The following is a 60,948-nucleotide window of genomic DNA, read 5'->3' as shown; positions in this document are numbered from 1 at the left end:
ATTCTCGCTTCTGATCGGTCAGAAAGTCTTGATTCATTTAGAGATTTTATTTTAATTTATGGAAGGAGTCTCCAGTGCCAGTATCAGCGCTTTGTAACACTCACAGGTGAAGCTCTAATTAGAGGAAGTTTTCCGACATCTTCAGGACAAAGGATTTTATGCTTCTTTAACATGACAAGCTGCTGCTTTTTTCTTTTTTTTTTGGTCATCGTCTTATTAACTTGAGCGCGATGTTGAGCATGAAGTGGTGCAATGGTTAACAATGTCGCCTCACAGCAAGCAGACTCTGGGTTTGAATCTCACGGCCGAACCATCAGCGCCTTTCTGTGTGGAGTTTGCATGTCCTCTGGGTTTCCTCGAGGTGCTCCGGTTTCCTCCCACAGTCCAAAGACATGTGGATGACGTCAACAGGCCACTCTAAATTGCCTATAGATGTGAATACAAGTGTGGGATTGGACCCACAATGGATAAGAAAATGGATGGATGAATTTAGAGCGACTGAAAAAGAGAGGCTGGTGAGGGGAAACAGCCGTTTGTAGCTGCTACAGGTTAATGTATATGTGACTCATCTCATCTCATTATCTCTAGCCGCTTTATCCTGTTCTACAGGGTCGCAGGCAAGCTGGATCCTATCCCAGCTGACTACGGGCGAAAGGCGGGGTACACCCTGGACAAGTCGCCAGGTCATCACAGGGCTGACACATAGACACAGACAACCATTCACATTCACACCTACGCTCAATTTAGAGTCACCAGTTAACCTAACCTGCATGTCTTTGGACTGTGGGGGAAACCGGAGCACCCGGAGGAAACCCACGCGGACACGGGGAGAACATGCAAACTCCGCACAGAAAGGCCCTCGCCGGCCCCGGGGCTCGAACCCGGACCTTCTTGCTGTGAGGCGACAATGCTAACCACTACACCACCGCGCCGCCAGGAAAAAAATTTGTTTTTTAAATTAATTATTATTAATTAATGCTTTTTTTCATGAATTATTGTAAGTAAGTAAGCGGGGCGAGGTATTGTAATCAGTGCGGTTTGTTAGCTTGTTTGTTTGTGTGTCTGTCTGTTAACAATCTAGCGTCTAGACGGTTGCACCGATTGACTTCAAATTTTCAGGATAGTTGAGCAATGGTCTGTAGATTACCTGATTAAATTTTGGGGGTAATCAGTCAAGGTCACTGGAAAGGTCAGCCTGTCTGTCAAAATAACATATTTTCCATTTTAACTCAAAAACGGTTGCTGATAGACAGATATTTACTATTATGAGCACACAGGAACTCCCATATGGGCTTTCATTTGACACTATGATCTTTGACCTTGAAAGGTCAAACTCAAGGTCACAGATTTTCAGAGGGCTGTAACTTGAAAACAGTTGATGGTAGACAGATATTTACCATTATCAAGTTATAGGAAGTGCCATATGGGCTTTCATATGACCTTGAAAGGTCAAACTGAAGGTCATGGGTTTTCAAAGGGCTATAACTTTAAAACGGCTCATGATAGCCGGATGTTTACCATTATCAACATATAAGAAGTTCCATATGGGCTTTCAGTTGCCGCCATGACCTTTGACCTTGAATGATTTCGAAATGTCAAACTCAAGGTCACATGGATTTTCATAGGACTATAACCTGACAGCTGATGACTGAGAAATATTACCATTATTAACATCCATACGTTATCTGTAGCCGCTTTATCCTGTTCTACAGGGTCGCGGGCAAGCTGGAGCCTATCCCAGCTGAATACGGGCGAAAGGCGGGGTACACCCTGGACAAGTCGCCAGGTCATCACAGGGCTGACACATAGACACAGACAACCATTCACACCTACGGTCAATTTAGAGTCACCAGTTAACCTAACCTGCATGTCTTTGGACTGTGGGGGAAACCGGAGCACCTGGAGGAAACCCACAGGGAGAACATGCAAACTCCACACAGAAAGGCCCTCGCTGGCTGCTCGAACCCAGACCTTCTTGCTGTATAAAATAAGTGTTGTCGGGTGAGGTTTGTTTTGCCTGGCAGCACTTGTTTTAGTTTATTATTATTATTATTATTATTATTATTATTATTAATGAATGTTTTTTTCATGAATTATTATTGTGCAATTATTACAAATGATAGAATTTGACCCCTTTTTGGAGCATGAGCAGTGCCTAATGGCGACTACCGTAAAAGCAGGAATAGACGCGCACGCCAATCTGTGTGGTTTGGCATCAGGTGGCAGGTCAGCTGATCAGTGGAAACCGGAAGCTGAAGGGAAGTTCGGCTCCGATTGTTTCTTCTTCAGTGTTGATCCTGTTTACGTTATTTAACGGTTTTTATTAAGTATTTTCTGATTAAATGTGTATATTAGGGTTATTTAGGTGTTTACAGCACTGAGACGGAGACATGTTCACTGCTGATGATGAAGACGGAGACTTTATGTCTCCCACAGGAGGGTGAGTGAGTGAGAGAGAGAGAGAGAGAGAGTGTCTTTCATGCACACAAAAAAAGAAAGCTAACTAATATTAGCTCATACAGATGGATGCAAACTGTGTTTATGTATTTACAGGATGTTCTATGGCTTGTGTGAGCGAGTGCTGAATGAAAACTAGCTTAGCAAGCTGTGCACCAAAGCTAAGTGGGATAAAATTAAATAAAAGTTAATTCCTGGTGTGTATTTCCGGTTATTCAGTGTGCCACATCAGGAGCTCGCGTGCAAATTCGTTTCTTTTCGGATTTATCGATCCAACCCTAAACCCCGCCCCCTTTTCATATTAATGAGGTTTAGTAATGGCGCACATGACCGGTCACGTGACCTCAGGAGCCCTCTTCCTAAATCTGTTGTGAATGCCTTTAGGTTCTTCTGACCTGCTGTTCACAGGCTGTGTCCTAATTCACATCCTTCATCCCTAGATCAGTAGTCTACCTACAGTACGTACGCTCAGGAAAAATATTGCAGTGAACCAGAGTCAAATTTGATGATGATGATGATTGTACAATTTCTGAGGACCGTCCCAAACCAACCTAAAAGACAGGACAGAAAATATCCGCACCGTTTACACCAGCTCTGGATTCTGATTGACCAGAAGATGTTGATTAGATTTGTCAGTCGTGCGGCTGCAAATGAGAATCAGAATCAGAACCATGTTCCACACGAGTACGCGGCCTCACCCTATACGCTGTCGTTTTGAAAAAAATCTCCGTAAACACGGCGTCGTTTCCAGAAATACCTGCGTCCACACGGATTCACTGGAAACGACCCAAAACGCTGTAGTACATACGCCAGGCCTGTATGTGGCGCTGCGCCGCCGCCACACCAATACACTAAAACCGGAAGAGAAGCCATGGAGCATGCGTATAAAGGTCATGCGCTGTTTACGGTACAAACAAGCTCATAACACGAGAAGAGAACGATCATGGCCAGCGCAACTCTGAGAGTTGTTTCTGCAGTACGAGCACAAGCCTGTAGTCCGCCATTGTTGTTGTTATGATGCGTCTAGCGGCGGTGGCTGAGGTTAAAGGTTAGAGAGGCGGGGCTTATACGTCATAATTTCTGAAAAAAACCCGCGTTCGACGTCCAGACGGCTCCGGGCTATCCGGCGTTTCAGGATTTTCCCACTCTGGGACCCGTTTTCAAAAAATACCGGTTTCACACCTCGAAAAAGCCAGATCCGTCTGGACGCGAGGCTGAAATGATAAAGTATTTATGCGGATTTGACAAAAACGTACTCGTGTGGACGGGCCCCAAGTATGTTCAGACACACAAGGAATTTGGTTTCGGCAGTTGGTGACTCTCTCTAGTGAGGAAGAAGAGGGGAAAAAAAGTGTGAATGTATAATGTGTGTTATTTACCAGCTGGGAGGTCCGTACGGTGAAATACCGTGACCGAGGTCTTGAAAGTACTGACCGAGGTTACGGTATTTCACCATACGGACCAACCTTAAGCTGGTAAATAATATATTTATTTTTTTCTTTACCAAATTCTAACAGAAAACGAGAGCGCCCGAAAGGGAAAACCGAGCCGAGCCACCATTTTGAATCCTCATTCACGGCTGTAATGCAAATTGCTTCCTCCTCGGTATACAAGTGCACTTCCATGGCAGGAAAAAAAACTACATTTTGCTGCCTATGTAGTCCCCTATTTATACAAAATTGAGTCATTCAGGATTCAGCCATGTTTTTGCTCGGCGTTAGCAAGTTAGAGGTTTTTAGCTTTCTCCTGAAATGTTTTCTTTTATTTCTTCTTCCTCAGGGGAGTAAAACTCACTTTCGCTGTGAACACTGTCGTTATCGCTATCCATGCTGTAAAATTAATGCTATTCTCCTGAGAAATGCTGGCAAAAAAATTATTAGATTTTTGATAATCTTATAAATAAGTCTTAGAAAAAAAAAAAGATAAATGTTGACAAAAAATGCTACTATGTTTGTTGTTGTTGTGAATGAGAGAGTCGCCAGAGGTCCATAACTGGGGTCCGTACCGTAGGATACGGACCCGTTCGCCAGCCAATCAGAGCGCAGGATTTGATGGAAACCGCACTGTGAAAAAAAAAATTAAGTTATTCCATGAAATCAAGTCGTACATGAGCTGATAGCCGACGAGGCGTGTAGCACCGAGTTGTCTGTAATCCAGGTATGACAAGATTGTGTGTTTTATTTTATCCACATTCACTGGATTTTGAGAAACGGAGCAATTTTGTTATTTTTTGCAAATTTGATAAATTTCAGACAAAATAATTTCCGCTTAGAATGTAAACAAACCGGCGAAATGGCAGTAAGTTTCGAGTGGAGTTTTTATTTCGTCCTCGGTTGATTCAGCAACACGCTCCACCGTTTTCTTTTTCTCTACTCACGGTATATGAGCTGTGTGACTCTAGAGATGTAATGGAAGCTTATAGTCATAACTATATGACAAACAATACAATGCGATGATTGATTCTTAGCTGATGGACTGCCTTTTTGGTGTTAGAGGGACGTTGTGTATTTAATTTTCATTTCAGCCTTCGGTGATATCAGTATCAGAAAAATGAAGATCAGGATAATTAATAAATGTATTAATTCATCAGTTCAGTACAGTAAGAAATGAGCTGTCGTCGAGCTTCTCAAGTGTAAAGTTATTACTGAAAGGAACACTGTTGTCCTTTTTAATTTAATCCGAGATTGCACAAATAATAAAGCAGCCCGAGAAATCAAATTGAGCCTGACGGCGCCACAGTGTTTAAACACGGGTAATATGATTGAGAGCTCAGCTGGGTTCTGTGTGTGTGTGTGTGTGTGTGTGTGTGTGTGTGTGTGTGTGTTAATGCCACTCACATGCTCACGGTTACGGATGCCAAGTTTAATCCAGGGATAAAAGTAAGACGATGTCCAAGTGGGCGAGGCGGAACCTGCGCTGGAGCTTTGAGTTCGTGTTGATCCTCGGATCCTCTGGATGAAGGGCAGAGAGAGAGCTGGGTTTTTTTTTCCATCGAGCAGAAGTGAACTGTGGGAGAATCAGGTGGTTAGAGGTTCTGAGGGATGCTGATTACAAGAGTAGGGAGATACAAGTGTGTGTATGTGTTTTAAAAAAACCAGTATATAATGCTGTTATGAAATGTGTATATAATGTGCATGTCTATAGTGTACATGACCATGTGAAGGCTATTAACTATTTATAATTGATTAAAATTATTTAAATAAAGAACTCAATTAACTGACTCTATCTAATTAAATAACTAAACTAAATTATACAAAACAAATTTCGTATAATTTATACTAATTATAAGTAAATTCTATTAGATTAGATAGAACTTTATTGATCCCTTTGGGAGGGTTCCCTCAGGGAAATTAAAATTTATTAAAATAAATAGAATATTTAAATATTCATTTATAAAGTTTAAATATTTGTTTAAATAAAAAATATTTATTAACTTTAAAAAGTTTTATAAATGTGTTTGTTTGCTTTTTAAATAGTTAATTAATTTAATTATATTTGACTGTGCTTATTTGTTTAATGTGTCAAATAAATAAGCACATTGTCAAATATATAATTCAATTAATGATTTAAAAAGCGAATAAATAAATAAATCTCATTTATAACTTTTTAAATATTTTTATTTAGTTAGTATTTAATTTAATAAAGAAATGTTTAAACTTTTTTTTTTTAAATTAAACTAACATTCTTATCAGTTTCATTAAAGCTGATTTATAATTAAATTATAAACTGATAACATGCATAATTAGCTGTCTGGTTTTTTGGCTTGTTCATTGATTGCACTGAATAATAATAATTTATTATTATTATTATTATTATTATTATTGAATTGTAAGAAACAAATACAGGTTTGTAATATAGATTGTGGAACATTTTTCAAAACGTTTTATTTTAATAATTATAATAAATGATCACAAGGATTATTTAAAGTATTGTATTATTTTAAAAAACTAATAAAACCTGATTAATGAAGCAGAGCAACAGGTTTTAATGGTGGCTACATTTAAGGGGCCAAGCACGTGGTATTTTTTTTTTTCCTTCCCTTGTAATGTTTTTTTTTTATTTTTAAAAAGAGAGAGAAGGAAAAAAAAACACTGGCATGATTGTTTTAATAATTAAATGTTAACTCTGTGTGTGTATGTGTGTGTGATCCCAGGGCGAAATTAGCTTCTCTGTTCAGCTTGGACCAGCCGCCCAGCCAGACCAATGAGTCGTTCCAGTACACAGCCCCCAAACAACCTCGTAAGAGCTCAGGTAGGCTCTCGGGTGGAGGCTTTTTGTAAAGCACTGTGTAGGTATAGATTTAGGGCTGCGATTAGACTGGGACTTCATTTCAGTGTAGCGCGGCTGCAACATGTTGCTGAAAGTAACATAGAGTTAGAGTTGTATTCATATCTGACATGAAGTTAGTTTAATTCTCATCTCATCTCATCTCGCCTGCTGGGTGTAGAGGTCAAACGAAATGAGAGCAATGCAGTGAAAGTCTTGCTTTTCAGTATGGAGCTCTTGCAGTCACGTGACCGAATCCCGGCTGGAATGTAAACAGCCGCCATCTTGTCGGTCAACAACACCGCTGAATACTGCTGCACTCGTATACAAAATGGATCAATTTCAACCGACGGACTACACGGCTCATTTTTCTAATGAACAGATAACTAGATATATGTCTAAAATAAACAACCTACAGATTAGTGACCCTTATCGATTACCGGACGTAGTTTTCACGACCGTGTCAGTGGATATTGAACTGCCAGAGGTGGAATACCCAGATGTGTATAATTACCTCATTAACTTTCCCTCGCTGTTCAGTGGTGAAGCACTGCGTGCTTATAAATCTCTGGACAGTTATCTTTACAGAAATTCAGAATTTGTCAGCGACTCAGATGTGGCATCTTGTAAACAAGAAAATAACAATCCTCATTGGACGGGTAAGTCACTTAAGTATTGAGTACTAGTACTGATACTAGATATATCAGTAGTATCTAGTATAGCACTGACCAGCCGATTATGGTTGAATATTTTATATTATCAGTTAGATCAAGTATCAGTAGTCTATCACTATTACCAGGGGTTAAATTGGGATTGGTTATGTGGGGGGGCTCTGCCTCGTACCCGCCCCTGCCCCCGCCGCCCTGCCCCAATATACTTTTTGGAAAATAACCCTCTAATTTGATAACCATATCATATTGCACAGAGATATACACCTTATCTGTGTGTTGTAGGCCTATGTGTGTCTTGTAGTGCCCCCCTACACATTATGGCAGTTTGAATGTAGATTGGTTGGCCAATGTAACAGATTGTACAGGTTGTTGTACATTGGTTTGAAGGAAATGATTAGTGGGGGGTCTGGGGGTCCTCCCCCAGAAGTTTTTTATTATCATACATGTTATTTGCTGAATTCTGGTGCATTTTAATAAGTTGTTAGCTGACTTTACAGAGGTAGGTTGAGCAATATCATGTTAAATCTTGTCACATGCCTACAGGTGAAAAATGTGAAGGAGAAATGTTCAGTGAGAAAATTTGAAGGCTTGCACAATCTTAAACCAAAACAGTTGATTTATTTTGGAGGATAAATGTTAAATATGCCAAAACACTGTCAGTCAAATTGTCAATCAAATATATTCATGCAGTGAATGCAACCAAATACAAACAACACTATAACATTGGAAGCATTTATTATTATTGTTATTATTATGTATTCAATTATTTATTTGGCATGTGGTGCTTTTTGTATTGTCTAGAACATACATAAGATGAGCATATTATAGCAGCAAAATAGAAGCACAATCATTTGAATGCAGCAAAACTTTTGCTGCATTCAAATGATTGTGCTTCTATTTTGCTGCTATAATATGCTCATCTTATGTATGTTCTAGACAATACAAAAAGCACCACATGCCAAATAAATAATTGAATACATAATAATAACAATAATAATTACAGTAATAATACACTAATAATATTAACAATAAATAATAAATTAACATTAAATTAAATATTAACAATAAATAATAAAACACTAATAATATTAACAATACAGTGAACATAATCATTATCATATTTTTTATTATTAAAAACAAAATATCAAATAATACTGAAGAGGGGAAAAAATAATACTGATCTAAATATGTTGTGTTTTTATTTTTAGACAGTATGTGTTCACATACTGTCTAAAAATAAATTTTTTTCCCCTCTTCAGTATTATTTGATATTTTGTTTTTAATAATAAAAAATATGATAATGACTAGAGCACAAGACGAGTGTTTTGTTTATGTTTGCCAAAGGTAGCTAACTTGAGGCAACGTTAGGCTCAACTTCTGGTCAATCTCAGTAGCTAACTTTAACTGACATCTCCCCCTTCCCCCTGGCTAATTTCTGTCGATAACTGGGGACTATGGAAATTGAACTTGCCAAATGCACAGACAGTTCGTTCAAGCACCTCTGATGGATTAGGATCGTATGCAGGTAAAAGGGGAGACGGTGTACGGAGAAAATTATAAACAAGTCACAACGCTGAAACACAAGCCCAAAAACCCACAAACCACGACTTCTGATTTTTTTTTTTAAAGCGAGCTCACAAAAAAAGAAACCCCAAAGTCGCTTATAAAAAGCGGAATTGGCAACCCACGCAGTGTTCCAGAAACCAGAATCTCTGATCGCAAGTTCTGTTCTAAATAGCTTTGACAGGTCGTCTTGTTATCAGGAAAACTATGATCTATCTCATAAAAGTCATGGGTTTATTGATTAATAAAACGATATTTAATTATTCAGAACTGAAAATCGTGAAAAGGGTTTGTTGCTTTTGATGTGTGCGTGATCATATGCCATCCGCTCCGAGCTTATGTGCCGGGGCTCAGCCCCGGACAGCCCCGGCCCAATTTAACCCCTGACTATTACTGTATATATGGTATACTGTACCTGATAGCAGCAATCCATTTTGCACGCCTGTCAGGGTCCCGTGGCAGCCTATGAAACTTTCTTCCCAATTTCTGACCTCTCCTGTTGTGGCATTTATATGCCATACAACTCTCCGGCATTGTGGCACGGTAATATTTGCAGATTTGGGCGAAAAACAACGAAAGTCAGTGTCGGTAAATTGCGATGGCGGAAATATGGCGTTTGACCGACAAGATGGCGTCTGTTTACAATCTGGATCGGCTGTGACGTCACATGCAAGTGGACTATAGCAGGTTTTCTTCATGTTTATTCTGTTTCATGTTTTTATTACCTTTTTTTTTTTTTTTTAAGCAGGCATAGGTCCTATATTAAAGTGAATAAAAATGAGTGAAAAGAGGAACAAATGCAGCAGAGAGAAATATCACTTGTAGTGTTGGTTTATTTAGTTTATAAAACTAATAGACTGAGAAGCGGGTGTAATTTCCCACCCAGTGTGTTTGTGTTGTGCTCCTGCTTACAAAAAAAAGTCCACCGAGGAACCATGTTACGGTCAGACCACGCACAGACCCCGCGGGGGAAGTCTCTGAACAAACACGCAGTGGTTAGTTTTGTGGGAATTCTGGCTCTTTTCAGTGAGGTCTGTCAGATCATTTGGCTCGCCAAGAAGAGTCGACTCATTTGACTCCCAAACGGTTTGCTGTTGTTTTTTCTAAACTGGCTGAATTTTTTTTTTTATGGCTGTGATTGAGTGATCTTTGTTTGTTTCAAAAATCATTTAACAAAACGGAGTAACATTTATTATTCTGACGGACCCGGCGAGTCAAACGTACGACAAAAAGGGAGGAAAAATTACTTGTAGAGACGAGTCAACTCGTATCGATTGTTCACCTTAAAGCGCCAGTTTGAAGAGTCGACTCGTTTAAGAATGACACGTCGCTGATACTGATGCTGAAAGCAGAAGCTTGATATTCCTTTAGATCTGTTGTGAATGTTTTACAGGTCCACCTGCTCAAAAAGCCGCGCCTCCACCCGGATCACCTGCGGTGCTCTTCGCCACGGCCGTTCACGCCTACAGATAGTGAGTGTTGTGTTTCTTCATCATCATCATCATCAGTGGAGCGTTAATTGTACCAGTTAATGAAACATCCGTAGCTTGGATGTTTTCATGTTGAACTTTAATTTTTTTTTTAAATAAATCATGCTTCTTTATGACGCAGTTAGATTTGCCTGCTTAAACGACTCTGTATTGCACACGATCCAATTTTATGCTGTTAATATCTGCTTGTTTTTTTATCTTTGATCGATATCTACAACCCCGATTCCAAAAAAGTTGGGACAAAGTACGAATTGTAAATAAAAACGGAATGCAATAATGTGGAAGTTTCAAAATTCCATATTTTATTCAGAATAGAACACAGATGGCATATCAAATGTTTAAACTGAGAAAATGTATCATTTAAAGAGAAAAATTAGGTGATTTTTAAATTTCATGACAACAACACATCTCAAAAAAGTTGGGACAAGGCCATGTTTCCCACTGTGAGACATCCCCTTTTCTCTTTACAACAGTCTGTAAACGTCTGGGGACTGAGGAGACAAGTTGCTCAAGTTTAGGGATAGGAATGTTAACCCATTCTTGTCTAATGTAGGATTCTAGTTGCTCGACTGTCTTAGGTCTTTTTTGTCGTATCTTCCGTTTTATGATGCGCCAAATGTTTTCTATGGGTGAAAGATCTGGACTGCAGGCTGGCCAGTTCAGTACCCGGACCCTTCTTCTACGCAGCCATGATGCTGTAATTGATGCAGTATGTGGTTTGGCATTGTCATGTTGGAAAATGCAAGGTCTTCCCTGAAAGAGATGTCGTCTGGACGGGAGCATATGTTGCTCTAGAACCTGGATATACCTTTCAGCATTGATGGTGTCTTTCCAGATGTGTAAGCTGCCCATGCCACACGCACTAATGCAACCCCATACCATCAGAGATGCAGGCTTCTGAACTGAGCGTTGATAACAACTCGGGTCGTCCTTCTCCTCTTTAGTCCGAATGACACGGCGTCCCTGATTTCCATAAAGAACTTCAAATTTTGATTCGTCTGAGCACAGAACAGTTTTCCACTTTGCCACAGTCCATTTTAAATGAGCCTTGGCCCAGAGAAGACGTCTGCGCTTCTGGATCGTGTTTAGATACGGCTTCTTCTTTGAACTATAGAGTTTTAGCTGGCGACGGCGGATGGCACGGTGAATTGTGTTCACAGATAATGTTCTCTGGAAATATTCCTGAGCCCATTTTGTGATTTCCAATACAGAAGCATGCCTGTATGTGATGCAGTGCCGTCTAAGGGCCCGAAGATCACGGGCACCCAGTATGGTTTTCCAGCCTTGACCCTTACGCACAGAGATTCTTCCAGATTCTCTGAATCTTTTGATGATATTATGCACTGTAGATGATGATATGTTCAAACTCTTTGCAATTTTACACTGTCGAACTCCTTTCTGATATTGCTCCACTATTTGTCGGTGCAGAATTAGGGGGATTGGTGATCCTCTTCCCATCTTTACTTCTGAGAGCCGCTGCCACTCCAAGATGCTCTTTTTATACCCAGTCATGTTAATGACCTATTGCCAATTGACCTAATGAGTTGCAATTTGGTCCTCCAGCTGTTCCTTTTTTGTACCTTTAACTTTTCCAGCCTCTTATTGCCCCTGTCCCAACTTTTTTGAGATGTGTTGCTGTCATGAAATTTCAAATGAGCCAATATTTGGCATGAAATTTCAAAATGTCTCACTTTCGACATTTGATATGTTGTCTATGTTCTATTGTGAATACAATATCAGTTTTTGAGATTTGTAAATTATTGCATTCTGTTTTTATTTACAATTTGTACTTTGTCCAAACTTTTTTGGAATCGGGGTTGTATAGTATGTTGTATAGCACGTATGTGTTACAGGTCAAAAAAAATTCAACCTAGATGATTTTTTGGGGGGTTAAAAATTTTAACCTAGTTCATAATTTCCAACCTGGGTAAAACTTTGGATTATCTAAGATTCTTGAAAGGGAAGATTCTTCCCATCACTTCTTTTGTCTCTCTTTCTTCTATCCACTCCTTCTCTGTCTACACCTACCGAGTATTTCCTCTTGTCTGTCTATCTACCTAATTAGCATTTTTTTAAAAATATTTTTTGTTCATATTTAACTGGGATTCAATCTCAGAACCTTCTGATTCTTAACCCAGCACCTTAACCACTAGACCAGCAATGATTGTGATGGAAGGAGTGATGTACAGTATGTATATTTTGAATTTATTAATAAGTCCAGTCTGTTATGTCATCAAGTGGTTTAAAATACAAAGTCTTCCCAAATCCGAACTAGGGATGGCGAAAACTAAAAAAAATCTTGACCGAGCACCGAGCCTCATTAGCCGGTTAAAGTCGGTTAACCTATGAGTTAAAATTCTAGAATTGGAATTATTAGAATCTATTCTAAATCTAAACGCGAGCATCCGCACATTCAATCGCAGTCGCTGCCCTCCACTCACATTACCTTTTCTACGGCACGAAACATTTAGTCAAACGCGGCACTGATGTCGAGGGGTTTGTATCGGAGCGGAGGACAAATGGCTCCAGCTTAGAGACAGTTTCAGTTGGCCATGATGGCGTTGAAAATAAAGTCAAGTGCTAGAAGAAGTACATAACATTCAGTGATGGGAATAACGGCGTTAAAATAAAGGCTGTTATAACGCCGGGTAATCTAATTAATTAGCTACAATCGTTATAATGCCGTTACCAATATAAACATGCCATTACTGCATGGTATTGAAGTTGCTCTGAAGCCGTCACCGACTTGGCTCACAGACATAAAAGCTGCGTTTGTCACTCCCCCTCAGACACCGCTGTCATTTCATTCTCTCCTCTTCCCTCCAAAAGTCGGCATCTGCGCCTTTAGTTTGTGTGGAGAGATATGATCTGCAGTAACATGCATTGTTGGCTACAGACTGAAACATACTTTCAGAATGCACTGGCCAAGGCAGGACTAAACTCCATGTGCCTTCTAATAATAATTAAAAAAAAGAATAGTAATTTGTAAGCTAAAAAGCCTGTGTTTACACTTTTCTTTCACCGAGTGGCAGCTGTCTTCAACTGGGGCGGGAGGGCGGGACATGACTGAATGGGTGTTTCTGATTTGTCAGCTGTCGTCCTTACACCGCATGGCATGCCCCAAGCGTTTACAACACAGAATTCCAGGTTCTCCGCTCCAAAATCGGCAGCTTCAAAACGATTGATTTTTTTTTTTTAACCAACAACCAAAAAAAATTTAACCGGTTGACGTTGATTCGGTCAACCATTGGTCAAACGGTCATCGGTTAACATCCCTAATCCGAACCCTAAACCCAACCTGAGATATAGTAAGTCTCCTGAATACGAGTAGCAAATTATGAACTGGGTTAAAAATTCTAACCGAGGTTGGCCTACAATTCCGACATATACGATAGAGAGCCGGTTTAATAATCCTTCTGCTTTGGCAGATTTATCGCATTGTTTTTCCTGAGTTTGTGCAGACTGTTGGTGGAAATCCTGATGTTTGTCATTGCAGTGTTAATGGACAGTATATGAAGCAAGGCAAGCTGGGAGCTGCAGTGTTAGGAAACCACGCCAACAAGGAGGTGGGTGTAGACTTTATTTTACACTCAAGTCTTGATAATTTATGAGATGAAAATTATTATTGCGTAATTAACAGATTAACGAGCTTTGCACTAGAGGTCTGCGTGGGTTGGATTTTTCAGTCCCGCTCCCTCCCGCACCCGCATTGTGCAGTCCCACTCCCGCCCGCAAAGAATTATGATTTTTAGTCCCGCCCGCGCCTGCCATATTTTGTCCCGCTCCCGCCCGCAAATCCCGCATGATGCAGACGTTCGCGTTATTTCTCAGGAAAGTTCTTGTCTTGACACAGCATGATGGTGCCCTGCCCCCTACTTTGAGTGGATTTGAGCATAAATATCTACAGCTCACGTTCACGTTTGTTATTATTTACCTTGTATCTGAATTCAGCATGTAGTGTCTCTAATAATAATAATTAGTGCTGTCAAGCGATTAAAATATTTAATAGCGAATTGCACATTTTTGTCACATGAGAAACCATTGTAATTCTCTGATCAGCATAAAAAAGTGAATGGGCTTGCTTTGTACCAATTTTTTTTTTTTTTTTACTGCAAAGCAGAGCTAGCAAGAGAACCATGAGTGAACAACTCTAATCAGAGAGACAGGTTACACAGTGACGGTAGGCTTGACTCAATGCTATTCCAGAAATCCTTCCTGTAATATGCAAATTTGGCCGCCTCTGATTGGACAGCCAAATTTGCATATTACAGGAAGGATTTCTGGGATGGCATTGAGTCAAGCCTACCGTCACTGTGTAACCTGTCTCTCTGATTAGAGTTGTAGACTAACGCAAGCAGTAAATCACTTCACTCATGGTTTTCTTGCTAGCTGGGTGTGAACGGCGAGTCATTAGAGTGATCAAAGGATTTCCCGATAGGGTGATCAATGGCAAATTTAAGATGCCATTTCTCACTCAATCTGGCAATCTGACTCTCTCTGCAAATTTAGGCATCTTAAAATGTTTTTATTAATGCCAAATAAAATATCCAGCACAAATTATATATGATAGACATAAATTAATAATTTTATAAATTTTATTTCAAACACGTTTTTAGTTAGCGGGACTGCAGCTTATCACCGCTCCCGCCCGCGCCGCATATGTGCACTCCTGCGCCCGCATATGTGCACTTCCGGTCCCGCCCGCGCCCGCAATGAGCTTTCAAAATTTGTCCCGCACCGTACTGATTTGCGGCGGGTCCCGCGAGTCCCGCGGGAGTACAGGGCTCTACTTTGCACGTGCCTGGACTGTATTTTAGTCCAAGATTATATGAGAGTAGTTGTTGTAATTAGCATTATTATTATTATTATTATTATTATTATTATTTCACTCGCGTTCATCAGGGATGAATGAGACTGCCGTTAATATCCGTCCCTGTTCTGTTTCTGTTCCAGTATAAGCTGCTCCTGTACGCCAGCCAGCAGAAACCCGTGACGGCGGCCAGGATTCACTCAGCCTTCTCCTTCACTGTAGGTTTTCTGTTCGACCTGTGCAATCGTTTTAAATCCCGCCCTCGTGTTTCTGTCTTCCTATCTAGCCTTGCTGCTGTCTCTGTTTCCTGTCTCAGGTCCAGCCCAGTAACTACTGCACCTTTTATGATGATCAGAGGCAGAACTGGTCTCTCATGTTCGAGTCGGAGAAAGCAGCCACAGATTTCTGCAAAGAGGTAGGCCTACACTTTGACAAGGTGTCAGCTTTGAGAGAGAGAGAGAGAGAGAGAAAAATATATATATTTTCAATACTGGGGGAAAAAAAAAGACGCCAGGAAAAGAACCTTACTTTTTTTTTTTTAAAGTCGCATGATGTCCTCTGTTGGTCAGTTAGTTTAGTTTTTGTTCTATTTGCACAGAAAGAGGGCACCATCATAGCAGTTTGAATATAGTAGTTAGTATTATGGGATGGCAGACTAACTGATGCCTTAGAAACGTTTGGCGTTTTTGACGATTTGCTTCTTTAGTTTTCCGCGAATGCAGCTAACAAGGAATAAAAAGTCTCTCACCCAAAATAAGAGACTATAAGAAACTTTATTCATCCCTCAGTGGGGAAGTTTACATGTTTCAGCAGCTCACAGGTAGAAAAATCGGTACCCTATGTGTCCATGTGGCTACTGCTTATAAATAAAACTGTTTTCTGATCCCATGGTGCTCGCCTCATCTCTCGCAAGCGTCACCAAGCTGTGAGCAGCATCAGGGCTTGGAGTGTTTTGGTTACCGATTTTGTTTGCTGTGTTTTGTTCAAAATACAGCGCTGTGAACTCGATCTATTCTCAAAATAGTAAGAAAGAAAGCACTTGTTCATGAATTGTCTTAAAAGCATTACTTAGGCCCAATCCCAATTCTAATTTCTACCCCTACCCCTCCCCCTTCCCCTTGGCCCTTCCCCTTGAAACTGAGCTACAAGGGATAGGGCTTGAAATTCAACCCTTACGTATTGGGATAGCCCTTCAACGATCGCATACGTCATAGCGTACCTCCGTCAGCGTTTACGTTAGCAAAACGCGACCAAATGCGTCATTGGCTGCAACCAGCCGCTACAGTCAGAGCCAGAGATCTCTGCTGGCAGGGTGTGATTTGTTAACTAACACCACTGAATGGGATATCTTTGGCGCTTCGTGCACCACATCCGACAGAATGAGGTGTCAGAACACTCATGTAAACAATAAAAGCGAGAATAACAGAACAAAACGTACGCAGTCAAACAACCGAAAACAATACTCACTCCCAAAGCTTTTTAGCAGCAGCTTGGATTTCAGAAATCGCTGCTCATTCTCAGCTCGAAAGCGAATCAAGCGGCGTGTTTCCTCTGGATAACAACTTAAAACACGTAAATAATGGAGAAAATACATTTATGACAATCTTTCGCCGCGGGAACCGCCATCTTTCTGAAATCCACATGAAATCTCGCTGAAATCCGCATGGCATTGTGGGAAATCACTCAAACCCCTTCGTTCGGAGTCAGCTCCAGGAAAATCTCCGTTTGGAGGGGTACAGAAGCCCTACCCCTTCCCCTACCCCTCCGTGTTAACTGGGATTGGGATACCCCTACCCCTTCACGTGAACGCGCAAAATGGAGGGGAAGGGCCAAGGGGTTGGTCCAAGGGGTGAAATGGGATTCGGCCTTAGTATAGAGCACATTTTGTTTCACAAGTGTAGTGTAAAGACTCTAAAATAAAATTAAAGCGAATAGCAGACATTTGAATACTTTGTTTTCACAAAGGAGCTGATTTATTCCCACGTGGGACTTTTGTAATTGCAAACCGAGCGGATCGCTCAGAAGATTCCAACGTTGTCTTCGCTGCCTTCTCGGGTTTTTGTGAATGGCTGGAATTCTTGGCGTAAACATCTGCCAAAAAACTTACAAGACCTTTCCGAAGGACCAAACGAAAGCTGTGATAATCAAAAGGTCGATTTTCTTAAAATAAACACCACTCACTTGATATCGAATCAGTAGCCTCGCCAAACCACGAGGTGAATTTTGTTTATCTTTTTATCTGCCGATTATCTTCCGATACTACGAAGTTATAACGAGGCTTTTCTTATTTCGTTTCTGGTTCCGAAGTTTATCAAGAAGTAGAACGGGTAATCGGACTTGATCAGGATAAGTGCTGATTGGTTACGAAGTTTCGCTATTGTTACACTCGTTCTTACAACACGATGACATCGTGGCTCCGCCTCTCGTTCTTGTGGATCTTTGATAACACGAGGTCAACTGTTCGTATCACGAGATCACGATTCGCCGTTCTGGTGTCTGTAATGTGTATGCACGTGTGCAGTGCGCTATTGTTACACTCATTCTTGCAGCACAGTGACACAGTAGCTCTGCCTCTATGAGGCAGTCGTCACAAAAAGAGTCAGGAATAAACGGTGACAAAATAAAAGTATGAAAAAAACAATAGGAAAAAATATGCATGTCTATGTATAAAAATAAAGTAAAAACATGGGCTATGTACATAATATAAGCAACTAAATATTGTGCTAATAAAATACTTGTGACTGAAATATTGTCCCAGATGGTGAATGTTATTTCACAGCAGATGTTTCACCAAGGTAAAAAAAAAATGAACATAATTACACGTTGACAATCTAAGTGTGAGACTTAAATAAGATTAATACTTGAAAAGGATATTGCACCAAATGGTACAATGAGGCGATGACATGAATAGAGTGACCAAAAAAATTTATATTCAAACCAAACCCTCTTACCCACTCCCTCCGTCCAATCTTGTCAACTGTGTAAATGCAGTTAACAACTGGATGGTGCAGAATTTTCTTAAATTAAATCAAGACAAAACAGAAGCCATCCTCATTTCCACCCCTTCTATCTTGAAAAAACTGGAGCACTCACAGCTATCTATTCCTGGTTATTTCACCTCCACTACTGTTGAAGTAAGAAATCTGGGTGTTATTCTGGACTCTACTCTCTCTTTTGACTCACACATTAAAGGTATTACTAAAACGGCTTTTTTTCACCTGAAAAGTCTCTCCAAACTCCGTCCCTCCTTAACTTCATCTGCAGCTGAAACGCTTATACATGCTTTTGTCACCTCAAGACTGGACTACTGCAATGCCCTGCTCGATGGCATCCCAGCCAAGCGACTAAATATGTCCAAAACTCAGCTGCTAGGGTACTCACTCGCACCAGGCCCTGGGATCATATCACGCCTGTTCTATACGACCTGCACTGGCTCCCAGTTAAATACCGCATTCGGTACAAAATTATCTTACTTGTCTACAAATCCCTACATAGCCTGGCCCCTCCCTATTTATCAAATCCCCTAACTCCATATCAGTTACCTCTAAATCTTCGCTCCACAGATGTCCACCTATTAGCAGTCCCTTACTCTCGGCTGTGCTCTATGGGTGACGGGGCTTTCAGTGTTAACTAGGGATGGGACATGATTTTTGAATAGTCGAATATTCGTGACAAGTTCGAATAATGAATAGTAATTTCGAATGCCGTTTTGGCTTACGTTACATTCCACTAAAAAAAAAATGAGCGCGGAAAGGCGTTTCCTTGTTCCTAACATACTCTGTTGCATTAATTCGGCCAGAGGGTGCCGCTATCGTACAGTAAAGGTAGTCAAATGCCAGCAGTGCACGCAAGGTCGCATACATTGCCTCATTTTTGGATCCCAGACACAAACACCTGAGGTTCGCAACTGACGAGGTGAGAAACACAGTGCAGGCCGAGGTGAGAAACCTTCTGTCCATGGCAGATGATGAAGAGGCCGGAGAGGCGGCGGAATTGCATGAAGGGCCCAGCGAACCGAAACATTCCCGAAAGGATGGCCCATTAACAGCAGCAATTGCCGTCATATTTGGCGAGGATTACAGCACAGAGAGGGCAACATGCGTGACTGAATTGACTCAGTACTGCCAGGATACATGCCCACCGCTCCACACTGACCCGATGACATGGTGGAAAGACAATCAACAGAAATACCCTCGCCTGGCAAAGTTGGCCAGCGCCTACCTGTGTGTGCCTGCAATGTTCGTGCCATCGGAGCGTGTGTTCTCCGCAGCCGGTCTAATTGTCAATAGGCTGCGTACCCGTCTCCATCCCAACCACGTCGACATGTTAATTTTTTTGAACAAAAATATGTCTTAAGTTTATTCTGCTCTGACTGTTCGAATGCTTTCATTATCGTTTCCTAAACGGGCAGTTTCACCCGCGGTTCCTTCCAACAGACGAAAATAGTCGTGGCTGCATAGAAATGTACAATAAAATTGGAAGCCTATATTATTGTTTGATACTGTAGGCTATGTGAGGTGAATGGAAGTTTGTTTTTTGATGACTCATTAAACCGTTACCACTTTCACCCTGTCTGTCATGTGTGCGCGCGTTTGGGTGGGGCGGGCGGGGTTCTGTCAATTTTCGAATCGAATTTCGAATATCTTTTAGCGAATTTCGAATAGTGTTTTTGATCAAAAGTCACATCCCTAGTGTTAACGGCCCTAAGCTGTGGAATGCCCTGCCACTAGTGTTGCGCCAATGCTCAACACTGTCCACTTTCACAAAACAGCTAAAAACACATCTCTTTAGCTTGGCCTTTTCTCTTTGATTTTTAATAATGTTATTATTGATTTCTTATTATTTTATTATTGTTGTTGTTCTATTGTTTTGCTTTTTGTTTGTTTTTTTACTGTTCATTGTCCTTGGGTACCTTGAAAGGCGCTTATAAATAAAATTTATTATTATTATTATTAAAAGTGACAAAAAAAGGTGACAGTAACATTGAAAAATGGTGCTAGTTTCATAAATGGAAAAATAGTTTCATAAATATCTACCTGCCTCTCGCACGGTATATATCTCGCACCATCGGATCCTGACCAGGATGAAGATCTTACCGAGACATGCTGTAAACCTGTGGCTCAACACTATAACATTATGTACGGCGGCCATCTTGAACGACCAAGAAGAAATCTTTCTTTAGACTGGTTTGATATTCTTCCACCCCGCACTAAGCTCTGCCTCATTACATTACATTACATTAATGGCATTTAGCAGACGCTGTTATCCAGAGCGACGTACAACATACCTAGAGCAGCCTGGGGAGCAGTTTGGGGTTCGGTGCCTTGCTGAAGGCAGGGAGTCAAACTGGCAACCTTTAGGCCATGGTTTCCTCTAACGTGTATAAAAACTGTACTGGAAAGTTTTGAGTAAAGCAGATGATATATGTTTATGATACTTGTAACTTCAATTTTGTATAGACTTTTTTCATGATTTCAGGATTTTGGGTGAGATTTTTAAAAATGAAGACACCAAACTTGTCCTGGCTGATCAACATCACTTTTAAAATAAAGAAGGTGGGGAAGTAGCGTGAATGAGACATTTGGCCAAACTATTCCTGTAAATGTCCTTTCGGTTCTGCGTGTGTGTGCGTGATTTCAGGTGTGTTTAGCTAAAGCGAACTGCGCCTGTCCTCTGGAGATGCTGGTGACTCAGGACCTGGTTCTCGGCGAGGGTCAGGGTGTAGAGAACGGAGACTCTCTGGAGGTAGCCTACACCGGCTGGCTGCTTCAGAACCACACCATCGGACAGGTAGGAAAGGAACCCAGAGTTATATCCTGATCCGTGATGACATAACTGCTATGTGACACTTTAATCTTTTAAGGCTTAAAGTGCCTCTAAACAAGTATTTCATACTATTTATGGCATAGACATTATGCTATAGGAACACTAAGATATTTTTACCCTAATTAAAATCAACAAGTTTATGAATATGCATGAATATGCAAATTTGGGCTGCCTCCTCAATCCCAAATAACCCCCATCACTGAAATTAATGAACCTTGCTAATTTTAGCTCTCTGAGCACAAACGTACTCCGACTATGGTTCAGACCAATCATCGACCTGATTTAGAAATATAGGGTTACTATGACAACCCTGATTTAGTTTGCCACTAACGTTATCCAAGTCAGCTTAGCACACAGGTCCTGCTTACAGTCCTATTCTAATCTCAGATGTAATCGGTTCATCTGAGTGAATGTGGAGATTATTTATACAATAATATAAATATAATTGATTTGATTGATTGATTGATTGATTGATTGATTGATTACTTTATTCCGAACAATAAAGAAGAAAGATATAAAAATAAAAAATTTTAAATAAAAAAATGCAGTAATCAAAACATCGTCATAAACAAACAGAATAGCGTAGCCACAAGGCAGTAACATAATAATGTTCAGAAAGGATTAGGAAGAAGTAAATAACTTATCCAATCCTAATCCTCTATACCACCGCTAATCAAACGTCACTTTCCGCCATAATAAACTATATATACGAAAGAAAACAAAAGCAACAAACAAAAAAAAAAAAGAAAACATACCAAGACATACCAACATGGTATAATATTGATCAAATCAAATCATATATACAGATTAGGGTGCATCAGTTGCCCCCTAAAAATGAAAAGTTCCTCTGATCATGATGCATTTTTGTTTTTATGTTCCTTTTGGTAAGAAAACACACTGGGTGAAATATTTTGACAAAATTCAAAAGTTTAATGGTGGCACCAGGAGCTCAAAGTTATGGAAAAAGCTGCAATTTTATGACTTTTATGACAAAATTTCGATCACTTTTCATGAAACATTATGGCACCTTATAGAGTATACCAAATATCTTAGATACACATTTTTAGTACATATTCTAAATATATCATCAAGCACAGTTTGAGTTTTAGCTGTTCATTGAATCATCGTTCAACTACTTTTAAACAATACAAATGTATTATGAATCACATTAATGCTTCTCAATCCCTTGCAAAGGTTCTTAACATGATCTCTGGCTCACAAGAAATCAATAAATGGAGTCCAGCATTGTGATTCAAACCTAATAAGCGTTTTTTGGCAAAAAATGAACCTCATGGTGCCACCATTAGACTTTTGGATATGGTCAAAAAATTTTACAGGATGTCTTTATTGGTGAAAAGGAACACCCAAACAAAAACGCATCAGATTTTATGAAAGTGACGGCTACTGATGCACCCTAAGGTCCCTTCACTGGCTTCCAGTAAGCTACAGAATTGGCTTTAAAGCATTGCTGCTGGTGTACAAATCTCTAAATGGTACAGGGCCCAATTACCTCTCTGATATGTTGCAGCGGCCTAACCCAATCAGATCTACCAGATCGAAACAGAAAAATTTACTATTAAAACCAGTTGTTAAAACAAAGTGTGGTGAAGCAGCTTTTAGCTACTATGCAGTACAGCTATGGAACCAACTGCCAGAGGACATTAAAAATGCTCCTGCTGTTGGCAGCTTCAAATCTAGGTTAAAGACCAAGCTGTTCTCAGATGCTTTCTGTTAAATAATTAATATTGTCTTCTTTTCATGTTTTATAATCTTTACTTTTACAGTCTCTGCATGTTTCAAATTTTACTTAACTTTTATTCTATTTTATTCTGCTGGTTTTTTTTTTTATCCCCCTGTTTGAACTTCTACTTCATTTTATTATTTTATTTCTACTATTGTTTAATTCTTATTATATTTCTTCCCATTTATTTTATGTAATTTTATTCTCTATTGTTTACTGTTTTGCTTTTACTTCTGTAAAGCACATTGAACTGCCACTGTGTATGAAATGTGCTATATAATTAAACTTGCCTTGCCCTAAAACAGATACTTATGCATATATACACACATACAATATATACACATACCTATAACTATACACAAAATACAAAGACCAGTCACAGACTTGCTCTCAATTTCATCATCACCTATACTGTATAGTCTGCCTGTCCTCATTCTCATATATTTTTAGTAACATGTTTTTATATAATTTTTTAAACAGTTTTTTTACATTGGTGCTATTTTTGAGTTCATTATCCAGACCATTCCACAATTTCACCCCACAGATTGTTATGCACATACTTTTCATAGTTGTTCTAACATTTACTCTCTAAAAATTCATTTCCCCTCTCAGGTTATACCCACCCTGCCTTTCCATAAACATATTTTGTACCTCATCCGGAAGAAGGTTATGTCTTGCTTTATACATAATTTGTGCAGTCTTGTGTTTAACCAGATCAGTGAATTTCAGAGTGTGTGCTTTTACGAATAATGCGTCTGTATGCTCAAGATATCCCGTATTACTGACGATTCTTATTGCTCTTTTTTGTAATGTGCATAACGGCTGCAGGTTAGATTTGTAGGTATTACCGTACCCCATATCTCCACACAGTAGCTCAGATATGGAAATATGAGTGCATTATACAGAGTATGTAATGATTTATAGTCCAGAATGTGTCTTGATTTCCCCAGAATTGCAGTAATCTTTGCTATTTTTGCTTTAACATGATTAATATGTGGTTTCCAGCAGATTTTATGATCAACAACCACACCCAGAAATTTTATTTCATAAACTCTTTCTATGGTTATGTTGTCAATTTTCAATTCAACTTGAGGGTTCGACTTATATTTTCCAAATAACGTAAACTTTGTTTGACTCAAATTCAATGACAATTTGTTTACATTAAACCACCTTTTTAATTTATTCATTTCGGTTGGGATTGTCTCCATAAGCTGCTGTACATTGTCCCCGGCGCAAAAGATGTTTGTATCGTCGGCAAATAAAATGCATTTATAAAACATACTTGTAGTGTTACCATAACAACGGTTGTTTAGTTTGTCACTGATTATTGTACAAGTCAGCTAGCTAGCAAAGTAAGCAGGAATCACGGATATCATATTGTCCTGCTCGAATAATTTGCATATCAAACATGATGGACTCAGCTTGGACTCTGAACCAATTTTGTGACCTCACACGTGAGCAGAAACGTTTGTTTGTTTTTCTGATTTTTTTTTTTAATATATATTGTGTCTCTGCAGATGTTTGACTCTAATCTAAATAAGGACAAACTTCTGAGAATGAAGCTCGGTGCTGGAAAAGTCATTAAGGTGAGCCGGAACCTGACCTGCCGTCGTTTGGGTATTTAAAGGGTTGGCACACATTTAAATGTGTGCGTGTTAATTAAAACCTCGTGTGTGTGTGTGTGTGTCAGGGCTGGGAAGAGGGCATGCTGAATATGCATAAAGGAGGCCGGCGTCTCCTCGTGATTCCCCCGGCTCTGGCGTACGGATCACAGGGCGTCCCGGGCCGAGTCCCTCCAGACAGCACTTTGGTGTTTGAGGCAGAAATCCGTAGGGTGGGAGAAGATCAAACTCTTTCACTTCATCAGTGGATGTATTTGTTATAAGGAACGGATTTTGACATCATGATGTGTGCGTGTGACCATGCAGGTGAAGTTTGCTAAAGACGCCGGCTCTGAGAGGACTGCTGTGAGCTCCAGGGACACCAGTGTCCCCTCCCCTGCCCCTAGCATGGAGAGTCTGGGGCCGGATCTCCCCTCTGCAGCCAGCAGATCAGGGTACGAGCAGTTCAGGGCTACGGGGGTTAAGGTGCTGTGTAGCAGAGAGGAGCAAGTGGTTCACTTCACGTACAAGATTTGTTTGTTGAACCTTTTTTTTTTTAAAACATGTACTCTTCTGGTTTTAATGCTTTTCTTCTTTCAGTGAACCACCACTAAGAGCTAAATCCAACTCGTTGAGTGAGCAACTAGCAGTGAGTAACCTTCTCGTCTTTGTTCGCTAAATTTATTTTTCTCTCCTAAAATTCTGATGCTGGTGTTAATACTAGAAAACTTAGAGACCAGGTCCAGTTCAGCTCTCGTTAGTTTACATGCAGCCTAATAATCTGATAATAATCCGATTGATGGCTAAATCAGAATAAAAATTAGAAAAACTGACTGAGAGAACCAAATTATATTTCTGATTCAGTTCTAAAATAATAGAAAACAATCACCATGTAAACTTTTTTGCATTCCTTCACAACTGGAATCTTTGAATCATTTCACAGTTCAGTGTGAATCATTGAACCGATTCACGAATCAAGTCTGAATGTTTTGAACTCTTTCCCAACCTGAATCTCTGAATCATTTTCCCGTCTGAATGCACTGCAAAAAATGATCTCTTGTTGAGAGAAATATCTTTAATATGGGTGAATTTTATCTATTATTTCTTATTAGAAGTTTACTAGAACTCAAATATAAGATTATTTAGCTTACTTTGAGACGCTTTTACCAATTTCAAGCCTTAAATTTTCTTATTCTATTAGCAGATGATTTGCTTCTTTCTCGAATTGAATGCTTAAAATGAGCAAAATTATCTGCTAATAGAATAAGAAAATTTAAGGCTTGAAATTGGTAAAAGCATCTCAAAGTAAGCTAAATCTTATATTTGAGTGCTAGTAAACTTCTAATAAGAAATAATAGATAAATTCACCCATATTAAAGATATTTTCTCTCAACAAGAGATCATTTTTTGCAGTGTATTCGAATCCTTTCACAATCTGAGCGCTTGAATCCTGAAATCTTTGAACCATTTAACAATTTGAATCTTTTGAATCTTTTCATAACCTGAATCACTGAACTCCTGCTCACAGATTCACACAATGAATCTTTGGACATTTTCAGAATTTCAAAACGAGTCAGTTGGACAAATGAGTCTTTAATTTTAAAGATCTTTTTTTTGGGGCTTTTTTTTTCCACCTTTATTGGATAGGACAGTGTAGAGACAGGAAATGAGCGGAAGAGAGAGACGGGGAGGGATCAGGAAATGACCTCGGGTCGGAATCGAACCCGGGTCCCCGGATTTATGGTATGGCGCCTTATCCACCTGAGCCACGACGCCCCCATGAGTCTTTTAATTTTAAGTCTTTTCAGAATCTAAGGGGGGTTTTTTTTGGAAACCATTTCAAAATTTGAATCCTTTCACAGTTTGCATCTGAATCTTTTGTGTAAATTCTGCCAGTGTGTATTAGTGTCAGGGAGCGTCGTATTTTGAACAGATTATTAGTCGTGTTTTATTACCAAGACTGACTTTTTGTTTCTCTCCTCAGAACCCAGATGCCACCAAAGCCAAGCTCATCTCTCGCATGGCCAAGATGGGTCAGCCCATGCTGCCCTTCCTCGCCGGCCCAGCATCCTCATCCTCACAAGCAGAGTCCAGCGACTCTGAGCTGGAGGTATGAAAAACTATTAAAGAAAAAACCTACTGAACACATGAACTGTATGATCACTTGATTATTTTCCCATAACAGTGTCCCCCAAAGTGATGATTATTTTTTTTTTCTTTAATTTGTTCCTTCCATAAGCTGTGTTATAAACTCCGATCCCACTGTTATGTATATGTGCATCTCATAGGACCCGAGTGCATCTCGAGTGAAAGAGCGTCCTCCTGCACCGTCCCCCCAGCCAGTCCACCTCACCTCAGGTCCTTCAGCATCATTACAAGGTGAACACACACCTCACACGCTTCTTCCTCACTTTCTTCCTTTCAATTGATCACACCTGTGTATATTTTAAAACACTTTAAAATCGTATCCTTTCACTTCTCCAGCAACAGCCTTGATGCCTGTTTCTATGGCAACAGCCAGTCCTCAGCCTGTGATTCCCGTGGCAGGTCATGGCTTCCAGGTGAGCAGTGCATTAGATTATACACAACTTATTTTTTACCTCTTAAACTGCGTCTTAAAGTCCTGAAGCATCCTGATGTGTAAGGAATAAAACACTTGGTGCTGTGCTATTCAAGGAAAATAGTTCTGCTTATTAATGGATGATGTCGTACTTTATATCCATTTATAATTACATTTAACATTGCGGAAGATCCCTTAGGTTATAGTAGCTACAACCCCGATTCCAAAAAAGTTGGGACAAAGAACAAATTGTAAATAAAAACGGAATGCAATAATTTACAAATCTCAAAAACTGATATTGTATTCACAATAGAACATAGACAACATATCAAATGTCGAAAGTGAGACATTTTGAAATTTCATGCCGAATATTGGCTCATTTGAAATTTCATGACAGCAACACATCTCAAAAAAGTTGGGACGGGGCAATAAGAGGCTGGAAAAGTTAAAGGTACAAAAAAGGAACAGCTGGAGGACCAAATTGCAACTCATTAGGTCAATTGGCAATAGGTCATTAACATGACTGGGTATAAAAAGAGCATCTTGGAGTGGCAGCGGCTCTCAGAAGTAAAGATGGGAAGAGGATCACCAATCCCCCTAATTCTGCGCCAACAAATAGTGGAGCAGTATCAGAAAGGAGTTCGACAGTGTAAAATTGCAAAGAGTTTGAACATCTCATCATCTACAGTGCATAATATCATCAAAAGATTCAGAGAATCTGGAAGAATCTCTGTGCGTAAGGGTCAAGGCCGGAAAACCATGCTGGGTGCCCATGATCTTCGGGCCCTTAGACGGCACTGCATCCCATACAGGCATGCTTCTGTATTGGAAATCACAAAATGGGCTCCGGAATATTTCCAGAGAACATTATCTGTGAACACAATTCACCGTGCCATCCGCCGTTGCCAGCTAAAACTCTATAGTTCAAAGAAGAAGCCGTATCTAAACATGATCCAGAAGCGCAGACGTCTTCTCTGGGCCAAGGCTCATTTAAAATGGACTGTGGCAAAGTGGAAAACTGTTCTGTGGTCAGACGAATCAGAATTTGAAGTTCTTTATGGAAATCAGGGACGCCGTGTCATTCGGACTAAAGAGGAGAAGGACGACCCGAGTTGTTATCAGTGCTCAGTTCAGAAGCCTGCATCTCTGATGGTATGGGGTTGCATTAGTGCGTGTGGCATGGGCAGCTTACACATCTGGAAAGACACCATCAATGCTGAAAGGTATATCCAGGTTCTAGAGCAACATATGCTCCCGTCCAGACTAGGGATGGCGAAAATTTTAAAAAAATCTTGACCGACCACCGAGCCTCATTAGCCGGTTAAAGTCGGTTAACCTATGAGTTTAACAGGGATGCAAACGGCGCACCTTTTGGCGGATGCCTCCTTTTTCACGGCTGAATCGTGCGGATCCGTTTTTTTTTTTTTGGGGGGGGGCGTTGGAGTGTCTGAATAATTTCAACGGCATTTGCTTATTTAGTAATTTTAAGACAGAATTTACTCTGATGAAATTATTCAGACACTCCAACCCCCCCCCCCCCCCCCCCCCCAAAAAAAAATCGGATCTGCACGATTCAGCCGTGAAAAAGGCGGCATCTGCGCCTTTAGTCTGTGTGGAGAGAGATGATCTGCAATAACATGCATTGTTGGCTACAGACTGAAACATACTTTCAGAATGCACTGGCCAAGGCAGGACTAAATTCCATGTGCCTTCTAATAATAATAATAATAATAATAATAAAAAACAGAATAGTAATTTGTAAGCTAAAAAGCCTGTGTCTACCCTTTTTTTCTCTCGCCGAGTGGCAGCTGTTTTCAACTGGGGCGGGAGGGCGGGACATGACTGAATGGGTGTTTCTGATTTGTCAGCTGTTGTCCTTACACCGCATGGCATGCCCCAAGCGTTTACAACACAGAATTCCAGGTTCTCTGCTCCAAAATCGGCAGCTTCAAAATGATTGATTTATTTTTTTTTTAACCGACAACCAAAAAAAAATTAAACGGTTGACACTGATTCGGTCAACCACCGGTCAAACGGTCATCGGTTAACATCCCTAATCCAGACGACGTCTCTTTCAGGGAAGACCTTGCATTTTCCAACATGACAATGCCAAACCACATACTGCATCAATTACAGCATCATGGCTGCGTAGAAGAAGGGTCCGAGTACTGAACTGGCCAGCCTGCAGTCCAGATCTTTCACCCATAGAAAACATTTGGCGCATCATACAGTAAAACGGAAGATACGACAAAAAAGACCTAAGACAGTTGAGCAACTAGAATCCTACATTAGACAAGAATGGGTTAACATTCCTATCCCTAAACTTGAGCAACTTGTCTCCTCAGTCCCCAGACGTTTACAGACTGTTGTAAAGAGAAAAGGGGATGTCTCACAGTGGGAAACATGGCCTTGTCCCAACTTTTTTGAGATGTGTTGTTGTCATGAAATTTAAAATCACCTAATTTTTCTCTTTAAATGATACATTTTCTCAGTTTAAACATTTGATATGTCATCTATGTTCTATTCTGAATAAAATATGGAATTTTGAAACTTCCACATCATTGCATTCCGTTTTTATTTACAATTTGTACTTTGTCCCAACTTTTTTGGAATCGGGGTTGCATAAAGAGACTCCTTGTTTGAGATGACAAAATTTCCTGTGTTGGGAAACTTTAAGCTCTGACAGTGGAGACTCCTTCTGTAATCGTGTTGGTATATAAGTGGGTTTTTTTTGTCCCCCCCTTCTAGCCGTACCCTTACACTCAGTCCACTACGGCTCCGTCTCACTTACAACCAGTTTACCCCTCACAGACCGTGCCTTACCAAGGTAACCTACACACACACACTATTAACTGTACACGGGGCTTAAACTGGGCATCTCCTGCAAACAAGCTTCTGTCTAACGTGATATAACCTTCAGAGCCGTGCTAATTAAACCCATCTGTAATCGATATCCAAAAAAAAGGGTCAACTTGTGATCATTACAGCTGCAGTTTCTTCCCCCAGAACATCTGTTTCTGACAGCAAATTAATACTTTATGTAAAACTAACTGACTGTTTCATCGCCCTGCAGGAAGTGGTGACATCACATCCTTTTTGATGACGGAAGCCCGGCAGCACAACACTGAGATCCGATTGGCCGTCGGAAAAGTGGGAGATAAAGTGGACCAATTAGCAGCCAAGGTTAGAAATTTTGTGCTCATCACGAATGAAGCTGAACACTGAGACGTGATCAACCCCCAGGATTAACGACTTCGCAGATTTTGGATTGGAATGAAAAATTGTTTGTTTTATATGATGGTTCCATGAAAGTAATGCTGTTCGACATCAGAAGAAAACTGATTCATTAATCGTTAATAAATTAACTAGTCTTCATTCAAGGAAAATTCATATTCAATATGCAAATTAGGAATATACTGCCAGGGAGTCACGTGGTATGCCCGCCCAAGATGGCTGCTTAATTCAGAGCGGAGCTCGTTGTTCCCCCAAACCCTCTTTTTAAAAATAAGTTAACGTCGATATATTCACTTTATTTTAGTGTAGGTCGTGCAATTGCAGTGAGATGAGTCAGAAAAGTCAGTATTTTATGCGTAACCAGTCTACTGCTTCGCGAGGGAAAGTTGCTCACAACTCCCAGGGCACTTCGTTATCCAGAATGGCTGAATCACCTGTTGGAGCTAAGACTCCGAGTCCATCTAAAGATAACGTAGCCACCGAGTTGACTACCATAAGATCCATTCTTGAGCAGCTAGCTCGTGGCATGAATGCGGTGAAAGGTGGTATTGAGTCTCTCAATGAAACCATGAACAACCTCGGCGGTAGGGTTGAGGAAGCTGAGACAAGAATCTCCCGCTTGGAAGATGATGAGGCTAAAGCTAGCTCAATTAGAAAGGACCTAATGAAGCAGAACCAACGGCTGCAAGAAAAACTGACCGCATTGGAGGGTTTCTCCCGACGCCAGAATATCAGAATCTCAGGCGTCAAAGAAGGTACCGTACAGAGGGCCCTGATCTGGAGGGGTGTTTGAAATCCCTATTGTATGATGCATTGGATATTGCGACGGATGCTTGGTACGAAGTAGACAGAATTCATCGCATGGGCCCTGCACCAACACTTGCTGAGGATTTGAGACCTAGACACATCATCGTCCGCTTTCTACAGGATAAAGCCAAGGTGACGGTTCTGGCTGCGGCGAGAAAAAAGAAACCGATCACCTGGAAAGGAATGAGAATCCGTTTTTTCTAGGACTATGCGCAGGAGGTACAAGAAAAACGCAGGAAATTTGACGAGCCATGGCGCTTGCTACAACAACGCAATATTGACTATTCTCTTCACTATCCTGCCATCATGACCTTCTCGATGCATGGTCAGCGACATCAGTTTTCGACTCCAGCTGAGGTTAAGCGATTTTCTCAGCGGCTTCGAATCTACTAACTTCTCGGCAGATGGCGATGAGGGTCAGGTGAATTCCAACAGTGATGACCTCCATCTGTCATTGTTCTGTTATAATTGGCGATATTAGGATCGGCTATGTTACTGCTTTTAGGGAAGCTCTTTCTTTCCGGACATTAATATTACAGGCTTTTCCCAGCCTTTTCACAATGTGTGTAGTACGGAAGCCGCGAGAAGCCCTTCATATAATCTTTTTTTTTTTTTATTCACCTTGTTATTCCAAGATAATGACATAATTAATTCAGGATGTCGAGAAAACAACACAACTAATTTGAGATCTCGAGAAAACAAAACAATTATTCTGTGATCTCGAAAAAACAAAACAATTATTTCATGATCTCGAGAAAACAGCTGAGATTTCTAGCAGAGCTGCGCCCCCTGTGGGTCAGACAATGAAGACTTAGAAATTGGCGGACATGTAACGGAGCAGAAATGGCTTTTTACGATGCCTTGAGAGAGAGGCGGGCCAGTCTTCTGCGGAGGTGCCGCGGACTAATTTTGAAATTATCCCTTATTAAAAGACTTAATGCAATCTCTCCCTGTCTCAACCCCTGATCAAAATATTGCCTTATTAGGTGATCGATTATTCCAGACATTCTAATGACCAAAGTTGCGTCTATACAGAATGAGAAATAGCCCCAAAGTCAGCATATCACAAGTCTCTTGGCGCATCTGAATGAACCATTTCTCAGCTGTTTACTCGAGATCATGAAATAATTTTGTTTTCTCGAGATCACGGAATAACGGTTTTGTTTTCTCGAGATCTCGAATTAGTTGTGTTGTTTTCTCGAGATCCTGAATTAATTATGTCATTATCTCGGGATAACAAGGTGAATAAAAAAAAAGGATTATATGAAGGGCCTCTCTCGGCTTCCGTAGTGTAGCTATGCCTGTAGGCTATCTTTTTTTTTTTTTCTTTACCTCATTTGTTGAACAGAATTACAAAGATTGCCTCAAATAAGGCTTGGGACAAATGTTTATGGCGGAAAGATTCAGAACTTTGAACTATTTCCTGCAGTTTGATTTTTGTTGAGAGTGCTATGTGACCAGGGTCATGTTAAGTTAAGTTACATACAGCGTTTTATACTATGCTACAAAAACGAGGGGGACAACGAGTATGGAGGGAGGCCATAAATGGGATCGTTGAGTGTTACGGACCTGCAGGATTCTTGTTATGTTGGGTGCGGTTTTGCCCAACTGTTCATGTTAAGCCTAGGTCACAACCGGACGTACGATTTTTTTGGCCATGCGATTTTTGGCATTTCCCAAATCGCTGCGTTTTTTTTGTTCGTGAAGAAAGACGCACGTTGGCTGTAAGTTTGTCTCGCAACCTGAAAAAAACATAAGCGCCTGTAGAGTTTGTTTGACATGACAAAGAATCTCTGCGGCCGGTCTATGGCTCGAAAATCAGCACGTCACACGTGCGCCCTCCGTGCGTTTCTTGCGTTTTTTGCACATAGACCGGCTGTAGGAGCACGTACGGCCGGTTGTGACCGAGGCTTTATTTATGTTTTTTGTTTGTCATTGTGCCTAATGTTTTGTACTGATGCATATAATATAATGACCACTGGGTTTAATCAGGAAATTTGTCAGAAGATAGTGTGGAATAGACAAGCTGAAGTCCATTGGACTAACTATCCATTTATAGTGATGATACACGGGGCAACTTTTTGGGCAATGTTGCCGAGCAATGTTGCTGGGCAATTGCGTTTTGACTCTTTTCTATTGAGATTGGGCAACATTGTTTCTTTCTGAATGGTTTTGATAATCTCTGGCAACTTTTTGAGACAAGCCAATCAGAACGCGAGTATCGAGTCATGTGACCTCCGGTGCGGTTCGGATCAGAATTTCAAACAAATATGGCGGCCGCTCAGTGTCAGTGGAGTGAAGAGATGGAGAGACTCCTCATCTGTTTTTACGCCGGTAAGTTGTTATTTTAATATTCTATATGGAGGAATTTACCTCACCAAAGCTCTAAAAAACAACAGACAGCTTGATTAAATGGTCACAGCAAAAATTAAGACATCGATTGACATGTTGTTGCCCTGAAAAGTTGCCCTGTGTCTCACCTAGTTGCCCGTTGCCAGCAACATTGCTCGGCAACATTGCCCAAAAAGTTGCCCCGTGTATCATCACCATTACAATAATATGGCTTTCATGGCGTCATGGCTGTACCGTATGTAAAATAGTGTCATGGAATATAGCGGGTTGCCATAATGTAGTCAAAAGGAAAAAAAAATCCTTACATACTTAAAACAGACATTGCCCTTATTCAGGAGACCCATCTGGGTGAAGAGGAATCTTTAAAATTGAAAAGAGATTGGGTCGGCCAAGTATATTATAGTACATTCTCCAGTAGGAAAAGGGGTGTGGTTATTTTGATTAAGAAGAATTTGGATATCCAGGTTCTTAAACATTATACTGATCAAGAAGGTCGATGGGTGGTCTTGGATGCATGTCTGGAGGGTCAGAAAATGACTTTGGTCGATATCTATCTACACCCCCAACTCTCCTCAACCAGAATTCTTTCACGAAGTTTGTAACCCAATACGGAATATTGGAAATACAAATATTGTAATTGGGGGGGGGATTTCAATCAGGTCAGGGATGTGTTTTTGGATAAATCTTCCCAACCCAGGCAACTTAATGACCCTGTTGTGCTGCGGTGGATGTTATGTCAGAAGAATTGGGCCTAGTTGACATATGAAGAATTCTCCATCCCCAAAAAAGAGATTATACTTTCTTTTCACATCCACATTCTACATATTCTAGAATAGATTATTTCCTTGTCTCTTGCTCGTTGGTGAGCCAAACTGTTGGGTCCTGTATTGGTAATATAGTGGTAACTGATCATGCCCCCATTGAGCTTGTCTTATATAGTGGAGAAAAAGTAAAACCTTCACTTAGGTGGCGTCTAAACAACTCATTACTACAGAATAAGGGTTATTGTGAATATATAAGAATAATAATGAATGACTTTTGGGAGTGCAATGAAGGTTCTATTGATGTTGGAATGATCTGGGATGCTTTTAAGGCTTACGCAAGGGGTTGTCTTATGCAGTATAGCTCTTCGATTAAAAAAGCTCCGCGGGATAAATTGTTGAAATTAGAACAGGACGTTAAGATACTTGAAAAACAACACATTCAGCATCCTGAGAGGGAATTATGGAATAAATTAATTAAGCTTAAGTTTGAGCTGAACAGCATTTTGCATAAAAAAGTTGAATATGCAATGTTCTGTCTGAATCAGAAATATTTTGAACAAGGTGAGAGAACAGGCAAAATGCTGGCACATAGGGTTAGACAGATACGATCCAATAATTTAATTCCCTCTATATTTGATTGTAACAATAAGCGGACTACCAATAAGAAGGAAATTAATGATGTTTTTACTCCTTTCTATCAAGAGCTATATACTTCTAATGGGTCGGTTGAGGAACAGAGGCTGTCAGATTTCTTTTCATCCATCAAAACGCCAAGTCTAAATGATGAGCAAAGAAATTTACTTGAAGGGGAGATCACGTTAGCTGAAGTTAAGCAGGCAGTTGGTAGCCTTAGGCTGGGTAAATCTCCAGGCAATGATGAGTTTCCATCAAGGCTTTTATGGAGGACCTGGCTCCAAGATTATTAGCAGTCGATCAAGATGCATTACAGAAGGGTAGATTGCCACCTAGTATGAGATCAGCAGTGATTACGCTACTACATAAAGGGAAAGACCCACAGTATTGTAACTATCGTCCAATTTCCTTAATTAACGTAGACGAAAAAATTATTTCCAAGATTCTTGCTGCTAGACTTGAGAAGGTGCTTCCCTGCTTGGTGCATAGGGATCAGGTTGGATTTGTTAACAATAGAGATCTTGCAGTCACGTGACCGGAAAGTACACAACCGCCATCTTGTCGGTCAAAAACACCGCTGAATACTGCTGCACTCGTGTACAGAATGGATCAATTTCAACCGACGGACTACACGGCTCATTTTTCTAATGAACAGATAACTAGATATATGTCTAAAATAAACGATCTACAGATTTGTGACCCTTATGGCTTACCGGACGGAGTTTTCACGACCGGATTTTGAACTGCCAGCGGAATACCCGGACGTGTATAATTACCTCATTAACTTTCCCTCGCTGTTCAGTGGTGAAGCACTGCGTGCCTATAAATATCTGGACAGTTATCTCTACAGAAATTCAGGATTTGTCAGCGACTCAGATGTGGCATCTTGTAAACAAGAATCCTCATTGGATGGGTAAGTCACTTAAGTATTGAGTATAGCACTGACCAGCCGATTATAGAATAGAATAAGGTAATTCCAAATCGTCCGTCTTGTTTACATGGATCTGGCGTTGGAGAGGTAGAGGCTTGGCAGTGGAGATTTGAGTGGCTGTTTTCTGAGCTTAGTCAACAGGCCGGCTCTGCCTGCAGCCTCGCTTTTGCTTCCGCTCCCGGCACCGCCTCCTTTGCTTTGCTTCCGATAACGATCCACGGAGACCCCGCTGGTCTCGCTATCTCGTCCGGAATTTTTTTTTTTTTCTCGTCCGGAATGTTGTGCATGCAATGGAAATCGCTACAAACCGTCATTTTCTGCTGGAAACCAATGTCCAGTAAGTCCATACGGTTGTAGTGGATATTGAAGTCCGGTACAGACGAACAACACGCAAAAATACACACAAAAAACATAAACGTGCACAGGTAGGGAGAGCTTGTAGCCGCAGCCGTTGTAGTAGAATTGTATATAGTAGGGTTTTCCAGAAGAAAAGGTAGAAGTAAAAGCAGAAGTAGAACCAGAAGTAGAAGTAGAAGGCGGAATATGGCGTTTGACCGACAAGATGGCATCTGTCACAAGCTGGATCGGCTGTGACGTCACATGCAAGTGCTCCATAGATGCTCCGCTGACAATCTACGCAGGATATCACATATATTTTGGAAGAGCAGAAATAACTTGGATCCAGTTGTTGCTTTCTCCTTAGACGCGGAGAAGGCTTTTCACTGCAAAAAATGGCCTTTCAAAAATAAGAAATAAAAGATTAAAACAAAGCATATTTGCTTGAATCAGGTGAAAAAAAAAATCTGCCAATGGAACTAGTCAGATTTGACTTGGTAAGATTTGTTAAAGTAAGATGAAAAATCTAACCTGTTTTTAGATGAAATAATTCCAAAATAAGATTGGGGAACTTATTATGCGAGATCTGATTAACTCAAAATAGTTCTTATAACAAGATCGTACTTCTTACATTTAGCCATTCAAGTCATTTTTATTTATTTCATTTTAAGGGTATTTCACTTAAATTCATGACAAAGTCTTAGCAGGAAAAACTGAATTTAAGATAAATATACTACCGTATTTTTCGGACTATAAGTCGCACTTTTTTTCATGGTTCGGCTGGCCATGCGACTTGTACTCCGGTGCGACGTATATATGTTTTTTTTGTTTTGTTTTGTTTTTTCACCGCGGAATAACTGGAGCTGATGCTGAGTCTGACGACAGCCACGCAGAAGAAGAGGAAACGGCGCTTCATCTGCCGCTGGAGTTGGCAGAGTTGTTCAGAAGCGACACCGAGGATGAGGAATTCAATGGATTTGCTGATTTGGAGTGAAATCGTCAGCTTGATAAACTTGATTGACCTGTGTTTTATTATTAATGATAGGCCTATAGTTATTTAAATAAGTTATGTAGTGATTTTAGGCAGTGCTTAATTTGTGAAGTGGGAGGTCCCAGAACGCAGGAGGTGGGTGGGTCCGGCGACTCAAAAAAAAAAAAAAGGCGGGGGATGGTTTACTATAACTTTACGCACATGCGCTTATTGTGTGTGTAAAATAATAATAATAATAATAATAATAATAATAATATCAGACATTATGATCTTAGAAAACGCTTTAGTGACAAACAGTTATAGACAGTAATATGTCGTGATATTATATTATAAAATATTAATTTTTATTAGTCTATATATTAAATTATATATTACATTTATTTTCTAAAATAACAGACTGTACTCATCACAACCGGTTTATTTCACCATTGGAGATCAGATCACACAAGACATGAGTTAAATGACTCATTTTAAGGATTTAAGTAGGGGATTTAAAAGCGGTTGTTGTTGTTGTTGTTGTTGTTTTTTCACTAGACGGTTGTTTTTACTACCGTACCTGTCTTTGGAGATGATATACCTATAGCCTACTTGACCTCTGATTTGATGAAATAAAATTCGACAAAAATGAAGAATGACACTCCTCGATGATGACTACAGCTTTAATAACACAGATGAAAGAGCCATGGGGCGATAATAAGCCCTACCGGTAAAAATATTCTAAAAGCAAACTGATTAATGCATCAGTAATAGGCTACTAATATTAGTTATAATAATAATATAGGCTATTAGTAATAACGATAGTGATAGTATTAAAGATAGTAGTAGATATTTAAAATAATCAGACTAGGCTACTTACAGGGCAGCTGCTCAGCTGTTCGTTTATTAAATAAACAATACAGTCGCGCAGTAACCACGCACTGCTTATCAGATAGAATCACAGATTCCATGGATAGAATAACCCTTCAAAAAAGTGCGACTTATAGTCCGGTGCGACGTATATATGTTTTTTTCGTCTTCATAATGCATTTTTTGGCTGATGCGACTTAAACTCCGGAGCGACGTATAGTCCGGAAAATACGGTAATATTAGGATTGTTAAATTCTACAACTAAGCATTGCTAGCTTAAAAGATTCTCCTTTTGTGACCTGTAATTAGTAAAATACTCTAGATATGAGACCAGAGACTATCTTGAATCAAGTTGACGACACGTGTAGCATTGCAACAATTTTTTTTTTTTCCCATTTCAACATTCAAACATTAAAACATGTCTTAAAGTGCCATTCCACCATTGGATGTATTCTTTGGCATAAAATACAATATATTTTATGACAACATGACTAGACAGAGAAATCTTTTAGCTTCAAAATGATGATATATCAAACATAATTTTTTGACAACGACAAGTATATTAATTTTGCGACCAAAGTCACCTACCCTTTTAATTTCCGCGCGGTAGTGAAACGTGATGTCATCGGCAGGTTCCCCTTCTTGTGTACCACGTGTCGGTCTATTTTTAGACCAGGAAACCCCCAAAGTGAGAGAGTCATTTCTCCTCGTATATGGGGGCCAAAAAAATTGCGAAAAATTGAGTTAATCTTTCAGTTAGCTAGATTTATTGGTATTAGCTAGATTTATTGGTATTATTTTTATCACGTTCTATCCGCCATTGCTGATAATATGTGCCACGTCACACGTCACGTGGTACGCAAGAAGGGGAACCTGCCGATGACATCACGCGCGGAAATTAAAAGGGTAGGTGACTTTGGTCGCAAAATTAATATACTTGTCATTGTCAAAAAATTATGTTTGATATATCATTTTGAAGCTAAAAGATTTCTCTATCTAGTGATACCATTTATATATGTTGTCAAAATATATTGTATTTTATGCCAAAGAATACATCCAATGGTGGAATGGCACTTTAAGATTCCACTTCCCCAGGACCTCAGGCACCAAAAAAATAATAAAAAAAAAAAAAGTCTATGCATTTTGACTTGCAGTGCTTACACAACGCCAAAGCAACAGTGCATTTTGGGGGCACTGACTATTCATGTGTACGAGGGGTTTACAAGATCAGGCACAAAAAAAAAAAACAACTCTGAACTTAACTCACAGCATTCCAAAAAGACGTCACTAAAACGCCCTCCACTCACTCATAGCCTTTTTGAAGGCACTTGTCTGGTCTAGAGTCTGTACAGCATCTAGAAGGAGCTCACTCTGAATGACTGAGAAAACACTCGCAGTAAACTTAGGATCTGTAAGGTGGAGTTGAATTGGAATGAAAGATTCAAAGATTTCAGTAAAGTTCATTTATTCCCAAAACAAGCATACTTTGTTTTCTTGAAACAAGATGAACCGCATTTGACAAATGTCCAAAATGTACTTACTTGTTTTAAAAAAAAACTTGTTTTATTTTTAAAGGTGCTCCAAATAAGACTTTTTCAAGATATTTTGTCTATACAAGATTTTCAAGATGGACTGTCTAAAAACTAGCCTTTCTAGCTAAATGAGGTTTTTGCTTGTTGCGCAATTATGTCTTATTATAAGGGTGGCTAGATGTTTTGACTTGAAAATAGACAAATAAACTTCCTAAGATTTTTATTTTTTGCAGTGTTGACAAAGTGGAGCATGCCTTCCTGTTTCATACATTGAAGAGTTTTGGTTTCGGTTGGTCCTTTATGCAGTGGATACAGTTAGCGTACACAGATCCGATGGCTACAGTTCTTACCAATGGTATAATGTCACCATCCTTCAATCTTAGTCGTGGCACTAGGCAGGGTTCACCTTTATCACCTCTCATTTTTGCATTATTTCTGGAACCTCTTGCAATTGCACTGCGTGAATGTGACACGGGTCAAGAAGAACACAAACTTTTTTTTTTTTTTTTGTATGCTGATGACATTCTTTCGATTTCCAGTAACCCAGACATGGCAGTACCGGTCATCTCCTCAATTATTGATTCTTTTTCCAAAATTTCTGGTTACACAATTAATTGGTCTAAGTCTGAGGCCATGCCTCTCTCTACAATTTGTCTCCCAGCCATTAGGAATCCATGGCAATTTAAGGCTACGTTTACATTACGTCGAATCAGCGGATCATCAGATTAACGTTCTTAAAACGATTCGCGTTTACACTAAAACCGTTAACCGTGCACACAGCAACGCCAATACGCGGATACGCTAATCACATGACTTTAGACGGCGCGTAACATGATCCCAGTGCATTTCAGACAGCGCGTAACATGATCCCAGTGCATTTAGGGCATGCGCAAGGCTCACCACTTGCAAGTAGAAGGATGGCAAGCCTAATACACGGATACGCTCGGCTCCGCAGGCATCCTGCGCTCCAAATCACTCCGCCCTGAACAGCGAGTGCCCTCTGGAGGGTGCGCACTCCGGCCCTGCGCAGCTCACAGAGCGCGCGAGTGAAATGCACAAGCCACGATTCGGGACTGAGCCGCTGTGTGTGTGTGATCCCAGCGCATATCACTTACCACTTGCAAGTGGAAGGATGGCAAGCCTAAAGACAATCATAACTACACAATGGGCAGTATTTGCATCAGTATTTGCAGTATTTTCATACTTTTATACTCTTTAATGAAAGGTGATACAAGGCGGAAGTCCGCGCCGTTTTTCAGCAGTCGCCTCACATGACCAACGCCAGCGAATCAGGAAGGTGGATGTCACAGTGACGTTGTCCAATGAGACGCCAGCTAGAGCTCAGCACAGCGTATCCGCGTATTCTCAATGTTTACACAGCACCGGACCAGACACGATCTAGATTGAATACATGGACGCTGGCGGATTCCCGTTTCCCGGCGTTTCCAGGGGGTTTAATGTAAACGGACAGTGCATCCGCGAAGAAAACGAGACAGATACGGTCTAATGTAAACGTAGCCTAAGTGGATGCTGGGGGGGGGTTGACACATTTAGGGATTAAACTGACACCTGGATTAGATAAAATAATGCAGGTGAATATTTCTCCAGTGATTCAAATTATCCGACCTCTCTTGCAGAACTGGGCTAAAATGAATCTATCTTTATTAGGCAGAATTAATCTGGTTAAGATGATTATCTCCCCAAAGATCCAGTATATTTTGTATATGCTACCTTTAACATTTCCACACAGCTTGTTAAAGCTGTATGATACAGTTGTGGAGGGTTTTGTGTGGGCAGGCAAAAAAGCCAGTGTTTAATCGGTCCAAAGTATATGCTGCCAAAGATAAGGGTGGTTTAGCTTTGTCCAAGGTGGACTGGTATCATTATGCATTTTCTCTCTCCCAGTTAGTTAAGATAAATAACTCTCCTGAGCAGAGGCCGTCATGGGTTAAAATAGAAGAGGGGCTCGTTGCTCCCACTTCTTTAGAGGCCTTTTTTACTCAGATGGGAAGACCGGTACCCTTTAAAGATCCAGTCTTGGCTTTTGTACAGGAGACTTGGTTGAGATCTCACCAACTCACTAAAGCCTAGGTCACAACCGGACGTACGATTTTTTTGGCTGTGCAATTTTTGGCGTTTCCCAAATCACTGCGTTTTTTTTTTTTTTTTTTTTTTGTTCGTGGAGAAAGATGCACGTTGGCCGTAAGTTTGTTTTGCAACCTGAAAAAAACGTAAGCGCCTGTAGAGTTTGTTTGACATGACAAAGAACCTCTGCGGCCAGTCTACGGCTCAAAAACCAGCACGTCACACGCGCGTCCTCCGTGCGTTTCTTGCGTTTTTTGCACGTAGACCGGCCGTAGGAGCACGTACGGCCGGTTGTGACCGAGGCTTAATACCAATCCTTATTTTACATCTAAAGCCTCTATTTGGTATAACAAAAAATTTATTAATTGGTAAGAAACCGTTTATATGGGATATGTGGTCCAGCTCTGGAATTAATCAGGTTGGGGATTTATTTGGTCCAATTGGTATGAAATCAAACAAGAATTTAATCTGAATCAAAGAGAGTTTTGGAAGTTTTTACAAATTAGGCACTGTATCAAAGCTAATTTGAATGATAACCCGGACCCCCCATCCAGTATTCAGGAGGTATTTCTAGTACTTGGCAATAAAAGCAGTAGGGCATCAAAATTTCTATAGAATTATCAGAGAGGCTCGGTCGCCCCAATTTGAGGGGTTGAGACAGTGCTGGGAGAATGATTTAGGAATTCAGATTTCAGAAGATAGCTGGAAGAAGCTTGTTGCCTCTTGGTATTTCTGTTCAAGGGAAACGCAGTCGCAGCTCATTCAATACAAATTACTGCATAGAGGTTATTGGACCGCCAGTAAATTAGCCAAACTGAAATTAGTAGATAGAGACACCTGTTGGAAATGTCAGAAAGAAGCTGGGACTTTAGTTCATATGCTGTTTTTCTGTGAAAAAAATGATCAGCTATGGGATGGGATTATCACTTTCTTGAATGTTCTATTTCAACTTCTCATCTCATTATCTGTAGCCGCTTTATCCTGTTCTACAGGGTCGCAGGCAAGCTGGAGCCTATCCCAGCTAACTACGGGCGAAAGGCGGGGTACACCCTGGACAAGTCGCCAGGTAATCACAGGGCTGACACATAGACACAGACAACCATTCACACTCACATTCACACCTACGCTCAATTTAGAGTCACCAGTTAACCTAACCTGCATGTCTTTGGACTGTGGGGGAAACCAGAGCACCCGGAGGAAACCCACGCGGACACGGGGAGAACATGCAAACTCCACACAGAAAGGCCCTCGCCGGCCACGGGGCTCGAACCCGGACCTTCTTGCTGTGAGGCGACAGCGCTAACCACTACACCACCGTGTAATGTAGTGGTTCGGGGCCAGTGCTGGTGCTGGTTCACAACTCGTTCAACTTGCGAGCCAGCTGAGAACCAGTTTGCTTTTCCATAGCTCGCGGTGCTAAGCGAAGCCACGTCATTACGTCGCTGTATACGTCAGTTACGTCGTTACGTTTTCATAAACCTTGGCGCGAATATCGAAGCAAAAACAACGCAGAAGAAGCAGCAGCAGCAACAACAACAACAATAATAATAATGGATGACTTTGCATTTGTACAGCTGCTGCTTCTCGTCGCTTAAAACTGGCGATCTTTCGCGGTCTTGTTATTGTTGTTGGTCTTAACAACTCCGCCCCCCCGCTGACGTAAGCGGTTCTTTCCTCTGGCCCAGCAGAGAGTTGGTGCTAGCCTGGAACCGGTTTTTCTGGCCCCAGAGCCAGTTCTTTGTCAGTGGAAACAGAAAACCTGGTTCCAAACTAAGCCCTGGCCCCGAACCAGCCCTGGAACTGCTTTGGTGGAAAAGGGGCAACAGAGGTCAAGGCCAGTTGAATGGTGTAGGCACTTTGTTTCGGTTTGTTTGCTTTTTGTGTGGTGTTTCTATGCTTTATTCAAAAAAGGACAGAAAACCGATGTATGTTTTGTAATTTTCGTGATGTCGGTGATTTGGTATGTTTTGCTGTCTGCCAAAAAGACTAATTTAAAAAAAAAAGGAATATACTGCCAACCCCTCCCACTTCTCCTGCTTAATTGGTATCTGCTGGTCCGTATTTGCATATTGTAATATGATTGGCTGTTATATTTTATACTGCAGTAAACATCCGGTCGCATGTTTTAGTATTTTTTTTTTTCCTCTTTTTCTCCAATTATTACTATTATTTCTGTATTTATTTATTATTTTTTTAACCCTTCTTGTTTCTTAAAACAAAAAGCACCAAAAATATAATCATGACCATTTTCAATTTTTGAAAGAATTTGATAATTTTAAATAATAAAAAAAAAATTGTTTAAGTTTTATTTTTGCAATTTAATTGACGTCTCGTCCTATCAGATTGAGGAGCTGCACAAGCCGGGCGGGCTCTCTCTGGGCTTATCGAATGTCTCCATGGATACGGCGATGATCATGAACACCGTTCAACGCATCATCCAGGTAATGTTTGCTGCGTCACATCCTTCCTCCGTCAACAGCGAGAGGCATTCTGACGTGTGTGTTTTTCATTTTAGGAAAACGAGTGTCTGAAGAAAGAGGTGTTTGAGAAGAGCTCACGCATCGAAGAGCAGAACCGCAAGATCGGAGAACTCATCAACCAGAACCAGAGGTTAAAGATTCACTGTGATGCTTTTGGCTCTGGACATTTTTTTTTTCTATCTTATTTCATCATAGTGTCTTTTAGTTAATCATAATTATGATGTAATATCTTGCTGTTTCTACATAGCATGTTGTTTTTGGCTTAATAACGTGAAATCATGAGGTGTGTGTAGGTGCATGGAGCAGAGTAATATGCTAATGGAGCAGCGGAACGACACTCTGAAGAACTCGAGTGAGCAGAACCAGGCCCGAATACTGCATGCAGAACAGGAAAAGGTACAACCACAACGATGCTACGTGCTGAACGCTTTAACTCTCTATACACACTTATTCCTGCATGTCTGACTTCCGTAAAGTCTTTAACTCTTTAATACGGGAAGCTAAAATAAAGCCAGACCAGTAAATCTGATCTGATTGGCTGAGGGGCAGATTGGTGGTAGTGACTACTTTCTTTTCCCAGCATGCACTGCCACAGGACGTGGGCAGGAACCAGGTGAGCCTCCTCATCCCTGACGCCTTCCTCTTCACCCGCCTCATTTTTGCTTGTTTTTTTTTTTTTTAAATCATTTCATCCATTTCACTACTCATATTTTCTGTCCGTCAGCTGCGAGTTCTGTTCAGCCGATACACAGCTGTCCATCACCACGGCTTTAGTTTAGTCTCATTCTCATTGGCTTATCTGTTTCTCCTGCTGTTTTGCTTATGTGTGTGTTTGCAGGCGAGGTTGACAGACGAACTGGCCAGCTCTACAGCACGGGTGTCTGAGCTGCAGTCGGAGCTGATGGCACAGCGTCAGAAAGCAGCAGCTCTGCAGTCGAGCCTGAACGCCGCCCTGCAGGAGGGACAGCAGCACAGCGCACAGCTCACAGCTGCAGAGAACCAGCTGCAGGGTGAGGAACCTTCTACCTCCTTGGATCGTTCAGCGGAGTGTTTGGTGTAGGGTTAAGGCCAATTTATGCTGACGACCCAGTCCTCGCAGATAGCGTCGCAGACGGCGTCTGCGTAGCCCCCCCAGCGTCGCAGACGCTCTGCGCACACCTCCCAAAAATTGTGACCACCGCAGACAAGAGGGCTCTGATTGGTCCACTCTACATCCGCTGTACACGCACTTCCGCTTCCCTACTTTCCCGGTTTGGTTTGTTTTCACGACCGGCATTTTTAAAACCACGAGCGAAGATGGAGCAGCACGAAGAGCGGTTGATCGAGGAAGTGAGGAAGTACGGACATCTATACGACTCCAGTTCTAGTCATTATAAGTAACCGGAGGATAAACACTCCACTAACCACACCCACCAACTACTCCTAGCGACTTCGCGCCCCCTTGCGTTGTGGCGGTGGATAACATCGCGCACGCCTATTACTCCCCGCTCAACGATAATTTACAACTATCTGCGAAAGCCTTGTCGCAAGAGCATGCAGAGGCCTTTACACGTGATGCATGTACGAGCTGTTAGAACTGTGTGTTTCAGAGATGAAGGAGTCGGCAGAGCGGGTGCAGGCGCAGTACAGAGCCGAGAAACAGAAGAGGAAGGAGATGGAGCTGAAGGTGAATAACCTGGACGAGGAGCTGCAAGACCTCAAGAGTGAGAAAGAAAGTCTGGAGCGAGTGAGGGCATCTTTAAGTACACTTACATGTGCCATATACTGTATTTCCACAGGAATGTTCTTGTTCAGCGTGTGTGTGTGTGTGTGTGTGTTAGACTCTGTCAGACAGGAAGAGGAAGTGGAAGGCAGAGAGACAGCGCTGTGATGAGGAGTTGGAAGAGGTGAGGAAGGCCAGTCAGATGGAGACGGACCAGCTCCGAAATCAACTGCGTAAAGCCCGAACCAGCACGGACCAGGCGACTGCTGAGCAGGTTGTGTGTGTGTGTGTGTGTGTGTGTGTGTGTGTGTGTGTGTGTGTGTGTGTGTGAGCGAGAGATTCACATTTCCTCAATATGGCACTCACCTTTTTATAATAGTGGAGGATGTGGGTGTGCCTCTAATTTGCATAACTAAATGCCAGGGTCTCTGCACATTTCTGACCAGCAAAAATAATACTTTTTAAGACCATTTTAAGACCACTGAGTATAAAAAATAAGACCACTACCGCGGAACAAATACGTACAGTAAAAAAAAAAAAAGCACACTCTAGGTTAAGTTCAAAGCATTTTTTTTAATAAATAAGTGCATCTTCAGTTTACAAAACAGAACATTAGCTGCCTTCTCGATATTTTAATAGTAGGGTACTGCCATGAACATAAACAGTGAGGAAACAAGGAAGTTTGACTACTGATCGAACTGCCTCTGGGGACTGTTGTTGCCCGACTAGCAGCATAGCGCATATGCTTTTCCCCTTTCGAGTGAGCGTCAAGGGCTTTACAGCCCATTGTTGTTAACTTGATGTCTTTCCGACATACCTTACATCTCGCTTCATATTCTGAAGTTGCTGTTGTTAGCCAACTTTTGTATTTTGGCTCCTCAAGCCACTTGTTACTAAACTTACACTTCCCCATCTCCGTTCATGTTCAAGTTCAACCACTTCTTCCTCGTCTGCTCTACTCTCAATGGTTCTACTACATGGATAAAAGAACACACTGCCCCCTGTGGCGTGGTTCCTGCGCTATTAGAACTAGTGCTAGACACACAACGGCTCTTGTGCTACTTGTTCAGCATCTTGATAACAAACGACGCTGGTTGAATAAATAACGTTAGCGCGGAAAAAAAATCCAGACATATGTTTTGTTTTGTTTTTTTCATTTACCGTAGGCTACCCGGATGAAATTTAATACCTCCCATGTGAAATTTAATACCATAGCTCAAAAAATAGCGAAATATAATGCTTTTTAAGACCTTAAAAAACACATATTAAAAATAAGACTTTTTGGCCCAATCCCAATTCTAATTTCTACCCCTACCCCTCCCCCTCCCCCTTCCCCTTGGCCCTTCCCCTTGAAACTGAGCTACAAGGGATAGGGCTTGAAATTCAACCCTTACGTATTGGGATAGCCCTTCAACGATCGCATACGTCATCGCATACCTCCGTCAGCGTTTACGTTAGCAAAACGCGACCAAATGCGTCATTGGCTGCGACCAGCCGCTACAGTCAGAGCCAGAGGCAGAACCAGAAATCTCTGCTGGCAGGGTGTGATTTGTTAACTAACACCACTGAATGGGATATCTTTGGCGCTTCGTGCACCACATCCGACAGAATGAGGTGTCAGAACACTCATGTAAACAATAAAAGCGAGAATAACAGAACAAAACGTACGCAGTCAAGCAACCGAAAACAATACTCACTCCCAAAGCTTTTTAGCAGCAGCTTGGATTTCAGAAATCGCTGCTCATTCTCAGCTCGAAAGCGAATCAAGCGGCGTGTTTCCTCTGGATAACAACTTAAAACACGTAAATAATGGAGAAAATACATTTATGACAATCTTTCGCCGCGGGAACCGCCATCTTTCTGAAATCCGCATGAAATCTCGCTGAAATCCGCATGGCATTGTGGGAAATCACTCAAACCCCTTTGTTCGGAGTCAGCTCCAGGAAAATCTCCGTTTGGAGGGGTACAGAAGCCCTACCCCTTCCCCTACCCCTCCGCGTTAACTGGGATTGGGATACCCCTACCCCTTCACGTGAACGCGCAAAATGGAGGGGAAGGGCCAAGGGGTTGGTCCAAGGGGTTGGTCCAAGGGGTGAAATGGGATTCGGCCTTTAAGACTTTTTAAGGATCCGCAGAGACCCTGAATGCATATTCATAAATCCAGGCATTTTTAGTATGGGGATGTTTTTTTTTTTTTTTTTTTAATGTTATTAAAGACAGCAGTACATTTACACAGGCGTGATGGAATCAAGAGTGTGTGTGTGTGTGTGTGTGTGTGTGTGTGTGTGTGTGTGTGTGTGTGTGTTTGTTCATGTGCACTCAGTTAGCACAGCTGCAGGCAGATGTGGAGCGTGAGTGGCAGGTGAAGTGTGAGCGAGCTCTGGCTTCAGTACGAGAACAGCAGAACAGAGAAGTGACGGAACTCACAGAGCAGAGAGACACACTGCAGGTCAAACTCTCACAGCTACAGGACAAGGTACACACACACACACACACACACACACACACACACACAGGGAGATTATTTTCAGTGTTTTTCCACTTCTTTCTAGAAGCTATAATTTATAATTTTATATGTACAAATTTTTGTATTCAAAAAAAAAATCTAATCCAATAATAAAAGTCTAAATTATAGTTTAACCTCCTAAGGCCCAAGCTGTTTTTTTACATGCATTTTTTTTATTTCTCTTTGCTATTTGGGCTTATTAGAACCTGATTAGAATAAAAACTAAGCATCATCTTTTGATAAGATGTACTTTTAGAGAAAAAGTATGTCCACATATGTGGATTCTTGTTCCGAATTTCCATAAAGTGCTGTCCACGCATGTGACCGCTAAGCCCTAGGAGGATAATGTTAACGATGGTAAAATGATCCCTTTTGCACAGACACAAGTGTTGGATTGGTGGAAAGTTTGATTTCTCCAAAAAGCAAGAGATTATTGCAATAAAATAACACCATGCATCTTGTTCTTGTCAACAGATTCCATGTACCCCTCATTACAGAACCAAAAGTCCAGGGGGTGGAGTCATACCTGGTTCAGCCTCTCCTACATGGGTGGAGTCAGACTAAAAATCCAGGGTAGAGACGCACTCCGTAAGCTTCAAGCTGGATAAGTGTGTGTGTGTGTGTGTTGCTCCGTGTTGAAGAGCATCTCAATGGTTGGAGTTAGGGTTGTAGGAGGAGATGGATCAGTTAAAGCTCCGCCCCCTGGACTTTTGGTTCTGTAGTGAAGACTCTCATAAAAGCAGCTGTTTTAGACCACTCCCACTCTGCACTAAACAAAGCAACGCTTCATCGATCACACAGAGACCTTTTTGTGTGTGTGTGTCTCCCTCCCCAGTTCTCTGCTATCAAGCAGTCCAGAGAGAAGGAGGAGCAACAGTTACTACGGCAGCAAGACCAGGGGGAGGAGCTTCAGGCCCTGAGAGATAAGGTCGGGCTGAGGATTCAAAATGAATAATAAAGTTTTCATTATTTATATAGATTTTAAACACGCGTGCACACTAATTATGAATGTGTTTCAGTGTTGTGAGTTGGAGAAGAGGGCGGAGTCACTGAGGCAGCAGGGGGAGGCACGAGTTTCAGAGCTGGAGAGGAGACTGGCAGAGCAAACAGACACGACAGGAGAGGTGTGTGTGTGTGTGTGTGTCTCTCTCTCTCTCTCTCTCTCTCTCTCTCTCTCTCTCTCTCTCTCTCTCACTCACACACACACACTACCAGAAACCATTACACATCCAGCTTCTTTACTGTCTCGCTGTCTCGTGTGTGTGAGCAGGTGAAGCGTGTGATGAATGGAGTGTTTCAGTCTTTACGGGGGGAGTTCGAGCTCCATGAGACGTACACCGGCAGTGTGGTGCTGGGCGTGCTGGTCAACACCATTAAGGTGAGCAAATGGCAGGTTTACCGTATAAAAAGCATATACTCCAGAGAATACGGTAATTCTAAACACAAAGGGAAGGACTATAGTGCATGACTGATATTCTTTTAGCAAAGCTGGCACTCATTTGCTATTGATTTCTGCAGAACGTGACCCTGCAGCTGCTCTCGAAATCTGAACCGGTCTCGACTGACAATAGCAAGAAAGAGGAGGATGAAGAGGAGGAGGAAGAGGAGGATAGGAGGAATGAGAAGGAACCGTCTGAGGAGCAGGAGAACCACGCGCAAGAGTTACATATGAACGGAAAGAAAGAGGACGTAGAGGAAGAAGAAGAGGAGGAGGAAAATGACCAGGTGCAAGTGACCGAGGAGAACAACAAAGAACCAGAGACTGTAGAGGAGGATAAGGAGGAAGAGACGGGTGGACAGGAAGCCGTCAGAGGTAAAGAGGAAGAGACGGGTGAACAGGAAGCCGTCAGAGGTGAAGAGATGGGTGGACAGGAAGCAATCAGAGGTAAAGAGGAAGAGATGGGTGGACAGGAAGCCATCAGAGGTGAAGAAATGGGTGGACAGGAAGCAATCAGAGGTAAAGAGGAAGAGACGGGCGAACAGGAAGTCGAAGGTGCTAAAGAGGAAACAGGAAAGGAATCGGATCGCCTCGAAACAGAAGGGCTCGTACAGTCCGACATCACAACAGAGATTCGGATGAAGAATGATGTCATTCCCAAAGAGGAAGTGAACACACCAGAACCAGATGAAACCATTCACACCGGACCTCCGAAGAACCCCCCACCACCCCCAAACCCTGCCGAAGAGGACGGTGCAGAAACGGCAGCACAGCCCAGCAGGTAAGCAGAGTGTTCGTGTTAGCGTTATAAGTAATGGCGTTGCTAGAAACGCTGTCAAGATGACATTTAAGCAACCTGTTAAAAAAAAATAATAATTATTGGTTGTCCAATCATCAAGGGCTTTTAATCCACAGTCAGTGTGTTCATACTGTCAATTCTGAGCTAAAACGTTCACAACCTCGAAAATGTTTTAAGTTAGAAACCGGTATTATTCATATTCTGAAAGTTCTGTCTTAGATTTGTCTTAAAACAATAAAAACTATAATGCTGGCTTTTATAGTTAAAGGTAGTTAGAAATGAAATCAGGGATTTAAACAAATGTTTCTTAAATATCTAAAATATGGCTTGGCTAGCTGTTCTAGCGGTATGATCGTTGTATCCATGTTAACGATGTGTTGCCATAGAAACATCTAACCCGTACATCTGAGAACATGAACCGAGTTAATCAGCAGCCTGAAACGGCTCACGTTAACGTTTTACATGTTGTTGATTAACAAGACGCTGAGCATAAACTCGCCATTAAACAAAGCTGACGTTTTAGCTCACTAGCTCGTATCAAGATGGTGAAAAGAATGTGGAGTCTTTAAGATGGTGAAGTGATTGAAACAATAAATCCAGCCAATTAACACTACGTTCACACTGCAGGCTGAAGTGACTCAAATCCGATTTTTTCGCCCATATGTGACCTGTATCCGATCTTTTATTGACAATATGAACGACACAGATCCGATTTTTTCAAATCCGACCCAGGCCGTTTGGATATGTGGTCCTAATTCCGATTCCTATCCGATCTTTTCATATGCGACTTCAGTCTGAACCGCCAGGTCGCATTCATCCGACTTACACGTCATCAACAAGCCACAAACGTCACTGTTCTGCACTGAAGTAGGCGGCGGGTCTCTCAAAGTTACAACAACATGGCTTTCTAAGGTCCCTTCACTGGCTTCCAGTAAGCTACAGAATTGACTTTAAAGCATTGCTGCTGGTGTACAAATCTCTAAATGGTACAGGGCCCAATTACCTCTCTGATATGTTGCAGCGGCCTAACCCAATCAGATCTACCAGATCGCAACAAAAAAATTTACTATTAAAACCTGTTGTTAAAACAAAGTGTGGTGAAGCAGCTTTTAGCTACTATGCAGTACAGCTATGGAACCAACTGCCAGAGGACATTAAAAATGCTCCTGCTGTTGGCAGCTTCAAATCTAGACTAAAGACCAAGCTGTTTTCAGATGCTTTCTGTTAAATAATTAATATTTTTACATTTTTTATAATCTTTACTTTCTCTGCATGTTTTAAATTTACTTTAATTTTATTCTATTTTATTCCGCTGGTTTCTTTTTCTTTTTCTCCTTTTTTCTTTTTGGCATTTTATTATTTTATTTCTACTATTGTTTAATTCTTATTATTTTCTTTTAATTCTTTTAATTAATTGTTTTAGATTAAAAATAAAATTTATTTTATGTAATTTTATTTCTCTATTGTTTACTGTTTTTGTTTTTGCTTCTGTAAAGCACATTGAACTGCCATTGTGTATGAAATGTGCTGTATAAATAAACTTGCCTTGCCTTGCCTTTGATGTTCCTTTGAACGGAGGTTGCAGTCACTACCCCGCAGAACGCCTGAGCCAAAACCCTTGCCCTCTTCCTTCTCAACCTCCTCCTTAACATCAGGCTATTGTGCATGTTCTGGCTCCGTCGCAACAACAACTGCATCATCGCCAGGTACTCCATGCTGGCTACTGTCATACACAGGAAACTTTAGGTTACTTCCGTAAACACTGGCCATGCTCACTGCGTGTGACGTCGTCGTATCCTGCAATGCGGAACACTTTTAGGTCACTTTTCGTTCATACTGAGGATCACATACAAGTCGCATATATTTGTTAATGTGAACGATTTCACAAAAAAATCGGAATTGAGCATTAAGCCTTGCAGTGTGAACGTAGTGTAACACTTGTTTATGGTGATTGGTCAGCTCACTACTCCTAGATCAATCAACCCCCAGGAATTAATTTGTTGGATAAAAAGTATGACACATCATCCTTTAATAATCATTCAGTACAATCAGTTTGTTGTGGTACAAGAGGAATAAAACGTCAAAATGTGCTGTTGGAGAAAAATAATCAACCTTGGGTTGTTAACTAACTTCATCACATCGCCCTGATGTTGCTTATTTTCCTGTTTATGGCACAACAGTGTTTGATTGATTGATGGGTTGATGGGTTGATTGATTTTATTTGACATTCTCAGTTCTTGTCTAAAAAATAAATACAAATACATGATTTTAGTTTCAAATAAACCACATCACATACTTAAACTAAAAACAGAGAGTCAGGATAACACAATAAAGCTCGAAAGCTTATTTCCATTGTGGTCCTTTTGATGTTGGATGGCAGCAGATGTAAAAATGACAAGAGTGGCGCTGTGACATTACTAAAATTGTAAAACAAAATTACCGTACATAGACAGTATACACATCAGATTAACACTGTATACATACTATATAAGTGCAAGCCCTACACTATCTGATCTCTAAGCCATGTTTTCACAGCACGTTTAAACCCATCCAAACTAATGATTTACCTTAATATTACTTGGTAACTTATTCCACAGACTAGTTGCAACATAAAAAGGAGTCCTTCCCTATTTTAGTTTGCTCTCTTGGAGGAACAAAATCTGTGGAAGTAACCATGAACGTCCCTCACTCTACTAAAAAAATTATTTAAATATTTAGGGACATCTCCATTTACAATCTTATATACCGTGCGCAATTCAATTTGAGAGACTCTATCCTCTACCCTCAACCATCCCAGCCTCTTAAAATGATGAGGATCAAGGTGAGTTCTTGGGGGCAGATCCAAAATGGTCCTTACTAATTTATTTTGTGAGGTCTGGAGCTTGTTCTTGAAATACCTAGTAAGGCCATTATACCAAGAGCAACAGGCATAATCATAGTAGGGCTGAATTATAGCGCCTGCTAAGGTCAACATAGCCTTCTTATCCAGATACATGGAAATTCTGGCCAGAAAACATACTTGTTGATTTACTTTAGTAATTACTTTCTGGGCTTGACCAGCTCCAGACAACTGACTGTCCAGTACACACCCAAGATAGCTGACTGAGTCCTTAGCATTAAGTACAGTGTCACCAACTAATACTTCAAAGCCTGGGGTTTTGTTCAACTTAACTCTAGACCCAAACAAGATGGATTCCGTTTTTCCTATATGAAGAGATAATCTATTAAATGATAGCCAATGGCTGACTTTTAAAAGCTCAACACTTCAGGTTGATTCAACAGTGAGCTTGTCCTTGTGTGAAAACACTAGTGCAGAATCATCAGCAAATAAAAACAGTTCACATGAACAAACTGATTTAAGATCATTAATATATAAAAGAAAAAGAAGAGGACCTAAAGCACTCCCCTGAGGGACCCCACATTGCACAGTTGTTGTGCAACTGTGTTTTATTTTATTGGTGTTGTGCCCCCAAGTGTTTTTATTCCTTACAATTAAATTCACAACGGAAACGCACTCCTTTCTGTAATCGACTGCTAATTACTAACACCCGTCACCCCTTTAGTTACCCTGATGGTATTGTCCAAGTGATTTTTAAGTGTGATCATGCGTCCTCTCGTCTCCGTGTTTGTCCTGCCACTGTCTCAGTCCATCTGAAGGGGTGAATTCAGAGGAGCCATTCTTCCAGAGCCCCACCCCGACTAAACCCCCACCACTACCAACCAGTGAAGAGGAAGAGGAGGAGCTGGTGAGCCGCGAGCACCATTGCCACACGCACACACCATTTCTATGTACCATTCTGTCCTCTGTAACTAAACTCACCTCCTCCTATTACTAACTAACACGATTAATGAATCTGAATCCTAGGTCTGGAATAATTTATTTAGTTTTTTTTTCCTTTTCCTTAAGTGAATCAGTTGAGATCTTTGAGGAATCTTGTGCATGTTCTCGCACGATGTTACGATGTGAATATCGTGAGGGGGAAAATTATGGAATCAATTTTGTGCCAAAATGTTCATACAATACTTTTGAAATATCAAACAAAAACGACAAATCAAAATACAAAAAAAAGGCAATTTTTTTTAGACTGGCAAACAAATTATTCGTGTAATCGTGCAAAATTTCAGTCTATTACTCTTCAGAAACCTTTTATTTTTGTTCCGCGTCTTTCTCAGTTTTGTTTGACGTAATTTATTTTGGTTGCGATTCCAGCTTTCTCGTTTGCGCTCCCTGACTTTTTGCTTGCAGTTTTGGCACAAACTTCACGTGTGGGTGGGCTGTCCAGGAATGCATTCCCATTGGCTAACTTGTGCTTGACTGACAGCTACGCTCAGCGATTCCCCTGGAGGCTGTTGCGGCCATTTCCTACTCGGATTCTGGCGGACTGTTTGACGAGTGACCGATCCATTGACGGTAAACAAGGATCGAGTGGACTTCAGTGGCGACTATGATATTGAATTAATTCAACAAAGTGTAAGTGCGGGACAAATGTGTTGTATGTGTTGCAGTAGTGCACAAGTTCACTCGATCCTTGTTTACCGTCAATGGATCGCTCACTCGTCAAACAGTCCGCCAAAATCCGAGTAGGAAATGGCCGCAACAGCCTCTGGGGGAATGGCTGAGCGTAGCTGTCAGTCAAACACAAGTTAGCCAATGGGAATGCATTCCTGGACAGCCCACCCACACGTGAAGTTTGTGCCAAAACTGCAAGCAAAAAGTCAGGGAGCGCAAACGAGAAAGCTGGAATCGCAACCAAAATAAATTACGTCAAACGAAACTGAGAAAGACGCGGAACAAAAATAAAAGGTTTCTGAAGAGTAATAGACTGAAATTTTGCACAATTACACGAATAATTTGTTTGCCAGTCTAAAAAAATTGACTTTTAAATTTTGATTTAGCATTTTTGTTTGATATTTCAAAAGTATTGTATGAACATTTTGGCACAAAATTGATTCCATAGAAAATTAGCAATGAAAAAACGGAATAACGAAGAACCTTGAACACAAAACAGATGCTGAAACAAGTTTTAATTGAAATGTTTGTGATTATTTTTTATTTTTTTAAACAGTTCCTTTTTGTTCTTCCCATGAAAAGACAGCAGTTGTGTTCCGCACTGACATCACAGAGGGACATTGTTATTGCGAGCACAGTTGGCGCCTAAAAACTAAAGCAAGTGCTTTTGGGGTTTTTTTTTGTTTTGTTTTGTTTTTTCTTCCCCCGCCCTTCAACTCTGTTTTCCAATGACAACATATCAATGAGAAGTCAAGCGTAGAAGCAAATGTTGGACTCGATTTACAAGAATGCTGTGCAGCTCTATGATGAAGTTGCGGTGAGTAAAAGCAGAGACTCGGATCGGCTAGAGGGATCTACAAAATGGCAAGTGCGATGGATTAAAGGACTAAAGTGCCACTGCATCGCGCGCTCTAGGATTCTAGAATTTTGAAACCATTATCTCATCTCATTATCTCTAGCCGCTTTATCCTGTTCTACAGGGTCGCAGGCAAGCTGGAGCCTATCCCAGCTGACTACGGGCGAAAGGCGGGGTACACCCTGGACAAGTCGCCAGGTCATCACAGGGCTGACACATAGACACAGACAACCATTCACACTCACATTCACACCTACGCTCAATTTAGAGTCACCAGTTAACCTAACCTGCATGTCTTTGGACTGTGGGGGAAACCGGAGCACCCGGAGGAAACCCACGCGGACACGGGGAGAACATGCAAACTCCGCACAGAAAGGTCCTTGCCAGCCACGGGGCTCGAACCCGGACCTTCTTGCTGTGAGGCAACAGCGCTAACCACTACACCACCGTGCCGCCCTTGAAACCATTATCCAGAGTTAAAATACACCAACTTACAATACTGTTTTAATTTGGACATGCAGCAAAAAATGCAATAGAATGCTCTAGATATTAAGTGTGGGGCGGCACGGTGGTGTAGTGGTTAGCGCTGTCGCTTCACAGCAAGAAGGTCCGGGTTTGAGCCCCGTGGCTGGCGAGGGCCTTTCTGTGTGGAGTTTGCATGTTCTCCCCGTGTCCGCGTGGGTTTCCTCCGGGTGCTCCGGTTTCCCCCACAGTCCAAAGACATGCAGGTTAGGTTAACTGGTGACTCTAAATTGACCGTAGGTGTGAATGTGAGTGTGAATGGTTGTCTGTGTCTATGTGTCAGCCCTGTGATGACCTGGCGACTTGTCCAGGGTGTACCCCGCCTTTTGCCCGTAGTCAGCTGGGATAGGCTCCAGCTTGCCTGTGACCCTGTAGAACAGGATAAAGCGGCTACAGATAATGAGATGAGATATTAAGTGTAAACTAGAGACGACAATTCCCCTGTGGTGATGCAGTGCGTGTAGCAGTCACAGTTGCTGGAGCTGAGCTGTACTGTGTGAATGTGAGACTTGCCATTATGCTTCAAGCCTGTGTCTCTCTGAGAGGGAGCAGCCCCTCCCCCACCCGTGCGCTGCGAGCAGAGACACAGAGAAGCACACAGAAAGAGCAGTTTTTCCTCAGAATGCTCCCTCCAAACAACGGGGATTTACACGAAAACAGAAGGAGATATTCACAAAATTCTTTCACATTGAGTGTCACAAGGCTCTCCTGAACACATTGATGTAATTTTATTGTCTGTAGTGTAAAAAATGAGGTCACCTAGAGCGAGTTAAAAACGAGTGACTTTTCTGATTTTGCAGTCACAGCACAGCCACGTTTATAATGGGAGTCTATGGGGCAGCGCGGCTGTCCTCCCGTCACTTTCAGGCTTCTCATTCAAAAACTGTAAATCCTATCATTAAGGTAGACGCATTGTGTGAATCAGGACAAGTGTGACTACTACTTTTGAGAAAATTATGTGTGTAGAGTGAGAATTGTGGCTGAAAACACAGTTTAAATGAGAAAGTTTGAGCTTTTTTTTCAGGCTGCCTACACTCTAAATTCCTGAGCCCCACTGGTGTGTAATGCAATAGACACCCATTATAAAGTCTGATTTTTGTCCAGATTTGCTCATGGTGTTTGAGCTGGGACTGATCCAAAAGTATAGACCCTAGCAAAAAAGTTGAATGGCAGATCCACAGAGGAGAAGTTTGTCTACGTTTTAAAGTTTGAATCATGTCTCTAGGTGAAAGCATGCCAGAGCAGCGGATGTTTGAAAAACGTTGAAAAAGTGCATTGTTTTTCAATTAATTCCATAGAAATGAATGGGGAATTTTGGACGATTTTTTCGCGACTACATCGCGAAAAAAATCGTAGAATAACGAACAAAGTAATAGCATACCTAGCCTGGGCCCGCCCATCCTAAGTGTGACGCAACACTGGGGCCTGTTGCGAACTTAGTCTGGCAAGGCAAGCTATCTCCAGCTCTTCCAAGCTCCCGAAAAATCGGGAGCCAATCAACTTTGAGCATCTCCAACAGCCCTGGGTAGAGGCGTGTTCAAGGCAGTGGCGTAGTAGAACTGCGACCGGAAGCCATAGATTGTTTACAGAATCTATGCCGGAAGCGCTTCATTCACTAGAAACATTACGAACATGGAGCAGCGGCAAGCCTTTGACACAGCGGTAGATGCTGTATTGAAAGCATTCAACGGGAAGTTCTCATTGAAAACGGAGCAAAGAGCAGCCCTGGAGGTATTTATCTTCTTCCTGTTACTCAAGCAGTTTCCGTCGCATCACATACGTCAGAGGAAAGAGTGATGTGATTGGTTTAAGCTTCATCACAGCCTTTTCTGGCTTCGACCAGTAGCAAACTGAGGCATTTCAGGGAGGCGGGTCAACCACGCGCTTTGGGAAACGGTTGGGCTTAATATCTTCACCAGACCAATGCTCGCAGAGCTTTGAAGTTGCGTTAGCCAGACTGTAGCATACCGAGTCTGATCGAGCCGCACGTTTTGATATATTGCTTGTCTGTGTGCGATGTACGGTTATTGGGTTATTAAGTGCCGAAATTTCTAGGGAGCCTAGGTACTCCTTCTATAATAAGAAGAAACACACAGAACAACAATAGTTATGCGTGCCTAGGCACTGCATCACTAACTAGTTATAAAGAGGAGGTTTTTTTGGTGGGGAAAAAAAATTACAAATGCTTAGCTATGGGTGAACATCTAGCAAACTTTTTTTTTTTTTTTTTCCCCTGAACATCTCCTTTAGTCATAAAGGAACTTGGTTTTGGTGTTACTCCTAAATAAGTGCAGTGTATTTAGTCCTTGCAACTTTTTATTTGCTATTTAGTTGTGAATGACACTTCCTCTTGTCTGGTTGGTCGTTAGAGTTTAAAAGGACGACCCCCTCCCGCTCCTCTGTTTGGAGACGACAGTGATGACGATGATCTGGACTGGCTCGGCTGAGCTGACTTGACTTCACCTTACCCTCAATCAAGAACCAAAACAACCACCGCCATCTGACCCTTTGGTAACGGTTCCCATGGAAAAAAACATGCCATGGAGACGGAAGCGGATCAGCTGGAAACTGAAACTCCTCCCTTTCCCCCAAACTCTTCCTTGTTGTCCATGTTTTCAAAGGAGAGCAGCACTTCCTGGACTTCGTCTGAGTGGAAATCCTTTTTTTTTTTTTAAATAATTTGATCATGCACTTGTCTCTCAAACCAGATTTCACTTGTAGCCTGAAACGTGACCAGGAGATGATGACACTTTTATTTTTAAAGACATTTTAATTTGCCAGAACTTGATTGTTCTGAATCAGGGGTTTGGTGTATGAGGATAATAACGGTTATGACAGTGTGGACTAGCTGCTGGATGGATGTCTTAAAGTTTGTACTTCTTACTAACAGAAATGTGATTAAAGTAATAAAAGATGAGCTGGATAATCTTCCCACTGTGTTCTTCTAAAACATACTTCTGTGAAATATAAATTCAAGCTACTGGACTGGATTTTAATATTGTTGATATTTAGTATTACGGGTCAGTTACGTGCAGAGGCCACGCCTCCTTCAGTGGGACTGATGTGGCTTCTGTGCCAATCAAATCACTGAATAATTTCCTAGAACAGCACAGACCTGCTGGGTTTTGTGTGTTACGTAGACCACAGCATTGTTGTTCTCAATCCTGATTGGTCAGAAGGTGTTGATTAATTTTCTATAACAGCAGCAAATCACAGGTTTATATTCGTTCTAATACATCATTGTCGCTGTAGCAACAACGGGAAGTTATAAACCGATTTAAGAGCTGTTCATATAGGTAAAGCTGTAAAACTCTACGTTTTCTGATATCTTGCTGTACTACTTTTTTTTTGGTCAACTTGACAAAAAAAGTGAGCCTAGTAATTGAACAAACTCATTCTACAACATAATGTAACTATAAATGGATAAAACAATTCAATAGAACTCTTTAATAAATTGTAATCATTGGCTAATTGCTGTTGTATAAGAGCCATTCCACCGAATCGGTGCCATTTCCGTCCCTAGAAAATTATATATATATAAATGCACATAAAAATGTACTTTAAAATACATTTCCTTATTATGCAGAATGTCCTGCACATTGATCTGATTTCAAATTTAAGATATATAATTGTAAGGATTAATAAAAACTACTTAAAACACTGAAAAATAGCATGTGTTACCTGTCCCTGCACTCTAACTTTATACTTAACTATGAAATATTGTGATTAAAATCCTTCAGAAACCATATCTTTTGCACTGTTGTGTGACTCCATATCCTATCCATGGTTTAAATATATTTTTTTCATAAGAAATCCACAATATCTTAGATAAAATACACATTTTAGTCATGTCCCTGGGTTTTCACTCAGTCCTGTTACCCAAACATATTACCCCATCTGACAAATTTGGAACATTCCATAAATCACATGCTCAACAGGAAGTTACATCAGTTGTCTTCTGAAGGCCATGGGAAGACCAAAAGTTAGTTCTCTCATTTACTTTTCTGTATATTTGATGATTTTTTTTAACTTTGATAAGGTCAATGTCAACATACTGTCCTGTTACTTAAATTATTTCTTAGATGATATTTACTTTAAAAATACAGATTTTTGGTAAATCACTAGAATGTGCCAAGTATGGTCATGCTATTAGCGATGACGCCATGTGGCTTAATTCCATGTATTAGCTAATCCTAGGCTAAAAACTCAGTCCTGTTACTCATATAAAAAGAGTATGCAGCCATCTTTGACTTCCAAACCTTGTAAAAAAATAAATAACGTAGCCTGAGGTTGACCAATACACGTTTTGAATAGTTAAATATGTGTGTTGTTATAATCAGTGTTGAAAAGATATAAGTTTAATTTGGGAGTGGTACAACAAGCAAACGGCACCCATTCGGTGGAATGTCCCATAAGAGGAATAAAAGATGTCAGGATGTGTTGTTTTACTTAAATTGTAAAGCGTAACATTGTCAAATCTAAGGAAACTACAAGACTCGATGTTTAGTTTTCCATTTTTGCATGCTGTTGAATAGGAGAGGGTAGAGACAACGTGAAAGTGAAGAATTGGGAGGAAATCATCAATTAAACGCTTCGGAACTATGAATTAACTTGCGTAATTTTTTTTTCCTTATGGAGT

The 60,948-nt window shown here is 41.0% G+C and overlaps 1 protein-coding gene across 4 annotated transcripts; it reads left to right on the top strand.

Annotated features, from left to right (window-relative positions):
* Nucleotides 1-2,244: 2,244 nt before the first annotated feature.
* fkbp15b (FKBP prolyl isomerase family member 15b) lies at nt 2,245-59,235 on the top strand. 4 transcript variants are annotated; one of them, XM_060931196.1, is made up of 29 exons: nt 2,245-2,440; nt 6,611-6,708; nt 10,351-10,429; nt 13,944-14,013; nt 15,401-15,475; nt 15,574-15,672; nt 20,898-21,047; nt 24,342-24,410; nt 24,515-24,658; nt 24,753-24,880; nt 25,026-25,074; nt 26,410-26,535; nt 26,714-26,804; nt 26,910-26,986; nt 29,734-29,812; nt 30,059-30,168; nt 43,839-43,937; nt 44,012-44,106; nt 44,270-44,372; nt 44,815-44,986; nt 45,566-45,702; nt 45,797-45,952; nt 48,002-48,154; nt 49,020-49,112; nt 49,204-49,308; nt 49,455-49,562; nt 49,703-50,403; nt 54,068-54,167; nt 58,679-59,235. In XM_060931196.1, exons 1-29 carry the CDS (start codon nt 2,391-2,393, stop codon nt 58,754-58,756), a joined length of 3,594 nt encoding a protein of 1,197 aa, XP_060787179.1. In that variant the 5' UTR covers nt 2,245-2,390; the 3' UTR covers nt 58,757-59,235. The 4 variants fall into 4 exon arrangements, with proteins under 4 accessions (XP_060787179.1, XP_060787180.1, XP_060787181.1 ...); XM_060931197.1 differs by lacking the exon at nt 58,679-59,235 and adding an exon at nt 52,000-52,127; XM_060931198.1 differs by lacking the exon at nt 6,611-6,708.
* Nucleotides 59,236-60,948: the final 1,713 nt, after the last annotated feature.

This window comes from Neoarius graeffei, chromosome 10, assembly GCF_027579695.1.
Source record: "Neoarius graeffei isolate fNeoGra1 chromosome 10, fNeoGra1.pri, whole genome shotgun sequence".
Lineage (NCBI taxonomy): Eukaryota > Metazoa > Chordata > Actinopteri > Siluriformes > Ariidae > Neoarius > Neoarius graeffei.
The sequence above is the reverse complement of the archived record's forward strand: the minus strand, read 5'-3'. Positions and strand labels throughout refer to the sequence as shown.

What these genes read in the sequence shown, in the direction of transcription:
- fkbp15b (XM_060931196.1), top strand. Translation starts at nt 2,391, where the DNA reads ATGTTCACTGCTGATGATGAAGACGGAGACTTTATGTCTCCCACAGGA. An exon ending in CTCATCAACCAGAACCAGAG is followed by an intron (nt 44,107 to 44,269) that starts GTTAAAGATTCA and finishes AGGTGTGTGTAG; the next exon opens with GTGCATGGAGCAGAGTAATA. An exon ending in TGCTGGTCAACACCATTAAG is followed by an intron (nt 49,563 to 49,702) that starts GTGAGCAAATGG and finishes TGATTTCTGCAG; the next exon opens with AACGTGACCCTGCAGCTGCT.